This window comes from Hirundo rustica, chromosome 2, assembly GCF_015227805.2.
Source record: "Hirundo rustica isolate bHirRus1 chromosome 2, bHirRus1.pri.v3, whole genome shotgun sequence".
Classification (NCBI taxonomy): domain Eukaryota; kingdom Metazoa; phylum Chordata; class Aves; order Passeriformes; family Hirundinidae; genus Hirundo; species Hirundo rustica.
Window position 1 is genome coordinate 58935240 of NC_053451.1, and position 72089 is coordinate 59007328.

Here is a 72089-nt window from a genome sequence, read left to right on the forward strand (position 1 = left end):
TTTAAGCAAATGGACAAAGCCTGGGTGGTAATCTGTGAACCAGAAGAGTGTATGGACAGTGTATTAGCTAAGCTTCCCCACCTGGAATACTAGTTGATTTAGTTTTTTAATTCTATTTCCCACCCACCCACCCCCCCCCCCCCCCCCAGGGGTGATAATATCTGTTACAATGGAGATGGCTTTCAAATAACCAACCCTCTCTAATAATGCCCTCTGATGCATGGAGGGTTCTGCCTTACTCTGTAATAAAACCTGTGGACATGGCAGACTGCTGTCCCCAGTTGCAGAATAGCACTGGGGCCTCTATTTCTCTGTGATGTAAAATGCCAAATGAAGCTCGGTCAGTAAATCACAAAGCAGGCTAATTAGATGGTACTGGGACATAAATGCAAAGCAATAATGAGCCACTGACATTGCTAAGAGCTATGATCTTGCCCTCCACTTTTTGCTACGGAGTCCTACTTTTTGTTGAGGGTGGAAGGGACAGAGGAGTGAAAACTTTGGTGTTTCCCACAGAATAGTATTGTTCCTGTCCTTTCTTGTCTTCATAAACAGGGGAGAAAAGGTCCTTGTTCTCTTTTAAATGGAAACAAGTGGCCTACACACTGCACAATACTGAATAAAACTGGTGAAAATGTACTTTGGAGTTGTTCTTCAAAATAGCTTAATAATTTGATATGTATACTTCAAATAATTATGCAACTTTTTCAACACCTGCAAGTACAAGGATAAATTATGTCAGTGATTGAAAAGTGTTCTGCTTGCCTTCTTATTCCTATAAAACTGGCAACTTTTTCCTCAACTAATAAAGTTGTCTTCTGCCTTTCTCTGTTTCTGGTTGACTAGTAAATAAAAGTGATGAGGTGGTGTCTGATTTATTTTCCTACTCGTCTGCATTGCCATCTTCCTAAATGTTGCTATGCTCCAATTCCCTCTTATCACATCCATATTGCTTAGCCCTCATGAGTGAGGCTGTTAACCATCATGACCTTTTGATACTACATAAGACAGAAAACTGACTTGCTCTTCCATTTAATCCTTTCAGGTGATACTGTATTTTGGGTTGAAGGTTTGGGTTTTTTTTTTTTGTTATTTTTAAAGCATTTAATAATGTTTTTATGAAGTAACATTTAAGTGCTAACAACAATAATGAAATTTCAACAAGGCAACTGTGTTCACTTTTATATTACCAGTATAATGAAGGGCAGTGATTGACAGTCAAAACAAAATGAAAGCATAGAAATCAGTTTTGAAAGAGAGAAACTTTAAGCTATGTGTTACAGAAGTGGTAGGAGAGAAGCAATAATGCTTCAAAGCTCCTATTAATACAGACTGCACTCAAGAAGAAGGGAACACTCAAGATTCACAGATGCTTGTGTTTGAAAAAGAATGAAAAAAGTCAAAACGGTCCACAAAAGAAGCTTAAAGACTTTTATTATTGCATGGAAATTGGTATTAGTTAGTCCCTTATCTTCTAGCATAAGTACCCTGTGGGAGTGGGTTTTGAACAATGGGCAGGGTGAAATGTAAGAGAGAGAAGGAAATTAGAAAAGGAGAGTGAAAGAGAGGAATAAAGGGAGAAAGGAAGAAAGATTACCATTTCTGGCTCCAGTGTCAATCCAGGTAATGAGTTATCTAGGGTCCTAGGGTATATTTGCCTGGACTTCATGGGGTAACTTCGTTATAGATAAGTTTTCCCTCCCTGGAGATAAGTTTCATCTGTATCACCTAAACCCCATTTTCTCTAAAATTCTTCCTTTCTCCAGCCATAACAAATGTAATGTCGGGGTGGTTTTTTTGTTTTTTTTTGTTTGTTTGGTTTTGGTTTTGGTTTTTTTTGTTTGTTTGTTTGTTTGGGGTTTTTTTTGTGACAGTTCCTCTCTTAGTGACATTTTTTTTTGGCAGAGAAAATCAAGTCTCTAATAATGTTTAACTCCCTACATAACCCATCTTTCATCCAGAGTAAATTTGGTTGTGGATAACTTGTGTGTACAGCAAGGTCAGGGTCACGCTGAAATTGTGCAGCTATCACCAAGTATAATCAGAGCATACATGATCCATCTGCACTTAAACAAACTAAAAATAGAAGGTGTATAATACTATTAGAATATTTTGATTAGTAACTTCTGTACAATGTTTTATTCAATAGGTTTCAAATGGGCATAACCTTCCTACACCTATAATGATCCAACATAGTTAGCATATTCATTACTTTGTTCAAGTTCCTTCATTCACTCTGTGATGCAAATTTTCATACTATTCTGTGAGCTGGGATTTTCTCATGTTTCTTAGGCTTAAACTGACTTATTTTTTAGTCTTGCTGAATGTATTTTATATTCCACTTGCCAATGTCTAACTTGTCACTGAAAATCATTATTCCACATATTTTTATTTCACTGCCCTGGAATTTCTTTTTGTCTTACTCAGACAAGTAAAAATCAGTTAGAGTATTTAACAGCTAGCCAATATGATTTGGGATATTCTTGTTTTACATGCATTAAAAGATTCAAAATGAGACTTTACTTTTCTTATTTATCAATAGCTTTCCCCCTATACTGATGAAAAGTAATAATAATGTTTTTTACTGGTTAATTTGTTCAATCGTAGTAGCTGGCATTCAAATTTTTTTTACAAATTTAGTCATTCCATGAATTTGAATACTTGGCCAAAGAATATTTTTAATTTCTATCACAGTAAAGTTACCAAAAGCAAAACACACCTGAATACCAAATTGATGTCCATTACCATAAATAATATATTGTTGGTTTCCTTTGTGGTTAATAATTGAAACCAAGTATGTAATCATAAGATTAACGCTAAATCATGATGGGAAGAAAAATTACTACTTACTGTAATAATCATCTCCCATCATGATATAACAGCAAACTAAAAAGAAATTGAAGAGTATCATTTGCAAAATCATGCTAATATAAATCAACCATTCTTATTGATTGAAGAAGAGTAGTAGAATTCTTGACAGTTTCTTTATTCAGTTGACCACTTCATATAATAAACTCAACCAAGGTGATCTGTGTCTGGTTCTGTCCTGCACCGGGCGGGAGCTGACCTCCAGCTAGCTCGAGTCAACACAGCCACAGAAGGTCCCAGTTCGTTTCGGCTTCTCGGCTTAGCAGCTGGACCCAATAGTGTTGTGACGGTCAACAGCAGCAGAAAAGAAAAGGCTGGCTCTCAGCTTAGCAGGTTAAAAGATGTTTATTAGCTCAAGAGCTGAGGAGCAGAGAGAGCGCTCCGAGCTGAGAGGCTGAGAGAGTTTGAATCTCCCTCCTACTCCCTTTAAGCGGGGGAGGGGTTCCAGGGAGGATACAACAAAACAACAAATCAGGGGATTCAGGGGGTAACAAGGTGTGCCCACCCCCAAGCCTTGGATCACTAAAATCCAAAGCTAAAGGAATTCCCCCCAGGGGCCGATCACCTGAAGCTCTCTCCCTGAGATTTTGCAACCTGGGAGGGCCCCTCAAAGTGATAGACAAGCTGCCCCAGAGAGGGGGGGGGGGCAGAGGGGATGTTACAAATCAGGTGTGGAGTGGGAGGACTGACACAAAACACCTTATTATATAGACAACACAAAAGGGATACAGAATTGGGGATACAGTGAAATGAACCATAACATAAACTTCTTATAAAAACCGAAGAAAACAGTTCTGCACCACCGCAGTGATCTTTTTTAAGTCATCTGTGTGCAGATTACAGTGGTTCTGGAGACTGCTATGATTGCTTTTGTATGGCAATTTACTAAACAAAAAAATCTTGTATTCTGCTCCATTCCTAAAACAAATATATTGTTCATGTATATATATTTATTGCAGAAATCTTAGACGTGTATTACTAGAAGTGGGTAAGATGTATTATTCTCTATGTTGAAACATGCATTTTAGAGTCTAGCCACAGAGAGAATTCCCCTTAGCATATTGGCACCATGTGTAAAGAGTGTAATAATTCAGTAGAACAGATATGTCTCAACACAAGAAACATGCAGAATTGCATCCATGGTCAAGAACAAAGGGAATGTCCTAAAGGATTATTCAAATTTGGCAGCTCTCAGAACAGTATCAAGTAGATATCACACTTTGTTCTTTCCTCAAAATCTTAATTCCTTGAGTAACGACAATGTTCTGTGTCCTTGTCCCATAAAGAGTTTTTGCACTTAGTGGCATACTATCATATACTCTGATTTTTATCCTGAAGACATACAGGGTTTTCCTGCATTTTTGTGTATATTGACTCTAATTTTAAAATTGTTTTAATTGCATTTTGAACATGCAATAGAATGCTATGCATTTTTGGGACAATTAAATAAAGTAAGAAGATAGGAAGCCAAAAAGTTTTAAATAAGAACAATTGGAATAATACTGTAATAATCCTCCTTCTGCCATTTATTTAGTATTGTTTGGACGAGTACTAAGAATAACACAAGTTAAACTTAGAGGAAAGGAAAGCAGGAGATATGTAGGTTTGATTCACACTGTTTCTTTTACTTACAAAAATGTAGGAAATAAAAGAGGCTGACATAAGTAAATATGGACAAGTTTAGTGGTCAGTAAAGGGGGAAGATGTGAGAGTCTGTCACTCAGCTAATTGCAAGAGAGCTTGTGAAGTTTAGGGTTTATTTTTTTGAATTTGTTTTATGAAAGTCACTTCAGGGTAGGGTCTTCTTAGAGCTGTCCTCTGTAAATAGCTGACACACTTTCATGATATTTGAGCAATATTTTTTTCAATGAAAATTAAGTTTAAGAAAAAACCTCCATTAATTTGTATAATATAATACCTTCTATTAATTAGTACTCTAAGTAGTTAATCTGTGTTATCCCTATATTCTTCATAAAGTGAAAATGGAAAGGCATAATAATATTGACCTGTAATTTTTGTCATAAATTCATGGATGCTATAGCGTCAATGACATTTAGAAATTGTATTAACCTTTGGAATAAAGTGAATCATCGAGACAGTAACAGCTGAAGCATATGTGTCACCTCTACCTAGCAAGGTATGGAAAAATGCTTTCCTCTTCTGCGCCCAAGTAATGTAGAAAAAATATTTCAGCTATGATTAACAAGGCATGTTTGTCCTGCAATATCAATCATATGTAAGTAAATATTAAATAATTACACCTACATTCAAAATGAGATTTGTGGATCATTTGAATAAGGAAGAAAGCTGGAACAACCTCAGAAAGAAACTGGCACATCACCAGCTAGTTCTATATATTAGTGTAATAAAGACAGATGGCAATAGATTTACTATGACAGTTATTTCAGCGCCACTTCTAATGTCTGATTGGCTGATAAAGTTTTTTTGAATATAACCAGAAAACATAATTTTTGAGAAGTAGGATTATTTATAGGCAGTAGTTTGCAATTTGTTTGCCAAGGAAAAAAAAAAAAATGTCCATACTGATTCAGGAGACATTTTTTAGTTAATAAACTACTGAGAAAATAAGGGAGAACATTACGTGAATATTTACATGAAGTAAATTAGTTGCTGTTGATTTCATGTGGTAGTTGCTTTCTACAGAATCTGTTATCAGAGTGAGATGAAACACCTCAAAACACTGACATTCTCAGCAGAGTTAGGAGAAGAATTTAAGGAGATCAGGAAAAATGATTGAAAGTTCTAGTGTTTGGTACAGCATGGTTGTAACCTTTCCTACATACCAAAACCACTGTCTGAGAGAATAGCAATTGTCTGACCTACCTGGGAGGAGGAGATGTGTTATCTGTTCCAGACAGGTGAGACAATCAAGGTAAGAAATAGAACTGAAATTTATTGTTGAGTAGCATTCTGAGATGAGAGAAAAGAGTTGATGCCTAAATAAAACAGATTGTTTTCTTCTTTTAATGATGTGATAGCTTTTTCTTCCTTTGTGGTTATGTAAATGGTTTGTAAAAAACACCATGTGGGTGTTTTTTCACCAAAAAAAAAAAAAAAAAAAAGTTAGTATTTTGTATTTTTTTTAGTGCATGAAAAATCAGTTCTCACATATTCTCCATGTTTTAAACACCTGCCTGTACAGTGTTGAATCACTGCATCAAATTGTGTGTTTTCCTGCATTGTAAAGGCTTTTTCAGACTTTTCAGACATATTTAACCGTATAGCTTTCTCATTTAAGGCCACTGTATCTTGTCGAACAACCACAATAAACCATTTTCAAAATCCTTTTACCAATATTTGTGTGGCTTAGTATAAAAGAAAGACTGTAGTCAAAGGCTCCTGAAATCCAGAATTTATTGAGGAAAGTGAGTGAACTACTGTTCACTCTATCACAGAGATATCGCCTTTCTAAATATTCCCTACATCATGATGTTTGACTGATTCCCGTTATAAGCAAAAAAAAAAAAAAAAAAAAACAACCAAAAAAACCCCAAACAAACAAACAAACAAAAAACAAACAAAAAAACCCCACAAACAAACAAACAAAACCCCACCCCCCCCCCCCCCCCACGAATTAAGTATTAGAAAGTAATGAAACTTTATCCCTGTATCATTCTTTTCTCATTTATTTCAAATATCACTTGATTTTTATATAAACTAGTGAATTATTCACTGGATATTTTAATCCGATTAATGGCTGAAATACAAATATTATAAATGTTTTAAAATTCTTTAAATTCAGTCACATCTTACAGTAGGAAATCACTAGCACTGAGAAACAAAAATTATGGAAAGTTTCATTGATTAATTGACTGGAAGACAACAATTGGTCGTCTAATGCTAAAATATGGATAAGGAAACCACATACTCATCAGTTAATTAAAATATTGCAAACCTGTTCCAATGCATTATTCAATGGCAAAATTAATCAGGCCTATGCAATCACTCTAAATGGCCTTGGATAATATTATTAAGTTAGGTAAGATGTCCTTTCACCATTTAAATGTGGCCTTTTTCCTTGTGCAGAGCTGCGTATTTTGTCCCAGTTAACAAATAACCTACCATATAATATATGATCTATGTTGTAATTTTCTGTTGCTTTGCTTTATGTCTCCCTTTTATTTATGCCTGATTCACTCTTTTGCACCTAGAAAATTCTAAAGTGAGAAACAGTCACTTATATACCAGAACTTAAACTAATTAATAACCATCACATTTGGTTTTATATTAAATGCCAGTCTTAAGGAGAGTCCATAACTTACTTTTTCAAAAATTACCTATAACACAAAAGTTCACATTTTAACAATTTTTTTAGAGGGGAAAATTCTTCTTTCTAAAAATGGTGTTCCACTTAAAAGTTCATTAAAAAACTCCAAAGTAGTAACATAATAGTTAAAAATAATTATTTTCCCCCTGAATCCTTTGTAGAAACTGCAATAACATAAAGACATAAAGACATAACACTTTCAAAATGAAAAGCAATAAAATTCAAGAATCATAGTTCCAAAAGTCTAAAGAAGAACAAAACTGAAAACCAATCCTTCTCTCTTAAAATGGGTTTTGTAATGCATCTGGAATTTCTCATTTCTCTTTGTTTGCAGAAATTCTCAACAATTATTGTGGAAAAAAAAACATTAAAAAAAAGAGAAAAGAGAAATTGGAAAATGATTTAGCATTCCCTGTATCAGCACATGTTCCCAGAGCAGCAAAACATTAATAGTCGTTTGTGTTTTCCTTCAGTCCAACAGTAGTTGAAACTGATAAACTACAGGTCACTCATATTTGATACAATGTTTATAATAGAAAGACAGAAATGTTGGCTTTGTACCTTCTAGTCTAGTTGTAGAACTGATCACAACTGTTTTCAAAAATTAAATAAGGTGGAAAAAAGCAGAAAAAGATGAAATATGTGATAGAAATATCTGGGTGGAACACATTAATTTTTGGGCAAATTTTATGGGTAGGTTTTTCCCATTTGAGATCAAAATTTGTCTCTATAATCTAAGAACCTCTTTTAACTTTTCTTCAAGAATTATAATACTCAGGTTTAATGCTATTGGTTGCAGTAACATGGGAATCACTGTGTTTTATTTTTCTACTGCAGCCAGTATCAAAACCTTTAGTAGGAGACAGTTAATCCAGCGATTACAAAGTATTTGAACTCAGAAGTTCATTCATTCATTCTCCATGTTCATTTAAAGGTTACCTCTTAGTTCATCACTTTATAAATTTCTAAACAAATGAAAAACTTTAAATTTTCTTTGGACAACTATGGGTGAGACCAGTATACATCCATACAAAAACTGTTCATCTCTTTCTCTGTCTGAATATGTAGAGATGTATCAATTGAAAAGAAAAAAAAAAAAAAAAAAAAGAAGGAGCCAATTTCCCTTCTTTAATAGTATTTTGTAACAGTGAATTGCATAATTTAATTGGGAAATTAGTAATCAAGAAGGGTGGGTTTATTATTAATGAGTGATAGTTTCATTTAAGAAACATTTTATTATTCTTATGCAATAATGATCATTATCATTCAGAAAAATTACGGCAGACTACTAAATATTCATGCAAAAATATATTTTATTACTTGTATGTAACAGGCATCCTGAACTGATTGTGAATCCCACTTGCTATCTAAGTTCTTGGTCAGATCTTTCAGTCCCCCAAATGAAGTCTGTTACAGCCCACTGGAGTGAAGACTAAAATATACATAGAATACAGCTATCCAAACAATATCAAAAAGCCATATAAAGTTATGAGACCTCTTATCATCAAACCACTAAATACAATTTATTAAATGCATGAGAACTATTAAATGTATTCTTACTATCACTGATTCGATAAATATTTTTGAGGAGATTTTTTTTCCATAATGTTTTAGTAAGTTTACCTTTTCTCACATCCTTATTTAAATCTACTTATCTGTACTGTTTGAACTGGAGAAGAGTTGTATGGATTCTGTAGTATATCAATGTTTGGTTTCATTCTAAATTTGAAATAAACTTGAATATTCCATGAAATTAAAGATCAAAATCAAAGTAAAAACATTTCATGTCAACATGATTCTTTCTCAATGTTGACAATTTGTTTTACTTTTAACAAAGAGTAGTTTAACTGAAAGGAAAATTGGAAATAAAAATTGAAAGAGCACAAGTAATACCAAACCCCATCATATTCAGTCAGTGATGAAGGCTTCCACCTTTATTTTTTTGTGTGCATTTTTTAGAAACAAAATATAATCAGCACAATCAACAGCATTTTGCAATGCTCAGGCATTGTCCCAAAGTCTTGCCTTTTTATTTTCTTTTCTTTCTGATTTTTTTTGTTCCCCTTCAGTTGCCTAGAGAGATGGATTCTCAGTCTGAATTATGCAGATGCATTCTGTCAACATTTGGGGAAAAAATTGTGGAAGGATGTTGCATAACAGAAACTCCTATGAGGACTCAGCTGTTTGGTAGTCAAGAGGAGTTTCTTATCTAGCTATCCTTTACTTTTATTACTGTAATAATTTTAAATTTAATTTTAACTCACATTCAGTTATCTTATTTTTTAGGGAGACAAAGTAATATTTTAAAGTGAAATTACACTGACTAAAAGCCGTATTACTAGAGTAAACTGAGATAGTGCAGTTGAATTTCTTCAGTAGAAATTGGTGAACTACACATTTAAAGTATGTTTGATACTGCTCATGATATAACCTATTTTTATTTGTCAGCTAATTGTCAGGTAAATTATGCTTCATTGTATAAAGCCTTAGACCTTCAGCTAGCAAGAAATTTCAAGGCCAAAAATGGGTATTTTTTAAAGTTTAGATGCTATAAGAGAACCAGTAGATATAATCTACATATATGGGCTGAGTAGAACTTGCATTTATCTGTTTCAGCCCAAATCCATCATCATTTCCCTATCACCAAGAACTGAGAAAGCTTCTATTTGCTATTACATGAGTAAAACCAGAGACATAATATTTAAACTCCTATTATTTGCTTCTTTATAGTTAAGGTGTTTTTACTTTTTTCTGTTGGGTTTTTTGGGTTTTTTTGTTGTTGTTTTGGTTTGGGTTTTTTTGTGGATATGGGTGTGGGGGGAGGGTTTTTTATTTTTTTTTACTAATTGGGGGGTTTTTTGTATTTGTTTTGTATTTGTTTTTGTTTTCTGTTTGTTTGTTTTGTTGGGTTTTTAATTTTGGTTTAGTTCTGTTTGGGTTTTTTTTTTTTTGTTGTTGTTGTTTTTGTTTGTTTTTAATTGCAGATAGGATTTAGTATGCAGTTTAATTTCCAGCACATAACTAAAATGCACCAATTTTCCTGTTTTGGCCTCCATCAGCTGCTCTAGAGGACATGGTGTTGCATGCACAGTCCCTGTGCAGATGTATCAGACTCTTTCTTAAAAGTGTTAGTGGCGCAAGTACCTTACTCTGTTCTTGTTTAGGCAAGTAACTCAAGCCCTTGGTTTCTGAATCTGAAAATTAACTCGGTTTTGCTGGCAATAATACTCAGTTTTCTGGTTTCTGGCATCAAAGACATGATCCTGAATTAAATTTAAATTCCCAATCAAGATATCCTAAAATTTCTCTGGAATACTAAATGTCCTAAAAATGCCTTTGACTTAAATACTTCTCTTCATCAAATGACTAAAGAGTCAGCTTTCTCAGGATGCACCCACCCAGGATACATTGTCTTACTCTTTTTATTGAAAAAAGGTGTTTTAAAAGGCATGATTGCTTCTGTTCCAGCTCTGTAATTGTTGCAGTTGCCCTTTGCTGTGCCCTTTGTAACTCCACTGTCTTTGAAATATAGAGAAAACACAGCTGCGCCATAGCCAGGATGTATACACTCCAAGATATTCTACAGGAGCAGATCATCTTCAGTGCCATCATGTGGCATGTAAAGGACAGTGAGAGGATCAGGCACAGCCAGAATGCATTTATGAAAAGCAGGTCTTCTCCTGGAGAAAATGGCTACTCATGGTTTGGGCAGGTGACTGTTCACTGCAGAAAAACTCCCTGCATAGTCTGTCAAGGGAGTGGTGGTGAATGGAATTAAATCCTTTCGGTGTCCAGTCACAAGTAATGTACCCCAGGGCTCAGTACTAGGGCCAGGTCTTTCAAATATCTTTATCAGTTATTTGGATGAGGCAATTGAGTGTACCCTCAGTGAGTTCACACATGACTACAAGTCGGGCAGGAGCGCTGATCTGCTGGAGGTCAGGAAGTCTCTACACAGGGCCCTGGACAGTCTGTATTGGTAGGCAGAGGTCAGTGGTACATGGTTGAATAAGGCCAAGTGTTGGGTCCTGCCCTTGGGTCACAGGCAGTGCTACAGGCTGGGGACAGAGTGGCTGGAAACCTGGCCGGTGGAAAAGGACCTGGGGATGCTGGTCAACAGCCGCTGAAAATGAGCCAGCTGTGCCCAGCGGGCCAAAAATGTCAATGACATCCTGGCCTGGATCAGAAAAGGAGTGGACAGCAGGACCAGGGCAGTGATTGCCCCTCTGCACTGTGATTGTTCTCAGCACTGATGGAGGCCTCACCTCAAGCACTGTTTTCAGTTTTGGACATATGTAAAATTAAAATTTTAAAATACATTAAAAGACACGTAGATGTGATGCTTAAGGACATGGATTAGTGGAGGTCTGGGCAGTCCTGGGTTAATAATTAGATTCGGTGATCTTAGAGTTGTTTGGTTTTTTTTTTCAACCTAAAAGATTCTATTATCTTCTAAGATAACATCTTCTATGTTGTTTTCCATCCCTTTGTGATGGTGCTCAAGAATTTTTTGGAATCCTTTGATTGCATAATGAGCTGATGCTTCTAGAAAACCGTAGCTTTGACTTCAACATTTCTATTCTAGGTTGTGACCTCCAATTCACAGAGTTCAGTAGATGTGATTTAAAAATCTTTTCCCATTACATATTGGTGTACATTTATTTATATTTAAACTCAAGGATTTGATGTCACCTGAAAACTTGAAGGTTTCACTGCAGCCTTCTACTCCAAAGCCATTGATGAAAATGTTGAATTAAATTAATCTTCACACTGATTTATGGAGACTCTATTGGCAATCCTTCTCCACCCAGAAAAATGAACTTCCTTTGCCCTCTTTAACCTCATTTCAAACAAGAAGAACAGCTTTTTCTGTTACAACTTATTTTGGTTACTGAATTTTATTCAGAGAATTTTTCAAATTCCAAATATTTTGTCACCATCTTACCTCTCTTATCTGTTTGTTCTTCCAAACCTCCTCAAATAACAGTAAAGGTTTTGAGGGTGATTTCTTATTTCAGATTCTTTCCCGACAGGAATGAATCCTTTCTGATTCTTTCCTATCAGACTATGTTTTTCCAAGTTTTCATTATTTCAGTGGTTTTAAATTTTATTACTGACTCTGCCAGATGGGTACTCAGGAAAGAAGCCAGGTTCATATGTCTGCGGTTCCTAGGATTCCCCTCAGAGCCCTGTCCATACTTGTGAGCTGCATTGGTGACCTGCCAGTCCTCTGGCACAGCTGCAGTTTGTGATGATATCGTACACATTTTGGCTACTGCTTCTACAGCTTCACACTCGGGCTGCTTCAAAACTCTGAGGTGAATGTCAGGTGGTCCTGGTTACACATTAACAAGTTGAGGCATGGAAATCCCCCAACATCTAGCTGTCTGCCTGGGTTTTATTTCAAATATTCCTCTGTTATCTTTTAGTTTTCAATACCAGCAGCCTTGTTCCACTTTGGTTAAGGGGAAAGTTTTTCTTCCTGTATAGGTTGTTTCCCTTTCTAACATTCTAAATGCCTCATCTCACTAGCACAATCTCACCTGTTCATTTAGACATTTGATTCCTCCTCTCTGCCTTCTGGGCCTCACGTGTGGGACCAGAATTTTTTCACAAAACCCTACGGTGGAGCTCAAGAACGTTAATCTCCTGGGCTGGAGTCTGAGTTTAGCCTCTAGAATGTTTTTCCTATGCCTCTTATTGTAGTGGTGCAAGAGTTGTTTTATTAAGTTATTAAGTTATTTTTGTAAGTTTTATAAGTTGTTTTTTTTTTTTTAATAGTTCATTCCACTGTGTCCCCCTGTGTTCTGTAATGGTTTCCCCCCTATGAGTTGGTTATATAACCAGACGTTTTATGTCAATCATTCCTCTCCTGCACCTGTCCCTGTCAATCCCCCCTCTCTCCTTTTGGTCGCCCTGTCTGTCACTTCGAGACCCTTCCCTGGATTTTGGAAAGATCCAGGAGAGGCGTCGAGTGATAGGCTGGTGCCTGGGGAATCCCCTTCTCCCATCCTGTGATTTGTTTGTTGTTCAGAAGTTGACACCCCCTGTTACACCCCCATGTTCCCTGGTTGGCTGAGCCATTGTTGCCACCCCTGGATCCTCCCTCGTTTAAAAGTGGCCACAAGGCTTTGATCTCTGCTCTCTCTGGGCAGCAGTTGTCTGAGGCAGAGTTCCTGGCCAGACTCCCCTTAATAAACTACCTTCTACCCTGCTCAAGAGAGTCAATCCTTTTTCCGTCGCTGCAGTTGTGACGCCAACAGGTCCACTCACATTTGTGGGGAACCAAAAACCCACCGGGAGGAGGTTACTTGCCCAGCCTGTAACCCCAACCGATCCACGTTGCTGCAGTGCAAAACTGAGCTAGCCTGCGGTCAATGCCTGCCAGGCGTGAGGGACACAGCGACACCCTATAAGGACCAGAGAGCATGATCCCCAGCTTCTTTCTGAAGATCTTGTGAAGTTCACTGCATTTGCACTCAGCCGGTGAATTACCATACATTTTTCTGAGACATTACAAACACATCAGTCTATATCTAATAGTCAAATCTCCCACTACCATCACCCACTTGAAAGTACTCTTCTGTTATGCGACTACCCCGTGTAATAAAAACCACACCAGTCCTAAGAGCAGAGACAGGAATAATTATGCTTTAATCAGTCAGAATAAACTTAGGGAATTTCTCACAGTTAGTTTTCTGATCAGTGAAATGTTCATGCAAAATGCCATAACAATGAACTTTTAAGAAAAAATTAACTCCATTCCAGCCAGACCCAGTACAGATATAACTACATGCATATGTAACTATGTCCATATACATATGTATGTTATACTGGCTTGGAGGCAAAACTAGCGAGAGACTCCAAGTCAGAAAAAACAATTTAATAGGAGGAAAAAAAAAAAGGTAAAATAAAATAAAATCAAACACATGCAATAGTACAAAAGATCACTAACAGAGTCAGAATACAACCTGACACCATGGTGGTAGCAGTCCAGATGAAGTGGTCTTGTTGAAGCAGTGTTCCCACAGAAAGGTCTGGTAGCTCTTGTCCTCTGGGAGTCCAGTGGGTAAGGCTGCCTGTGCTGTCCCAAATGCCAGATTATATCCAGGTAGGAATGCTTGGCTCCTCCCCCTGGGTGGAGCATCTCACAATGGGCTGATATAATTTTATCAGTCTTGTAATGGGTCCTTGATTGCCCATTAAACAGAGATAACTCCTGGAGGGAGTTATCTATGATTCATGCAGCAGGGCATTGATGTTCATTAACAGAACATAGTCTAGAGGGAGGGGGCAAGGGAAACACTGCCCAACTTAGTTTTAACATCTCATGTAGATGGTGATAGAATACATACTTTGGGCACATCTTACATTGTAACCTAGGACAATGTATATCCAGAAGTTTGTACTTTAAAAAATGTTTAAGTTTATAAAATAGAACAAGTATTGTGATATATGTGGGAACTCATACAATTTGTGGTATTTTTTAACTGGAATTCAGAATAGTTTATGAAATATTCTTTATATAAAGAATACCTTATGCTTATGACCATGTATATGCTTGTAAGAATAGTTATTAGAAGCAAAAAAATTTACAATAATGTGTCTCTGCAGGAGTAAATGAATTAAATGAATTAAATTTCTCTTCCTCCTATATCCATAAACATAAAAGTCGTGTTCATCAAGTTGAGAATATATACCACATTGTCATGGATGTCAGTAAAAGGAATGGTTCAAGACTGCTCTCATACAAAAAAATATGCACTTTACATTTTTATAAATTGATCATATATTTCAAAATGAGAGATATTTGTAACTCTTTAGCAAAGTGAAAGTTAAATTCATCAAATGTGTTCCTGTCTCTGTGAATACTCCCCTGAGTTTTAGAAAGATGAAACCACCATGTCTTGGCACCAGATTTCTCTGTCTTGGGTTAACTGAATCTAAAGGATAGTGGAAATAATGTGCATGACTTCCTTTTAAAGTTTTTTAACATAAAAGTTGCAGTGGCTAGGTCTCAGTGCTTTTTCTGTGCAATTTACAGATCCTAATGAATTCTCATTTAGCACAAATGTGATTAGAAATGCACTAGGTAAAGGAGATTGATCTCTGCAATAGTTAATGAAACTGAGCTGAAGAAGAGAGGGAAAAAAAAAAAAAAAAAAGTTGCAGATCCAGTTTTTACTGCCCAGAGTGTTGTTCACCCTTGGAAGTCCATCTCATTTACTATGCAATGACTGATGTAGTGTCATGAACAACCTTTGTCTGGGAAGAAAGGTTATGAAGCTCAGGATGCAATGAGAATTTGGGATGCTTCCACAACTCTTCAGCATGCTCTTATTACTAACTTGTAATTCAACAAACTATCTTTTATGAATGTTAACATAGCAGTTGTATTTTCAAAATTCTTACCTCTGGTTTTACTATCAAAGGAGAGTTATATCTAGTCAAGAGTAGCTGATGACCTGACTAAAGGCAGCATAAAAAATCAAATTTCAGTACATGTAAAAAAAAAAATTGCAAATAAAAAAAATCAAGAAGCAAAATGATATATAACAATAGCATTATTAATCTCTGGTAAAGCAAACCCCTCATATGTGTTCCAGAATCAGAGGCAGAAAACAAGCAAACAAGGAAAAGTGGTGTACTAGAGGGGAAAAACAATGTCTCACAACAATTTATTTGGCAATCGATAGAGAGCATAGACCTTATCCTGTTTTAACAACTAATGAAATATTAGTTTAAAGTGCCCAGAGACATAGACATTTCAAATGCTACCATAGTTGCCAAGAAGCAGAGGTTTCTGCATTTGTAAGGTTGTTCCTCAAAATAGAGAGGTGGTTTTAAGGCAGTTATTCATTTAAGGGGTTCACTGATCACCATAACTCATGAAAATTTAGAAATGCCAGGTGTTTGTGAGATAAACTGCTTCCTTGCAGCAACCCCTATTTTTTTGTTATAGATAAAGAAAAACACAATTAAGAATAAAAACAAATTATTGGTGTAGATCATGTTCTATTTATAATTCTGAATGTTGTACCAATTTCATATGAACAGAAATCGGACAGGAAAAAGTCTTTCTTTTAACTTATCTAAAACTGCTCACTCATTTTTTTTTTTTTTATTTTTCAGTCTGGATTTGATTATACTTCCTCTGTCTATTGATTTGACAAATTATTTCAGTCATAGATTTTTTTGTGTGCATGTATTTTGAAAATTCTTGGCAGCAGGGAAGGGCAATCAAGTTGGAGTTAATTATATTAATTTCCCTTAAAGATTTTTAAAGCAGCAAGACTGCTGTAAAGCAGTTTTTGTGTTGTTGTGAATATGACCTAAGGCACTGATTTTGTAACTTCCTGAAGACTGTCCACATTGAGACTGACTGATACTTCTGGGACCCCATAACACTGTGAACATATGGACCACAAACAATAGGTTCCAGAAAGAGTTTGGCTTCCAGAAGAATTAATATATATACCCCAAACCAAACTCACAGATTTCAGAATAAATGATTTGTCTCTTTTTTTTTTTTTTTTCCTAGCTGTTGCTCACCAGAGTTTAGGGGTGAAAGGCTGATGTTACATGCTTACGCACCTCTGATGCCTCCTGTGATGTTGTCTCTGATTATACTGTACAAATTTTTCACTGTGTGTTTATTAGGTTTTGACTGAAAGACTTTTGAAAGAGCCTATGCATCCCCTGACACCCAAGGAGATATCTGGGAATCAGATGAAAGCCTGGTCTATCCATCTGGAGGTGTTGCTCCTCTCTACTGGTCCTCATCCAGCAACCCTGTGTTTCCTGGCAGTTTAACTCCAAAAACTACGCCACCATAACAAGCATTTATATTCTGTAGGATAGTGGGTGCTGACAAAACAGTACATTTTGAATATTTTTCATTACTTTAAAATTTAATACTCAAGATAGATTGTGAATAACATATGTTCCCTATTAAAAATATAACTTTTCCTCTTTCCATGCTAGCTACTCAGAGACAAGAATTGAATGAAATAATGTCAGCCTGTGTCCTTCCCTCTTAAAAGATTCTCACCATTTCAATTATGTATTTATGTGAAAGAAATTATATCTTCCTAAATCAGAAGGACTATTTCACTTGCTGTATATGGCAGGAAAGGAATCTTTCTAAATTTTTCTATTTTTTTGGATGGTTGAAGTGTAATCTTGAATGTGTCCCATCCAGCTGGTCCCATCACTTTGATCCACACCATCTTTTCATTATATGCACCTTAATTACATTTTGTTTCTCCGTCTTGTTTTCAAAAGAACAAGCAAAAGACCCTCTTGAAAATTATTGTTGTTGGCAGAGTTTTGCCTAAACAAAAAAGATACTTTCTAATCAGAAAATGCTGCATTTTTCTATGAAAATTTTCTTACCACAGCAGGGTTTTTTGTGTTGTCAAAAGGAGGAAAGAAGGAGTTATGGATGCTTTACAGTTTTCTTATATTGCAATAGTATCTATTTAGGTCAGGCTATTTGGATCAAAATAAATTTTGATTTTTGTGTGTTTTACAATTTTGTCACCATAGTAACTGGCATAAACAGCGTTTAGATTTCAGTGGGCTAAGGCATTTTCTATATTTGCAAAAAATGATTATGATGATACAATTAACACCATCAGTGAAAAGTATATGTACCTGTTCTCACAGAAATAGCTTGTCGAGAAGCTTTTGCAGTAAAAGAATAACACTAGTCACAATGGTGTATCCATATGCTTTTATTCCATTTAAAAGTTCATCAAATGCATCACACAAACAAATCAAATTACAATTGCTCCCCAGAAGAAATTTATAAAGCAGAGCCTAAATTTGTTTCATTTAAATTTATGCTTTTGATTTAGTATCTCTGTGGCTGTTGTCTTGTCCTATAATCAGAGGGGACCTCAGGCCTTATTTCTTCTCTGGAGAGTCTTTGTAGCCTAAGGGGAGGCTACTCATAAATCTAATGCCTCGGATCCCTAAAGCTTGATGGGATGAATCTGGACCTTGGATTTGGCAGCTGTGATTGTCAGAATTATATGACAACACTGTGCAGGATTAGGCTCTCAGCTTTACCCTATGTGAAGTCAGTGGAGCTCCATATGGTTTTAACAGTTTGCCCACAGGCAAACTATTTAAAACTGGGGCCTGAATGTTATCATGTCTCAAAACAGTGGGGCTCTGTGTTGGTTCATTAGCTCACAACGTGCTGCCAATTTGAGGGTAGGGGTTTTAATTTGAACTTATTTACAAGGTAAATTGCTTCTGCAAGTTTGTTTTTTTTGTTGTTGTTTTGTTTGTTTGTTTGTTTGTTTGTTTTTACTGGTTGGAGGGCTTTAAAGTGAATTATGATAAAGAACATATGAGATTAAAGACAAGACTGCAAAAGGACGGCCAGAGAGTAGAGAAGTCAGTCTCTATATCCATATATAGATATATCGACCATTTTTCCTCATTTGTCTCTTCATTTTTGTTACGCAAGAGGTGGAGCAAAAACATTACCAGAACAGCTACAAATAATAAAAGCACATGGTACAGTACAAGCTAAATCAGCTGTTTTCCCTTACACTACCTTAGCCACCAACTCTGTTTAATTTGTCTTGATTCAAGAACTTCAATATCTCACATTTATGTAGTCTACCAGCATCAGGCATATTCAAATCATTCATTAATGTAATTTCCATCAAGCTGCTTCTGTGTACTTAGCAATGTATCATCAATCAAGTGCTGTCAGTCTGAGTCAGCTTCAGCTCCTGTGCTGAATCATGTTACAGACACTAGATGGACTGAAGATGGCCACAAGCATACACTAGGAATGTCAAAGAAGAAAGTTGTAGAAGGAAATATTTCTACCCCGACATTGAAAAGAAGGGGAGCTGAGTGGATTTGATAATCCGTTAACAATGTGTTGTGTGAGGCAGAAGCCTGTTTGGGATTCTGATTAAAAGAGAAACTGTGTGAAATGTAATAAGGTAAAAATGCAAAAGTTCTTTTTTTCCTTTGTTACCCCTAAGCAACCAGGAATGCAACAGTTATGGAGCCAAAAGGAACATGAAGAGGGGACAATTTCTTTAGCACACCTTGAAGGAAAACTGTGTTGAAAGAGATTGGATTTACCCTTCTTCATTTTCAGTATAATTTTCATTGAATTAAGAAAAAAAAATTAAATATGAAGATGTAGTCCCACCAGGTTGCTACAGAGCTCAAGCATGCCCGAGAAAACACTGCAATTGCAGAGTTACAGCTTTATATTAACTTATGATTGGTTTCCTATCACAGGGCTCCTATTTTTTATTTCAATGCTATGGTTGAAAGAGAGATTAAGAGCTTTTCACTTCCTTCCGCCCCAGGCCATAGATAGCTTAATGGACAACACTGTATACCCCCATGATGATAAGAATATTGACATTTGGCACTTACATTGTTTGCAAGAGTTTCATATCCTGTCTGGATATAAGAAAAGCAAGTTCCACAAAAAAGAGTTCATGCTTTGGATTTCTAGTATTCCAGAGAAGGACTGTGCATAACTTCTCTGGATATAAATTATCCAATGGAAAATACATTTTAACTGTCTCTTGATGACAAATGTAGACCAAATATTATTAAAGATATTTTATTTAATAATTAATTATTCATAATTGTAATACATTAATCTGAAAATAAAATAATGCAAGATGCTAATGCTATTTAGTTATTTCAACAATGATCAGCTAGAACCTAAAATGTCACAGCATTGACATAGATTATGAAGAAATTGTAGAGGGGGGCAAAAAAGCTATACAAAATTCTTGTTTTGTTCATTTCCTCTTCTGTCCCAATTTCAGTTGAACACACTTTCTGAGTCATGCCTGGATTGCCTCTTGTGCTCAGGTTCTCTTCTGGCTTTGTGATCTCTTAAGCAGATTAGTTTTGCCTATGAGGAGCTCTAATCAATATCAAGCACAGATGCTTCTCAAAGAATTGTGTATCAGATAGGGATAAGAAGGATCCCCAAACAAAAATAAAAAGTGGGAAATCCAATCCAATTGTTTTTGTTCTTCCTATTATATGTTTCTGGATAAATCATGATAAAGGAGCAAAGGGTCTCTTTTCATCACTTTCATATTGTCACAAGAGTGCCTAGGAGAAAATTCAAGAATCTGCCCCCATATTTTGGTATCATATTCATGAATTTGTAGGGATAGTTAGGCATCTTTCCCTCAAAAATCACAAATAGCGGCCAAATTAATTAAGTGTTCTGAGGTAACAAGCCAAGGATGGCAAGTTCAGCTGAACTTAATAAGATGAATTGGATTTGGAGTACTGGCAAATCTGCTAACATCAATCTTTCGTATCTACCTAGTCAAATGTAGAACACTTGAGAACTCTTCTACAAACAAGTCCTGCAACTGAAATTATGCACATAGTATATATATTTTTACGAAGTTCACCACGCACGTGCATGATTCTATATGGATCTCCGGATGTTCATGTTAGATTCCTCTGCTTTGGAATTGAGCTGTGTTGACACAACAGGCCGGATTTGCCTGGCTATGTTGTACACGCCGGCCCCATGCCTGGAGTGGCTGCTTCTCGCTCGCCATTCCTCAAGCTCAGATATCAGTGCTGAGGAGAGCTGCCTGCTCTCTACAGCTCTCAGATGAGGTGTGTCTTGGATCGGAACAAAGGACAGAGAGAGGTTTTTTCCACGTGCTTCTCAAGGATTTATTACCTCAAGGGGTCCCATGGCGCAAACTGAAGAAGCCTGTGTTTACAGTCAGTTTTAACTTGGGGAGGAAAAAGGGGAGGTTACATTTTTCCAACCAATCAGGAACAAAACAGGGAGGGGGGTGAGAAGGGACCCATGGTCTGACAGTCAATCAGGAAGGCAAGGGGGGTGGAAAGCGTCATGTGCACCAAGGGGACATTGAAGAAATGGGGTTTTCCAGGCAGGGTTTTGGATTGATAGCGAATCCCCTGGAAAATAGGAGATGGGGCTTGGGGAGATTGACATCAGGTGAATAAAGCAACAGGTGGGTCTAGAGGTGAATGACAGCTTGGCAAGGGAGGGGAAAACTTGAAATAGAACCAAACCAGGGGGGTAACAGGAACAAAGCATTGGGCTAGTAACTTAACAATAACTTAACATTAACTTATCAAAAATGTACCACCACACTGTGCGCGGTGTTTGACAGTGTTTGACAGATCACAGCCTAGAGGATCCTGAAGGAAGATCTCCTCACTGTCTTCAACACCCTCATGACGAGAAGAGGCGGGGCAGGTACCCATCTCTTCACTCTTGTGATTAGTGACAGGAGTCAAGGAAACAGAATGAAGTTGAGTCAGGGGAGATTCAGCTTGGCTATCCAGAGAAGGTTTTTCACCCAGAGGGTGGTTGAGCACCGAAACACATTCCCCAGGGAAGCAGTCACAGCACCGAGCCTGTCTGGGTCACAAAGTGTTTTTGCAATGCTCTCAGATACATGGTGTGACCCTTGGGGAACCCTGTGCAGGACCAGTAGCTGGGTTAAATGATCCTGATGCATCCCTCCCAACTCAGCATATTCTGTGATTCTATGATTTTATGAATTTAGTAGATTAGTTTGATTTTTTTATTGGTCCCAATATATAGTTTTTATTTTACAGCCATCAAAGTTTTTTCTAAAATGGCTGCTTACTTTTTTTTTTTCAAGTATGAAGTTGAAATTGTAACCATTAGAGTTTTTTCTTAAGACTTTTGAAATTTGAAGTATTTATAATTTATATGTTCAATGTTTTTCCAGTCAACAACAAAGCAGCCATTTTTAATGTCCATAGTTAACAGCTTTGCAGTTATTTCTGATAGCAGAGATTCTGTATGCAGAGAATAGCCAATTAACAAGACACTTGAAATACTTGCTAAGTGAAGATATTTCACAGTAGCTATTGCAGGTTAACATACACACGTCCACTGATTATGGAGCATCTGAGATACAAAGAAGTGCATGGAATTAACCAGTGGTGGGAGATCCCATTGGAATTGGATACAGGAACTGTGCTACACCACTGCCCTTTTCTGTCAAGTGACAGAGACCTCTGACTAGGCTATGTGGTGGCAAAAACTGATATAAAACTGAGGTTTAAAAACTTTATTTCTCAAAGTAGGTTAATTGGAATCCTATATATTTGCCTTCAGCTTTTTCCTGTAACTCCCCTTTCAGTGCAGGAGAGCTAGACTTCTTTCTGCCCCCGCCTAATCAATTTACATTGTGAAGCTCCACATGAAAACTGTCAATGAGGATTGAGTATTTTAAAAAATTTCTAATGTAGACTTAGAACTTCTATTCTAGACTTGCATTGTTGTAGATCAAGAGCAACTTCACTGAATTCAGCGGTCCTAATTCCCCTTCCCCTGACAAATAATATGAATTTCTCAGTCAGATCATAATCATGGCATTAATCTGAGAGACTGTAGGTTTAACTAAAATGTGCCCCTGTGACTGTCTAACATGCTTGGTCTTTCTCAATGTTTTTAATATGACATCCTGACATTCATCTCTCTTCCAATATATTGTCTCTTGTCTAGTTTTGTAGTCCTCTCCAGAAAGCTGTTAGTGGAATGAAACCATAAAATGTGGGGGAAAAGAGTTACTACACTGTTCTATTGTTCTCAACTAACCAATGGTTCTTCTGTTACTAGTATGTGGATTTACTTTTATAGAAGCCTGCTTTATATGTTGAAAGACTGAAAAACACTCTCCCTGGATAATTCTTCAGGCTGGACAACTCCAACTCACTCCATCTTCATAGGAGAGATGCTCCAGACCTCTGACTATTTACCTGGACCTCCTCTGGACACATTCTAAAGACTTCATGTCTTGTGCTGGGAGCCCCAGAGCTGAACACAGCCCTCCAAGTGGGGTCTCACCAGAGCAGAGGGACAAAATCACCTCTCTCGAACAGCTGGCCACCCCTCTTTTGATGCAGTCTAAGATTTGGTTGGCTTTCTGGGCTATAAGCACACATATAACGGGTTTAGAATTAATTTTTCATGCACCAATATTCCCTAGTCCTTCTCAGGACTGCTCCCTATCCACCTCCCAGTCTGTGTCAATACTGCTTATTGTCCTGACCAAGGTGTGGGATTTTGCACTTGGCTTTAGCAAACTCCAAATGGACTCAATCCTCAGTACTGTCAAAGTCTGATCTGGATGGCATCCTTTCCCTCCCATTAATCAACTGTACTACTCAGTTTGGTTTTCTCCTCAGACTTGCATGGTGCACTCAATCCCATCTATGTCATTAATGAAGACACTAAATAGTACTGGTCCCAGAATAGACCCATGAGGGACACCACTCATTACTGGTTTCCACTTGGATCTTGAGCCATTGCCTGATACATCCTGATGTATCCTTAGGTGCAACCATTAGATAGATAGATAGATAGATAGATAGGTGCAGATATATAGATATAGGTAGAACTCTTTTCTGTTGCTATTTTCACTTTCTGCTGGCATTGTCAGTTAAACAATTCCCTTTATTTCACTTAAGGAAGGTTGAATTAACTTGTAACTGTCTCAAACGTACAGGGAAGATTTGTTACTACTTCAGAGGGATTTAAAGACACAGAAGAAATGTCACAGAATTGCAAAGTAGGACTATTATTTGTGCAGTCATCCAGCCCACAGTTTAGAAACACCTGTGAATGTTTGAATAGTTTAGTCAGTGATTTCAAATTATATCCATGGATAAGTGAGTCTGCTTTGCCAGAATAACTAGTCATTTGAGCATATTTTTTTACTGTTAAGCTGAAATGCATTATTGCTCTATCACTGTTCTCATATTCCTTTGTACAAATCTAGATGAAACCATTTTTTGCTTAACCTTGAGAACTGATATGAAATTATATTTAAGCAAATATTTTTACCCTTCTTGTTTGTGTCCTTCAATAAAGGTGTCATTCTGTTGGAGAATATTTCTTTGTTGAGTGCTGTGCATTATCTGTCTACCCACAGCAAGATCTTAATGACATCTAATTTTACAGTGGTTTATTTAAAATTAGAGATGTGGATTATGTGTTAAACTAAAAGTTATGCCCCACTTCTCATCAAATCACAAACCAGCCAACCCAAATATAATGCACATTGTACAAGTAAGCTGAAAGACTGGTCTTAACAGAGGAGGGTGATATCTTGTGGCCAAAAATCTAAAATTAAATTTAAGCTTCCTGCCAGTCTATTTGAATACAAATTTCTCTTTGCTTGTGAATATACAAGTGAAAACTGTTTTTTTGTGTTCCACTGGACAATAGAATGTTGAATTATATTTGTAATCACTGTTAATGAATCTGGAACAATTTTAGAGCTCATAAAATCTCTGGAAACACTTGTTTATAAACACTCATACATTTCTAAAATAGTTGTAGCTGTTGATTATATAGCCCAAAAGAAATTACGATGTTTCTGTACCAGGTAAGAACATGTCCAGTACAGACAGTTTTAGAGAGCCAGTCAATGGAAGTTAATATTCAAATGAATCAGCTCTCTGACCACTAAGCTGTGATTTCTTTAACCTGACTCTATTTTTGCTAGGAAAAAAAAGAAAAAATCTCAACCAAAATGTAAAAAAAAAAAAAAAAAAAAAAAAAAAAAAAATATATATATATATATAAAATAATAAAAAAAAAAAAATTATGAGATATGGAAAAGCAACACAGCTGTCTGAGATGCAGAAGAAGTTCTACCAAATGTGTACAGAAAGAGTCATCTCAGTTAGGGGCCAAAGAGAAAAGTATCCACATATCCTAAATGACCATCACATTTTTTAAAAAACTTCTAAACAGTGCTCAGAAACTATGCAACTGAAGCTGGTTTGAGAAAATATATAGAACTGCTTGATCATTAAAACAGGACAATTTGATAGCAGTAGACACTTCCATCATCTTAAAGGTTACAAGAGAATCTTTCACAGGGTTTCCTATTTACATTTATTCTTGTTTAACAAGGTTTATTAATTTTAGTTTATTTTTTAAAATTGAATCCATGGGAAAAACTTACCAGATCAAAACTTCTCCAAATTGACAAATTAAAAGAATAGGAAAACTAGAGAGAAAGAAATAAGAAAGAACAGTAGAGAAAGAGGCAGTCAGGAATCCTGAAATCTGAGAGGGAAATATAAAGTTAATGATAAGTGTTTCATGCTTTTTCTCTTTTGTTTAACATAACAGCTATTTTCTCTTACTCTCATGTCTTGAAATTATCTCACTATGATTTCAGCTGAAGTTGTGTTTTTTAATTTAATTTAATTTAATTTAATTTAATTTTATTTTATTTTATTTTATTTTATTTTATTTTGTGCCTGGTAATTTTATAAGGATAAAACCAACGTTCTGTCTCTATAACATTTGTGTCAAGACCTCTTAGGTTGATGGTGATCACTCTGAAGAGAGAGCAAATAAAATAAAATCAGGCAATGATGGAACTAATCTTACAGAAATTAATTTCCAAACTGTTACAGACCAGAAAATGTGTTAAAACCTGATATTGGTATTTATTCAGTTAACAGTTCACAAAAAATTCTCTTGATATCTCTATGTTAATATGAGTATTGAAGCTTGAAGTGGTGCTATCTTCTTAAACCATATAAACCTCATAAATATTCTCTGTGTCAAAATTTATACAAACTGACCAAACCTACACAGATATAGGTATCGATGTAGACATATATATGTATATATATAACCTTGCGATTAACTTGGACATAGCAACACAGTTGTTACCTATCCCTCCCAACCAAATAAGAAAACCCCTCAGAATGCATAATTTCTGTCCGCAGTACTCAGCACTTTCCAAAGCTATTTTGTCAAAACAAAATTGTATGATTGGAAGTATACTGGGCTACACCCAGAATTTGTCCTGAAGCAATCTGTAATTTCATTCTGCTTTGAAAGACATTTGAACTCCCTCTTACATTGATGATACAGATCAAAACCCACCTGCTACCAAATAAACTATAAATTGTAAACAAACAACTCTCTTAAATGACTTCATCATGAAAAAAACATCACTGTGGTTTTCATCAAACTGAGGAGGCTTATTGATTTTACAAGAAGAAATTACTTTTCTGATCACTATCTACAATGGAACTTATGTAATTGCATCTATGATCCAGGTCAGAATTATTCTTAATAATCATAATTAATTTCTACAGACCAGCTTGTCTACAGCTGTTCCTTTAACTAACTATCTCCATTCTGGCAAGAAACTGCAAACAGAACTGAATAATTTTTGCCTTACATTTCACTTGACATACAGCATGAAAACTAGGAACAGTCAGTCTTAATGAGCCTATTTTGTGTCATTTTATTCTGTACACAGATATTTCACTTGGATCTGCGGTTTCCTCTTTTCTCATTGAAGACTTTTCAATCTGTCTATAATAACTTGGGCCAAATAATCCTCCCAAAGTCAAGAGAGATTTCTTCATAACTTCAATGGGAACATTTCAAATTATTAAAGACAAGTAGAGATTATATGCAAATGTTTGTCGTTGGTTGTGGGAGGTTTTAGGGGATTTTTTTTGTTGTTATTTAGGAGATTTTTTAAAACAAGAGTAGTTGTTTCGTGTTTGGTCAAATCTTACAAAATGAGTTCAGTAATTAATAAGTAAATAAAATCTAATTTGAGCTGTTTAGAATTCTTAAAACAGATTTAGATGCATGCAGATAACACATTTCCAAGTTGCCACTATGATCTCATTTAATAGCTCATACAGAATAATAGAAATTTTTAGGCACATCATCATAAATTAATAGATATGCATTTATATGAAATATACCATACTATTTCTATCCTAAGAAGTGGGTACAGTGACAAAGGTGGATACAGTCCAGAGGCCTAGCATGACAAGCTCAGATATAGTAAATTAGGTGAGATGAATACCATCCTGCATGCTAAGGACATTATTCATTAGAAAATTATGCCAAATTAAATATCATTGAATATGAAACAAACAAGGAAATGGACTGATTTCTATTCTGCCTTCTGTCTAATGCTGTAAAAAGATGGCCCTATTGCATTTTGTTACTGCAGAGCAGATCTGCTAAATAAAGTTGCGTTATATACTAGCTTCCAGTGTGTGGGTGAAATGAACTGTGGACATCTCAAAATTTGATGTCCAATTCTCATCTAATAATTCTAGGCTTTGTTTATAGTTAACAAACACAAGCAAATCCCTTCGAAGTATGTCTCATCTGAACTATTTAAATGATTACAAATTAAATGAAGATTGACTATATTTTAGAAGCCAAATTTAGGAAAAATAAGTCCCAAGACTGCTGTTTTAAAAGCATAAGAAATGCACTATCAGATATTACTGAGCTGCATTATAACTCTTTGTCCTGAAGAATGGCTTTTTTTCTAGCTTAAATTTGTTTTCTGGCTACTGCTGGAAATCATACTGAGTGTCCTTTACCTTATTATCCAATCCCACTGAAGCTCGTTTTCTATTTGTTACACACTATAGCTGGAGCACTATTATGAACACTGTTCTGCAATACAGGAATCCAAAGAGTCAAGTTCCTTCTTGGACTTTGTGTAGTATGACTATTCACATAATTTGATGGACAAAATAATGACTACTAAAATAATTAGATATATAGTTAGACCAACTGATTGACAGATTGACCTAAAAGGGACTTAATTGAACCAACATATAACTTTAATTTTATAATAATAATAATAATTATTATTATTATTAATAATAATAATAATTGACATGATAATCTGTATATCTAGGTTATCTTTTCCTACCTTTTCACTCAGCTTACCTGTAATTCCTTTGCATGAGTACCTCAGATTTTTATTTCAGCTATAAACATATTCCCATAGTTCTTCTCTAGTTTTCCTTCTGTGGCTTTAATACCTGTAGATTATTAATGTTGGATTGTTTAATTTTTGTACATAATTGATTTTTCATGAAACATCTCTCTGAATTAGCAAGATGAACAGTCAAAACACAAGAAAAAAAACTGTCTAACAAAAAGCTTTGCTTTATGTATCTACTCTTTATGGGAAAACATGAAGGGATCCCTAAGATACCTAGTCTACTCACCAGACATTCTGGGAATGTTGAGAGGCTGGGGACAGGGTACTACAGTTCTCATTGGTAGTTTCAGTATCTTCAAGTACAAAGTGAACAATGTGTTGTCCATTTTTTGTTCTTTTCAAGATTTGTCAGTTTTCCAGTTCTTTATTTGCAACTTGTTTGTCTCTATCTGTTGTTTACAAGCTGCTTCCCCAGGGTGAGATTTAATTTTTATACCTAAGGACATTTTTTTCAGGTTTCCTTCATAATACATAGAGAGATAAAAATAAAAGAATGGCTAGTTTTCTTTTTATTTTGCTAGCAAGGTTCAATTGTGAATTGTTTATATTAATGGTGGCTCATACCAGCTATAAGCTAACCAGCCTACGGCATCCTTGATATATTTCCTCATGTATATAATTAATTTATGAAACAGAAAAAACCCTAACCCTTTTTCTCTCTCTTGTCATACTGGCAAATTCTATACCCTAAAAGTATTGTTTCACATTTTCCTTGCTTAATAAGATGTGTTATGAAGTGGTCAATACCAACCTTTCTCTCTGGAAATAAATTTATCTTGTTGATTTCTATAGGTAACAGTTTCAAATTTTTATTTTAAGCTGATTGGAGAATTATATACATTCCATTAAAATACTACAAAATTCTTATCTTTTCCATAAACAATGTTTAACATCTCCCACAGTGAAAGAGATGCTTATTTTTTGCTCCTTAAAACCTTGTTAAAGCTCTCATATGCATATGTTGTTGGCATTGATCACATTACCGCAATGTCTAATGCTGACAGATCAGACGATATTTTTGCAGCAATCTTAGAAGCATGTGTATGATTGTTAACTATCTTTGTCTTCAGTTTATTTATGAGGAACGTGAACGATTTCCAGTGCTGAAGTCATGTCCTACTCTTAGGCTTTTGATGTGTAAATAATTTTTTTCTTCTTGCTAAAATAATTTCCATATTCCTGTTACTACAAAGATCTATCAATTCAGCTGCCTTTAGAGACAAAATCTGGCTTTATTTTCTTCCATGAGTCTTATTGTGATGCACAATTTAAATCTCTTGAACATAGCCCTGTTTCCTAGTAAATATTAGATCACCTTTGCTAGTAATGGACTACAGGTTTTTTACTAAGCTACAACATAGATCTCAGATCATATATTGCTTGGCTTTATCCAGATTTGTCTTATTTGCATTAGATCTTTAACTTAGCTTGGTTAGCTGCAACAAGAGTTTCTTAATGAGTAGGTGACTATTACCTAGTTTGTTTTACTAAGTCTTATATACCTGTGTGGTGTGACATGCTTTGCTAAAAATGGTGAATATAAAAGTTTTCATGCTGTGTAAGATCAAATTATTTCTGAATTGTCAGTGAGGTGCAATGTAAAGGAAGACTAAGCTGAGACAGCAGCAGACTCCTTGAATTTGTTGCATCAAGGTGTTTGTTCAGGATAATCCTTGAAGCTCCAGGGCTATCAGCAACTCAACAACAGTGACTTAATGGCATCTATGCAAAATTAAAAGTTGTTTTGGGGAAAATTATAAGGACAAAGAACAAGTGTCTTGCATGTACAATGCAGCATACATACTTTGTGGAGTTTCAGATCAGTGAAAAAGGATCAAGGAGTAAAGCATGGCAGAAAATAAAATAATGGACTCAATAAAACTTTAGAGAAAGAAGTCTCAACATCAACATGAAATATCCAGTCATTGTCATCATATTTCTCCAAGTGCTGACTTAAAAACACTGACAGCTTTCATAATGTTTATCATATTTATCTGAAACTAAAAATGAAGACCCAGAGGACCCTGAAAACCATGCAAATATTAGTTTTTCTTGTAAACTGACTTTTATATGTTGCATTGTTAAAGAGATTTGTTTTGCATTTAAGACTGAAAGAGCAATAGTACCACTGAATGTCAGTTTGTTAGACACAGGCTGTACACAAACTTACAGTCAGATGGCATCCGATCAGCTTCTTGCTGCTGCCTCAGAAAAAGAAGGGAGACCACAGAAGAACCTTTTGTTCCCAACCTGAAGTTTGCAATTTTAACTCTGAAATATTATTATTTGTCATATCCTACATATGAAAATACATTATATCCAAGCAATATTAGCACAAACTGGAAGTAGAAGTGGAGGCTTACTGGATACGAAGTAGAAATCACTAGCAGAGATTGCTGCTGTCCAGAGGTGTCCCATTGACAAACTAAATGTGGCTGATTCTTTCCCTGATCTCTTGACTTGCACAGGTGGGAAGACTAAATTACCACAGCTACCTGTGGAGACCATTATTTCACTTTTACCCTGTGTACGGGGCTCAGGGGCCCAGATGTCAACAGCAGGAGCTACAGGGGTGGGCTCTGTCCTGCAGGATCCTGCCAGCTCAAACTAATGCACTGCAGGACACATCTGAGTCCCTCAGCCAAGATGATGGCTCCTGGTGCAAAACATACTAAGGAAAGGGCAAAAAATGCAAGGTGGAGGCAGCTGGAGAGAATAAAAGGGAGTGAGAGACAAGCAGAGGGAACATCAAGGTGAGAAAAAAAAATGTACCAGCAACTGGAGCAGTGATTCCCCTGCAGCTCACTGAGGACCCGGCAGGTGGATATTTTCTGAAGAAGTTCTGCTCATGTGGAGCAGAAAAGAGGTCTGAGCATAAAGGAGCTGGAGAGGAAGTGTCATCTAATTATTACAACCCCACCCCTTCCTGGACCACTAAGTGGGGGATTGGAGGTATTGGGAGAGGAGTGAAGCTGAGCTTGGGAAAAGTGTCATTTTAATGTTTGCATTTTTGCTTCTCACTACCCAAATCTATTTTACATGACAATAAATTGAATTTATTTTCTCCAAATTGAGTTTTGTCCCAGACAGAAGCTGATAAGCAATCTCCTTGTCCTTTCATCATCTTGTTTTCACACTCCTTCTACCCCCCCTATGCTGTTCTTCTGAGACTGTTCTGAGCCTTACCCTCCTCTAAAGTTAATCCACCAGACCATGATCTGAAGGGAAACAGCATAGGGCATAAAACATATATAAAATATAAAAGGGTGAAAACCAGGTCAAATATCTTTCATTGATAGCAGGAGAGGTACTAAGGCACTGAATCTTGTATGCAACACTCCCAGTTCTGTAGGCAGCTGCACAAAAGGTGACTGAATGGTTAACATGATGTTTCCTTTAACTTCATGATGAAATGGTTGAGTATCCATTTACAAATGGATCAGGCAAGAGCAGTCCTCAAAAAGACAGGAGTGACACTGAAACCCAGACTCCTGGATGTGTGGATAAAAGACATTAAGTACCCTGTCATATGTTTCCACAAATTAAAGCATAGCCAGATATTCTCATTATTGTTCCCACAGTAGTTGCGGAACTATTTATAACTGTAATGTGCTGAGTTCCTCTGTAGAAGGTTTTGTCATGCTATAAGATAGACTTCACCTGACCAGAGTTCCTGTTTCAGCAGATCTCATTATCCCTTCTGCAGGCAACCAAGAAATTTTGGCTAGGGTACCTTATCTTTTACATCTTCAAAGGATTGCATATTCTACAGAGTCTGGCTGAAATGGAGCTCACTTTTTTCTATACCAGACCATATGGTGCTGTGCTTTTGCATTTGTGGCTAATTTATGACAATATTTTGGTTACTGCTAAATGGCCTTTGCACAGCATCAGGTTTTCCATGTTTCTACCCTGTTACCTTGCTAAATCCTAATACGCTGGTGAGCTCAAGGGGCCAGGAAGTGATACGGTATTAGATGATCCAAAAAAGCCAAAGGAATATACATATTATATGATCTTTATGTCTAACAATAAAAGCCCAGAGAAATGAGGAATGAGGGGACATGCTCATGGTTATGCCATTTGTCTTCTCAAGTAACCATTACACATGCTGAGGCACTGCTTCCCAGGAAGTGGTTGGACATCTGTCTGCTGATGGGAAGAAGTGAATAAATTTCTCTTTTTGCTTTGCTTTCCCTTTTACCCTTTTATTATTCTGCTCCTCAAATCTTCTCACCATCCTTCTACTTTTTTCTGGTCCTCTGAGGGAGATAAAAAGGCAAAATGCTGGTTGGGGTCAACCTGCCATGTATACATACAGCAGATAGACCCATGTGCTGTAAGCCATACATTCACCAGAAGTACAAGGGCATTTTCTACAGCAAGAACATATAACATAAATCTTCCCCTACTTCTTGTTAGTCCCTGAGATAAGGTTCCCTAATTAGCTGAACAATTCATCTACAGCTCAACTCAATATTTGAATTACTCTGGGCTCCTTTAGGAAAGGTCAAATGAATTATGTGGGATGTCAAGATATGGTTATAATACTTGTTTTCAGAAATTATTAAATACCTTCCCAGATAAAGTGTACTATTGTAATCCATTGTCTAACATAACTTTTTTATAGTTTATGCATTAAACTTCAGGAATGTGAGGCCATCAGCTTTAGCCAGAAGCTTAGGTCAGTAGCACTCAAATGATACATACCTTTAAATGGAAGGATAGACAAACTAAAGTTTCACTTTCTCAAAACATGCAAGAATGTAAGAGGGCTGATAAATCCTCAAGGGTATAACCTTCAAAATGTTATCTTTATTTCTTAATTAACTATCCTTTCCTTTAGACTAGTGAGTATTTATCCTCACAATCTCTGTGATCAGCAGATACCTGCTGGGAGTCCTTCTGGACATCTGTCTTTTCCCCATGTCCCATAGAGAATTTAGTAGTGTATTCCAAGGTACAAAAACCAGGAGTGTAATGTATTTTCAACTTGAACAGATTAAACTCTCCTCTAAATATATAGTTACTTACATAAAATTAATAAAGATATCCTGGAACATAATTAATGAGAAAAACACCCCAAATTTTTTTGGGAATTATGACTTTTTAATGTTTATATTATTAGCTTCCTAATCAATCTATAAGCATCCTGTAACTAAGCTGACTCAACATATTTCAAAGATTATGGAGGAAGAAAGGGACAAAAAGGAAAAATTTATTTACAGACATAAAAAGTCAAATGTGTGCAACATCTAGCCAACTGAGACAATGCTGATATTTTATGTATACAGCTTCTGAGGCTTTGAGATCGTTATTTAGAGAAACAAAACGTAGATGGCTCCAAATAATGCCGTGAGGAAAGGAAGGTATATCACTGTGCAAAAATCCAGTCTTAGGGATCAGGACTCGAGGTCTGTGAGCAGAGCAAACAAAGAGTGCTGGAATTGCCAAGATGCTGAACTGTCTCTGGCCTGTGCAGTGTAGGAAAGGGAAGATTCTCATCACAAAAATGTCAAAATATATCAACAGAGTGCTTGTTATACCACAGTTGTATTTTCTTTGGGGGGAAAAGTAAAAAGCTACACAAACATTTTGCTTATATGAAACAATTATATATATATAGCAATCATACAAAGTGACATTTCAATAATGATCACTGTACTTATGTTTTACAGGCAGGTGCCAAGACATTCTGAGTCTGAAGAAAGGATGACACCAGCTGAGGGTCACAGTGAGTACACTGAAAAGTAAAAGCAGGTGCTAAAGACAATCTGACATAATCTAAGTTTAGTTTGTTAATGCAAACAAACTGTTGATCTGCTTGAGAATAGGAAGGCTCTACAGAGGGATCCAGACAGACTGGATCAATGGGCTGAGGACAACTGCATGATGTTCTGTTAGCTCACGTGTCAGGTCCTGTGCTTGGATTTCAACAACCCCATGCAGCACTCCAGGACTGTGGAAGAGTAGCTTGAGAACTGCTCAGCAGAAAGGAGCTTGGGGTTGCTGGTTGGTAGCGAGCTGTACGTGAGTCTGCAGTGTGACCCAGGTGGCCAGGAGGTTCAATGATATGCTGGCTTGTATCAAGAAGAGTGTGGTCAGCAGGACGAGGAAAGTGATTATCCCTCCGCGCTCAGCACTGATGAGGCCACATCTTGAGAGCACTGTGTTGAGTTTTGGACTCTTCAGTTCAAAAAGAACAGTGAGGTGTAATGAGTCCAGAGAATGCAAATTAAGCTGGTGAAGGAACTGGAGCACAAGTGGCTGAGAGAACTGGGGTTGTTAAGTTTGGAGAAGAGGATCAGACAAAGTTCAGATTAAATACTAGAGAAAAAAATATCATTTGAATAAGTTGCTTAGAAAGATGATGGAACCACTTCTAGAAGTGTTCAAGAGATATCTGGATGTGGCACTTGGGGGATATGGTTTAGGGGTGATGCTAGGAATACATCAGTAGATGATCTTGATAGGCCTCTTCCAAGCTGGATGCTTCCGTGATTCTACGAAACCTAAAGTAAAAAAAAAGTGAGTATTAAAAAAACTTAAAACTAAGAAACCTTAAACAAACAAACAAATAAAACAAAACAATACAATACAATCCCTCAGTTTTAAAATAATTTTCTGGAAGATATATGGGCATGTATTGCTTTTGTATAATAATGGTAGTGACCTGCAAACTAGACCAGAATCTAACAAATGTTTCATCAGTGGAGAACAATTGGAGGGAAATAACTTTTGGATGTTTCAGGACAAGCAGAAAAGAGCTGATGAAGAAATTCAAGCAACTTCATCATTGTCTCTGTGGATTTGACCTTCGAAACAGTTCCATTGGCCCTATATGACATTATCTTCTTGTTTATCTTCTGTGACAGTTTGGAAATCAAAAATGAACCTTTACCTTGAATCCTTATACTAAATGCTCTTTTATCCAGCTTATGTCAAAACACTATATTGTAGTCTGTTTTTTTTTAGTTCCCTGTCACAGATTCTTTTCTTTCCAGTTGGTAGTTATTAAATAGAAGCTTTTAAAATATTGGTTCTCAGCATGCAGCCAAAAATATGAAGGAGAAAACATTTTAAGTAGCTCAATTTCCTCAAAATATTAGATACACAAAAAATATTCTTGACCAACTGAGAACTGGCTGAGCAGCAGACCCCAGAGGGTTGTAGCCAGTGGCACAGGATCTAAAATGCCTGTCACTAATGGTGTAAAACAGATTTCAATATTGGGTCAAGTACTGTTTAACTTACCCATCAATGACCTGGATGAAGGGGTAAATGCTGTTACAAACTGATTTAATCACAGAGGAGTAAAGAGAACTAACTCTGTGAATAAAACAGAAAGACCTTTCAAGGTTTGAAATATTCACCCCCAAAATCCAAATGAGATTAAATGTTAATACCAAGAAATCGGTAATTTTTATTTAATAGTAAGAGAGGCAAAGAAAGAGAAAAAAAGAGAAGTTAGAAAAATATATTTTAAAATGATAGGATAGGTCACCTCTGTGCTACCCTGGTTGCTGCTGAGATGGGGTGGGGGCATCGGAACAGTTTTTGCCTTTTTTTTCTGCTGCAGTTCTGCAAAGAAGGACCTGGGGATCCTGGTTAACAACAGGCTGTCCATGAGCACATCTGTGATTCTGTGTAATCAGAATCTCTAATCTCTGTAATCCCTGCAATCAGGCGGGCAAGTGCCTCTTGATGCTAGGTCTGATCTATTAAAGGAATGAGTGGTGCATGCACATCTTAGACAAGTAAATAATTTCTATGCTCACTTTAGATGATCGCAGCACAGATATCTATGTGTGAACAAATTGTCTAGATGCTTTTTATACTCAGTGGGGAAAGACGAAAATCTAGGCCATAATTAATCTGTTCTCATCAGATGTGCAGTGACCATTTAGCAACAACTGTCCTCTCATATACTGAAGAGAAAACCCAAATAATTGAGCTGTACCTCTGTGCACAACACTGCAATTGCAACTGCACATCTTTCTGCTGTCTAAGTAACAAAGAAAAAATGTTTGCTTACAGTTTTCTGCAAATAAAATGAACTGATTCAACCTTGTTTAATAGCATGGATAATGTCTGCCTTGTTTTGTTCCTCTGTAAGTTAGCAGCACTTTGTTGAAATGCAAAAGCTTACAGGGCTTTCAGACAGACCAACAAACAAACAAAAATATAACAACACAACAAGAACAAAAGAAGAAAAACAACCAAAACCCTACCTTTGAATGCTATAATTCAATGACATATCTAGTGTTAGCTAACAGAAAATATACCACAGCTCAGAATAATGCTCTAAACATTATAAATGCTTTGAAAAACTTCCATAAGTTACTTTCAAAGTCCATGAGAGATGTCAGCTCTTCTCTTTAACACAAAATCTTTTCCTCTTGCCTTCTGCTTACTGGTCTTTGGTAAACTTCTATAGTTGACTTTGTCAGTTTACTGCCCTTTACAAACAAAAAACGATATTACTTCTAAAATGCACTCCATGGTTTCACAGTAGGTCTCATGTAATCAGATTCAAGATAAACAACGGTGTATGTTCTCTAAAGCAAGGAAAATGTCTCAATGTATAACACATCTGTGCTTCAGTCCTGCAAAATAACTTTTATATGACTAACACCACTGAGCAAGTAAAGGAATGCCTCCCTATGCTGAAGCCCTAAGGTGAAAGTGGAATCAGCATTCCTCTTCAGAACCATGTACCAGAAATTTTTAACAAGGAGAGTGGCTTTAGTTTATCACAAACAGAATTAAAACATTAAGGAAGAGGTTAATAAAAGCAAGCCTTTTTTTTTTTTTTTTTTTTTTTTTTTCCTTTGCATAATCCTTTTGTAATTTCTTTTACTTTTCCTTTCCTCTGCTGGTTTTCTTTCCTGTCTTTATGGACTGTGGATCCATAGTCACATTATTTTAGTTTCGAAGTTACTGATCAACAGCTGTAGTTCAAGAATTGCTTTTGTATATGTTGTAAGCCTGAAACAAACATAATGTAATTCAATTAGCTGTAGCATAATTGAAAGAGTACAAGTTACATGAAAATACTTTATGTTTTTCAAGGACTAAAAATGCTCACGTATGAAGAACTGCCACGATTTATGTGATGCATGGTGCTTGTTTACCTGTAGTTCTCTGACAATGTGCATGAACTTCAGTACTGCCTTATTTTATTTTCCAATTGATTTTGCTAATATCTTCTTCCTCACAAAAATTACACAGGCACTGTTAGTGGACTATCATAATCTATACTTGACCTAGTGAGTTTCTGCTCCAAAGTTTTAGGTAATTTCTATATTCCCTTGCTAAACTGCATCTTTATGTTCCTTCTCAGCTTTTTACTTCCTTTGGTGTTCTTTGAAATTGCTGATGTATTTGTATTGTTCACCAAAGCAGAATGTACATGTTGTTTCATACCACCCACTTTCATCTATCTGTGCCAAACACAAAATTACCCTCCTTTCTTTCTACACTTAGGCTATAATTTCAAATAATTTAAAAACATTCTTTTCATTATGTCAGAAATCTAATTATTTTCAGGGGTGAAAAGAGAAGCTTTTTAATTTTGTAACATTATGACACATATGTACATATCTTAAATGTTGCAGAACCTGTGCTATATGTAACTTTTACTTCCTTTTTCTCTGAGGGCAAATGTGCTATTTTTTCCTTTCCCTAAATGTGTTAAACCCTTATGTTGAACAGATGAGTAAAGACATAATTAGATGAGATCTTCCATTCAAACTTGAGTCTTTTGTGAAATTAATACTTCATTCACAAGTCACCACTTCCCCAGTGGAGCCTGTGTGCTTCTACAGTTCTCCAGTGTAAAGTGGGTTACATCAGATAAATTATTTCAATTTTCACTAAAACGTCTCACGGAGTTGATTTATTCAAATATCACAGCTCATTAGGAGAATGGAGACTTTCATTCCTTTTCGGTGGGACTCGGTAAGTCATTCAAACAGAATCAGAAGAGCATCTCTTGACACACCTTACTTGTCAACATGAAATGGTGAAGTTGACACTGCTAGAGGTGTCATTGCATGACATTTTGTGACAGACATACAACAAGAAAACAGTTAGATTTTGTTAAAGCCACAAGGTAAACTAAAACAGGCCTCCCTTCTATCACCATTCAAGAGTGTTCACACTTCTTACTGAAGTGTAACTCCATTGATAATAGTGTTTAACATGACATCTCTCTAGAGATTACCACAAAAGTGTTTCAGAAAGTTACATAAAGTGGGAGCTGAATGGCAAGAAGGATGAGGCCTGATTGAAAGATACTGAAAGGCATTTTTTAAACTTCTTTCAAACTAGGAGCTGTTGAAAATATAAAACTTGTCTATTATCTTGGAATAGGAAAAGGTAGTAAGAAAATTGTCATTTTGTTGAAAGATATTGCATTAGGGTAAGTAATAGATTGTTTTCTCTTTAGTTGGCTGGCTCCTGTAGCTAAGGAAAAAGAACTAGGATTTTCCACTCCTGAGGTTCCAAATTTAATCCATATTGGACCAAAAATCTTTTCCAGCATTTTCATTCACCATCTGAGTTCAAGCCGTATGTGTCAGCTTTTTCCCAACTTGTAAGATGCTGTGTGCTTTGAGAAACTGATATTTTGTTGTGCACCTAGAAAGGCATAATACTGTCAACTGCAACATAAATAATGCTGATGACACTGAATAGGACAAAACGGCTCAGTATTATCAATCACTGTCAAAGAAGCAAACAAAAAGTTCCTCTGACAAACATAGCTATTTAATGTGGGGGGTTTTTTTCCCTACTTCAGCAACATGAACAGCCTATGTGTTTTAGGGAAGCTTTCCAAAAGTCTGTCACTGATTTTTAGCTCCAGATTGCCACTGAAAATAAAAAAGGTGGGAGTGTGACTTCCCCTGCGTCACTGAAAATTTCTTCTAGCACACTTCATATACTTCTTTGTGCTTCATTCTTAATCCAATAAAAAATGTAAAACCCACCTTCAGATACTCCCTTTTGTTTGTACCAAATAAAGGTGGGAAAACACTGTAAAGCATTTACAAGAATATTAATTCCTCTTCTTAAGGGGGTTCGCTTCAAATGTTTTCATGCCTACTTTGTGCTTATTTCCTGTGAATATTGCAGTGATCAAGCTTTAGTAGTGATAAAATTCATGAAAGATACCTTCAGCCTGAATGCTCAGATGCCAAAAGGAAAATCTGAATTGCATAACTAATCGGTGGTGTGAATTTCAAATATCTCAGCCAATATTACATTTCAAAAATGTACCTCAGCATGTAATTTAATATTCTAACAAAATGAAATTTAGTTCTCTAGTGAGGGGTGAGACAAAGACAATTCATTGGCTGTAAATGCAAATTTAATGGAGACCAGGAAAAGACAGTATTGGAAAAGTTAGAATGTAGATATCAGAAGAAATTTATGTATTTAAAGACACAGATCAGGTTTATGGTTTGTATTATCAGATTTGATGATTTCTTCTATTATTTTCACTGGAGTTTTGGACATCAACTAATTTTAGAAATTTGAAAACTTGTAGTGAACATCTACCTTCATCATTATGTATTCAAGATGGAATTAATCTCAGAATTATTTTTAGTCAGTAGGGGGCTAGACATCACCAAACGGAAACGTGCCCTGTCTCTTTAAGGCTTCTGTGTTAAATATGATGATTCCTCTTCTTCTTGCATTAACTTTGTGTCAAGACTGGCCTACACTAGACAGGCAAAAGTTGTATTTTACAAACCTTCTCATAAATTTTGGTAGAATTATACTATGAAATAGCCTGAAGAAAGCACAAAATTTTAAAATTTTATTAGTTACAGAACAAAAATGCAAATATAACTTTTCACAGTGAAAATTCTCAATGTTTTCTTGAGATAAATCCAAACAATAGTTGAAGCAAAGGAAACTGTAAAGCCTGTTTTCCTATTTATACATGAAGTTTGAGAAAACCTGAATGTTGATATCTGTATATGTTGTCATATTATGTTAGTTTGTCTGGTAAGTATTCGAGATCTTAACTTACCTACATTTGCCTTTTTTTTTTGCAAAATAATGAAAAGATTCTGAATTGTGACAACTTGGATGATAATACAAGAAACCAAACTTATGAAACTAAACGGCAAGATGACTCTTGATCCTATTTCCATGTATCTTACATTGTTTTTTATGAAGACTCATAGAAGAATATCAGATTAAAATTTGATCCTTCTGTGTAATCATCAGCTGGATCCTCCAAACACTAGGGAGAGTTCCAAACAAAATGTTGTATGATAGAATGCTTAGAGTGAAAACCTGGCTACATTTAAATCAGTGGTAAAATTTGTGTTGATTTCCAAACTGGTTGCAACTGTAAGGGTAAATAATGAACAATGCATTATTAAAATTTTTAATGTGTAAAATGACTAAAGGATATAGACAGATTTTCTTTATACATTTCTTTTAGCTATTATACATCTTTCTATGGCCTCAAATTTTATCTCCTGAGCATTTCTAATTATTCAGAGTAGACTTACTGTAGAAATGACTTACACACCTTTCATATTCACCTAAAAGGAAGATTTAAAATCTATCTTGTATTTATTATGCTAATTCACTTTGAAATCTATGGTGAAGGCACCTCATGCCTTTCAAACGGTGTTTGCATAGTAAATTTAACATAGGTCCTGGTGGCCCACAAACATTGTCCCTGAAGGAGCTTTAACAGTGCCTTAAGGAAGTGTGTAGCACACACATTGGGAAATACACATGCAGTGAGAAAAAGAGGGGAAAAGTAAGTACTTCTATTTAGCAGTCTCTGCTTCAATGGTTCACAGTTTGGATTTCCTTACTTAATGTCTTCAGTTGCTGTAATCATGCTCCCAGAAGCCCAAGCGCTTCGCAATCGTACTGCTAATGTAGTTTTTCCATAAAATGGCTAGCTTTTATCAGATTTAGCTTTTTCCAGACTTAAGTGTTAAAAGGTGCTTTTGTTGTTGTCAAAGAGGTTATTTTCCTCAAAAATATACCCTCTGCCACCAACCATCGCGACACAGAAAAGACAAATATGTGTTTATTTTTGTATTCTTGTCTTTTTAATCACCATGGATAGTGGTGCGATTTTTTGGCACCAGAAGGTCCTAAAAATTTAGAATTTTTAATACCTCTTTGATTAAAATGTCAACTTGAGAACAAATATGCCTCCCTGGTATATGCAAGGTGCTCTACTAGTAATTTTTTTAACTAAAAAAACCCCAAACAAACAAACAAAAAACCCCAAAAACAAAACAACAACAACAACCCCCCCCCCACACACAAAAAAACACCCACCAAAAAAGCAACAACAAAATGATGATCAGATTTCCTATACAAGTATATTTCCTGTACTTTATATGACTGAAAATAATAGGAATTCAACAATTATCCCTCATCACCAATCACTGTAAGCCATATAATTTTATAGTTAAATTTAAGAGAATTAGAAATGGTTTTAAGTATGAGAATGAACAATTAGGGAAGACAAACATCACTAATTCTGCTCCATAGTGGCAGTTCTGGCTATAGCATAATAGTTTTTTGTTCCAGAAGGTTATATTAAAGTGATTTTAAAAATTAACATTTCTTTCACTTTCCTTTTTCTTTCCTAAATGAGTCATTAAATGATGGGTTTGAAGGTGTATTATCTTAAATGCATTTCAAAATTAATATAATAGATATTTTGTGTACATGAGAATTCACAAACACCGCTCCGCTGGTCATATTTGTGATCTGCATTGAGTCATTTTCTAGCTTTAATCCAGATGTCTTCTTTAGACTTCTAGGAGATGCACTGTGGTAATGAACACTAACCGAGTTTATATAGTCTCTGGGCTCCACTGTTTGCACAGTGTCTCTTAAGCAGCAGGATCATCAAATATCATGAGACAATTAATGAGTAATTAAAAAAAAAAACAAAAACAAAAACACATCCTTTACAAGTTGTTTATTTATGGCTTTTACAAAACATTTTTGTACATTTCACATAGCTATAAAAATATCTACCCTTTGAACATGTCATTGAAGTATTTAAACAAAAAGGAAACAGTATTAAATGGAATGTATAGGTATCAGAAAAGTCTGACAGAAACTGCAAACAAAAAAACTGTTCAGAAAACAAGAAAACAAATGTTTGTTGAAAATAGTTCTCCTACAATCCTTACACAGGTTTTATATATGAGTTGGTGAGGTGTAAGATACTTAGCATACTTGCATATTCAAGTCAGTTTTTCTCTCATTCTCTAACTTGCAAGCTGAACCTAGGTGAAAGTCATGCACTTCATCTTGAATTCCTAATGGTTTTCTTACCTGTGGTACGTGACAATATGGGTTGTGTCTTTTTAATTACCAAGGAAATTATCACACTTAAAATACAGAGAAATTATTTCAATTAATCTACTAGTTTACATTAGGGGAAGCAAGATGATAATAAGGTGTGTTTGGCTTATGTTTTCATCTCTCACAAAACTGTAATTAAAGTGTATTTTGGAAAATGTTATTTCACTCACCAAGAAAGTTCATCACAGCGACAAGTTCTATGACAACTATACATCAAGGTATAGTTAAAAATACTGATATCCTTGCATTTCAAAAAGTATAATGTGATGGAAGAAATATTTCATTTGAGACAGTACAATCATATAGGGAACATATTTTATGTATAACTTTAGCCAGTTTTACTTTCACATAGCTATATGCATGTCTATAGGTCTATATGTATATACACACAAATATGTGAGTCTATGTCTTGGCAAGTGCTGATTAGAAAATTGATTTAATTCCTCATTTGAAAGTGAACTTAAAATAACAATTTCATTGTCAAAAGTGTTTTTCCCTAAATTAAAATCAGTCCTTCAAAATTGCCATGTTACTTATATTAAGTTGGAGTTGAAAATATACATATGCACTGAAAGGAGGCACAGGGACCCTTGGTAATGTACAAAACACATTGTTTTTCTGTATATTGCAATATTAAAAATTTAAATCCTCATAAATGGAAATATCTATTGACTAAAACAAAACCAAACTGCTTACTCATCAGGGAGCTAAAGAGATAAGGGATGCTGCCTTGAAAAACCACAGTATAAATGTTGGCAAGGATGATGGTCTTCATGGGCTCTCTCAAGGCAAGGAAACCTTTTAAGGCCAGGTCTTCTGTAGAAGTGTACTGCTGGTCATATTCCCTCTTGCCATCTCTTGTCTCTGAAGAAGCAAGCTGTTAGACCAATTCCCACAAGGTTTTGCTTTTGCTACCTCCAAGTTTTCTGCTTTAAAAGCAGTAAGAAATGACCTGATTTTCCAAGTGCATTAGTGTTCATGACTTGAATGATCTTCACTGGCATTTCCTAAAGTAGGCCTGTCTCAGCTCCACATCAGCTTTCAAGTCTTCTCTGAGGCACAGAGACTTGAACCTCCTACTTTTGAGTTACGTGAGTTCTGTCCTATGTTGGGACATAGTAGAGAGCCCTTTTAGGTCTCAGTTTTCCCAGAAAAATTCATTCCATACACATCAGAGTGTAGTGATGTTCAGACATCTGTCTCTGAAGCCATCTGAGAGAAAATCACATAGCCCAAGTTTTTAGAGTTGTTTTGACTAGTTTTATAAATGTTCTTCATAAAAGAGTGTCTGTATATCATGAGTATCATATCACGCCACAAATAATGAGATGTTTTATCCTTATCCTCTAAATATCAATTTTCAAGAAACCCATTTTAGGCAGATCTCTGTTAGAAAAGCAAGCCTGTCTCTAAATTAGTTCTCTAAGAACAGAGTGTTTTTCAAGTAAATGCAAAAGCTTTAGATGATGGCACATTTTCAGTATCTGAAAAGCATTGACATATCAAAAGTACCTCAAAGTTCAGTCTCATCTTGCAGAAAACACAAAACAGTGCTTCTGCTGGTATTATATTTGTCAGAAGTCTTTAAGAGCTGAATTACTTAATATCAAACCCCAAAATCTGCTATATATCTTAAGCAGAGAAAAATAAAAATCATTGTGATCCCAAGATCATTTTTTACATTTTCTTGGAAGGAAGGAGATTTCTTCAGTACATTTATTTTATATAGCATGCAAACACATATGTAGTTCTTAAAATATATCATTATTGTAATACTTATTTAGAAGTAAAATTATACAGAGCTGTACATATAAATATAAGAAGTATAATATGGGATTAATTGCATATCAAATTATTAAGACTAAGAACTGGGAATTTTTAAATTTCAAAAAAAAAAAAAAAATTACTGGAAGGCTGTGATAAAACCCCACTTTTTAATATGTTGACATAGTTCTTGAAATCTAAGAAATTAAATAATATTTCAGAAAGTAATGCATATATTATTTTATAATTTATTATTTTTGCCAAATGTAAAATAATACTGTGGGGTTTTTTTCCTATAGAGGGTTCTTCACATTAATTATAAAATTTGTAGAAAAATATTTGGACATAAGTAAAACCTAAAAATGTTGCATTGCTGTAAGGAATTATCTTGAAATTTTTCTTCTTGTCAAAGGTAATTTTAAGCTATCTACTCAAAATGGAGCAATAATGTAAATAAAATAAAAAATCTATAAGTCCTGTGGTTCCATAAACACTATGACTCATGCATATCTCAACCATATATTTTTAACACATTTTATATAAAATTTATGACAGCAGTAGTTTTCTTACTACAAACAAAACATACAAAATTATAAGCAAAGTGAGTCTCTCTAGGTCTAGTTCAATATATTGCATTTTTATCTACTTATTTTGTCTATAAACCTCAGATTTTAAAGCTATTTTTTGGTCAGGAGTTCACATTTATTATTGTAAACAGAGGGACAGATATGATTTATGTAGTGCAATTTTTGCAGTGATTTTCTGGGTGCAAAAATGAACAAAAAAGGGTAGGTTTTTTCGACTCCTTATTACATTAGAATATAAATCTCACTCTGCTAAATTAGTTGGCAGTTCCATTTTTATCCTAAACTAAAACCTAGATAGTATATAATCTCTTTCTGACATACCTTGTCAGCTTCCAACAATTATCTGTTAAGGTCTACCTAGCTTGAGAATTGTATTCAAATTGTTGTCTTTAAAAGACATTTATTGTCCTATGCCTCATTAATTTGTCTAATCCCTTTTAAAATTCATTTTAACTTTCAGTTTTCACAACCTTTTCTGGTGACAAATAAATAAGTACTGAGGGTTACAGCATTTATTGTTTGTTTTCCTCATATACTAGGAGTTTCATCTAGAATCTCTCACTTTCAAAGGACTTCCTAATTTATTGATTTTTCTTTTTAATCTATGTGCATCTTATTATTTTCTCACACTTTACCTTCACATTCATTTATACCATATTATTTGTCTCTGCTCCAGGGAAGCACCATTATCACATCTTAAAATGTCTGCATCCGATACTTGAACATCTCTGGTTCAACTTCATTAGTTATCTTTGGCAACTTATGATTTCAAATGGCAGATAAATAGCATTAAGTTTATGTGAGTGTTGATCTCTTCTTCGTAATACTGCATTGATTTCACAGATATGCAATTTATTCTGCCTTCTAATAACCCAGTCAGTAAGTGTTGTGATGTCCAGTTGCAACTTTTCAATCAGAAATACATTTTTCCTCATGCAAATATTTTATAATCAGCAAAGTGTGTTCCTTTCCTATCCCTACCATTTAGAATATTCTGAACAATGCAAATAGCATCGCAGACACCTGACACTGGCTGTCACCCTTCATTGATGCAGTAACAGCTTACTCTTATAATTTATTTTCTCTCCCTCAACCATTGCTTAGTGCTTGAGATGATTTTTCCTTTTATTTTGAGACAGCTTAATTTCTTTAAAAGCTTATTATAAAAGATCTCTTGAAAGCTTTTGAAAATCCAAGTGCACTAAATCTACATCAATACCCTCATCATGCTTCAAAAACAATTTTTTCCTGAAAGATAGCTTTTTTGTTCACTCTTCCTCATGTCCATACTTCTGTTTTATTTTGTATTCCTCTACTAATTGTGCTGTTTTCTATATTTCTGTATATTTGACATATATTAAATTTACATGGACTAATCTGAAATTTATTAAGATTTTTTTATTATAATATTTTCCTTTTTCTTTTTTTTTTTCTTTTTTTTTTTTTTTAATATAACAGACATTCAGGAGTTTTATACTGCAGTTCCCTCAGATTTCATGGGCAGGTAACAGCTTTCCTAATGTCAATAACATTACAGTGGAGATGGTAATTGTGGAAAAAGTGAATGGTAGGTTTCATAGAGGAGATGCTCCTATCCCCAGAAATTGCAGAAATTTTTCCTCATTTCTCTGTTTGTTTGTGGCCATTGGAGAATTGTCACAATGGCGCTAGCTTATTCATAAATTTATCTGTGTCATTCATTCAAAGTGAAAGGCATCTGGGATAAATCCAATTGTAACAGACTGGACCTCAGCTGTCTCCAACCCTCCTGAATTTACCATGCCACGTCTATGGGGACAGGTGAGAAGTAGAATCCTCTACCCTCAAGAAGAAGAAAGACTTTGCAAGTAAATAATCATGAAGTATTTGAAGTAGTGTCAAAGGGAGAAGTATGGTTTTGCCAGAGTTTGAGGAAATCAGAGCATTAGACAAAGACCAAAAATCTAAAGCCAAACATCCAATCAATGTACATCTACAAGCAGTTCCTGCCAAATGAATTTCTGTCGTTTGTTACCAGCTTGCCAAACAAAACTCAGCCTTCAAAGTCAGCCAGTCACATAGGCTATTCCCATGAAGCCCATAGATTCTGTTGTGAATATTATTCTGTCGTTGGCATTGTACTCCTGAAACACAGGAACAGTTATGTCCTGTCTGGATCTCGAGGACTACTGCATCCATATTTCCAAGGCTAGCAACCAAGCAGCCTGATGCTGCCAGCACCCTGTAATGGTAGATCTCAACATTTTCCTGTTTGCTTCAATTTCTGATGAGAGGAAAGCTACATTTCAAACTACTGTTTTACCAACAAAAATTTCTTCTTTCTACATTCATAACTTATGACTGACTTTAGGCTCTTCTTCTTTTAGAAGTAAATTTTTGTGTGTCTGAAGAAGGCAGAGGTATACAAAACAGAAAGAAGATACAGATGTTCAGAAATAAATTTAAAGACAGAAAGAACATATTACCAGAACAGTTCCTAATTTCAGAAGATTTATAGTACACCTACTTGATTTCACTGTAATCTCTACAGACATTAGAGATCTCTACAGACTTGCCTTAGGCTTCTTCCTCCAAGGTCTTTCTAGAGAATTCATGTGAGCCATTAAAATAAATGATCATAAAGGGAACTGTAATACAGTGCTTCATTTTCTTCAATCTCACTATATCTCAAAGGAAAATGAAATTAATCTCTTTTGCCTATCTGCATCAATATTTTGGGAATATTTTGCCATTTCTCTACTGTGTTGCTGTATGAATAAAGGACGATAATATAAGAATGTAGGAAAATGTAGGGAAAAACAAAACAAAAAACAAAACAAACAAACAAAAAAAACCCAAAAAACCAACCAACCAACTAACCAACCAAACAAAAAAAACCCAAAACAACAACAACAAAAGGAACCAAAAAACAGATGGTAAGGTGAGAGATTCTAGCCACAGTAGAATACTGTACAGACTCACAAAATTTATGTTCCATCTATCTCTGTTTTTTTTTTTTTTTAATTTTTTTTTAAAGACTTGTTTTTTTTGTTGTTGTTTTTGAGTTTTTTTGGTTGGTTTTGTTTTTTGGTGGGGGGTTTTGATGCTTCTGTTTATTTGGTCTATATTATTTTTTTGCTGTTGTTTTGTTGTTTTGTTTTTTTGTTTGGTTGATTTTGGTTTCTTGTTGAGTTTTTTGTTTGTTTGTTCCTTGGTTTGGGTGTTTTTGGTTTTGTTTTTCCTTTTACAGTTTTCCATCTGCATGTTTTAAAAAACAGAGCCTGTATCCCACAGCAGCTGCACCATACTATCTGTAGGTGTCATGTGATCTGCAGTGCTGTTTCTCCTATGAGGGAAGCTCTTTCATGTAGCTCTGGTACCTTCATTCCTGGAAAAATTCCTTTGCATCACTTGGACCTTCCTATTCCCTTAACTTACAGCTAATCGGTATTTAAGCTGGAAGTTAACAGAGTTAAAAGAAGATAAAGAGCATATTTAAAGATGCATGCAGCATAACGTTAATGCTTATCCTAGATTTGTACAATGTAAGCTTTAAGACTCCATTTTTTTAAATTTTTTTTGTGATATTCTGTATTCAAGTGGTTATTTCAAGATAGGTTTAACTTTTACAATATTATCCTGTCAATCTCTTTTTAGGCCTTTACCTAATTGCCACTTAAAAGGGGTGCAGTGGATTTTTTTACCTTCCTGCATCAACTAAAAAGCTAACACTTTAAAATCCTTTTGCTGTGATATAGTGGATGATCAAAGCAGATAAACACTCACTGAGTGTCCAGTCCTCCAGTAAATCACAAAGAGGAACAGAGTGGGTGAGTGTATTTTCTAAGTAAGACTAAGTAAATGTCTAGAAAAGTCAATATGAGTCATCAGCCCCAGGGCCCTGGTAAAACAGGTAACAGCATCACATAGCTTGTTGTGTAGATTGATCAAGCTCTGCCTTCAAAAAAGTACATTGTGCCTTTTCCTGTTTTTGTTGCAAAAGCTTGCTGCTGTTATCAGTAAAGCCCTTTAAATTTACATCCTTAATCATGGACTCTTCATAGCCCAATAATTTTTTCAGTGTCTATAAGTTTTACCTGCAATAGATCATAGATAAATGATACCAGACCCGTCATTGCCCTTGTTAGGAATATTAATCCACAAACGCCAGAGGTTTATGTCCAAAAAAGGAGTCAGAGGAGATCTTTATTCAAATAAAGGGAAAGGCCATGGGGCATTTCCCCTGAGGTCTCCTATTTATCCTAATTTCCTGGCCACATTTCCCTCTCTCTTTCCCCATTGGCTGAGGTACTTGAGAGTTATAGACTTCCCGAAATGCCTAAGACCTAAGATTCCCCTTTAATGTATAACCCCCCTTTTAATTTTTAATTCTTATGGAATATATGGGTTTTCCCCATTGTTTCTTTCATCTTTCAATATCCAATTTAGTTTATCAGCAAACCTACAATTTGTTTGTAAAGGCAAATATCTTTTTTGCATTCATCAGTCAATATCTTCTTTTCCATTCATCATTCAGTGGAATCCTTACCATGGTTTCTTTTATCTCTCCATGCTAGTTTTATCTACCAGCAGACCCACTGCTTGTTTGTAAAGACAAATCTGTCATTCTTCTCACCCTGAGGAGTTTTGCATGTAATGTCCCTGTAGCTTTTACCACAGATGTTTTCAACACAATCCTCTTTTACGTCTCACCTCATTAACTGGGCCTTCCACAATTACAGCACCTTTTTTTCCTTCCTTCCCTAGGTTTTTGTACAATTTCAGGTGTGAGATCACAGCAAGTTTTATTCAGAATGTCTGAGTAGACCACACCTATGCATACTGGCACTTTCAAAGTTTGGAAAACATAGATCTAATTTTTACTTTCAAAGTAACTTAAAATGTATAAAAACTTTGGACAGTGCGGAGTTCTGACTAAGGGCCCATGAAATCCCATTGCCCAGGACTTCTGACTTCATTTGTTACTGGGTTTTTTAAGGGGGATGAGAGTAATTTAAATTGTGATGTTTACAATGTTTAGATAGCTGCATTTTTTCTGAGGCTGTAGTATGGAGAAAAACAAGGTATTCCTCAAAATTTCAATGCTGCCTAAATATTATATGATAGTGATGGTGCTGTAAAAATATGCAGAAAATATCTCAAGATTCTCTACTTGTCTTTACTATCTTTCACTATATCACATGATTCCACTATTTTTTCCAGAAATTAATATGTTCAGTTAGTTTAAAAAGCGCCTTAATTATAGTAGTTTATGTAATTACTGGAGCCTTTTTTACACATAAAGAGACAGAACAACTTATTTCACTTTCCTCCTTTCTTTAGAAATTATGTTCTCAAGGAAATATTTATTAACGTTTCATGTTTGGCCCCTATAGAATTCCTTTCTCTTTTGTCTAAGATAAAAATAATGATATAAAATGACGCCTGACCAGGAATATGATATTGTCAATAAGAAGCAGTAATTAACAAATTAATTAGACAAAATCTGTTTCTTTCTCTCATGAGAGAAGAAAAGATTTTTTTCTATCTTGCTGGAAAGCATACTAAATAAGGAAAAAAAAATGCATGTATAAGTCCCCTAAATGCAGCAAGCCTTAATAAACTTCCTCTAGGGTTTCTCTCTCCAGGGTAGACACAAATTGTTTTCTGAAACTGGCTCACCCATCCTTAATCCACAGTTTGCCAACATAATTTTCTTCTGCTTTTAGGGATGTTTTAGGAAATGCAGCAATAATATAGCCCCTTATGGCCCTCACTTGCATCTAAATGAAAACCTCTTTTATACAACAGAATAATTTATGTTTAGCTACATTTCCTCAGGCCAAATGTATAGACAAGTATTTTAGATGTTCTGCTCCCTATGCTGGAAGTATTTTTCTATTTTAATTAAACACTGGAAATGCCTAATTCTTTCCTGTTTTGCCCTGGATGTCTCTGGGAGGTTAAATGTATGTAGGTGTTGTAAGCGGAAAAGAGTATGTAAACAAATTAAAAAATTACCCAATCAAGAATGCAGCTCATTTTCTCATATGCTTTGTTGTTCTTGTTTGCAGAAAGCATTTCTTTTGCAGAAACAGTAATGGTGTGAAGAAATCTTATAAAATCACTTTCTTGAAGTATTATTTAAGTGCCAGTATTCTCTGAACTCTTTTTCTCACAATAATGATAAAAAGAATTGGAGTGCATTTAAAAACCAACAGAAAATTACTCCCCTAGTCTGCCTTGAAAATGCATTTCATCTTGGCAGTCTTTTATTTCTTCTTCTCTTAGCTCATCAATAATTTTTTGAAGGAAACGTATCTTCAGTAAAATTAGTGAATGACACCGTTGGCAGGAGCTTCTTTAGTCTTTGGGAAAAAGCCTCTAGAACAGAGCAATTAGCAGACATTACAAGGCATTTAAGGTAATGGTATGAAATGCCCTCTTGAGATGCCTGTTTATTGGTGACTGTCAAGAATCCCTACATGGCCGATTTAGCCTCCTCACCAGCTTGTTCTCAGCCAAAGCTGGATGACATGAATTTCAATTTTAAAGTTATTTCTGGATTGTCCTTTGTCCTAAAATAAGAAATGCACTTCTGATTTTGAATTGACCGTTGTTGGTTTGGTGGCTTTTTTGTTGTTGTTGTTGTTGTTGTGTGGTGGGTTTTTTTTTTGTTTGTTTTTTGTTGTTTTTTTTTTTAATGGACAATGAATTAAAAAAAAAAATTGAACCCAAGGAAGAAAATATTTGATCTTACAGTTGACACAATATTAAGGAGAAACAAATAGGTAATGTTAAAAAAAAGAAAAAAAAAGGCAAAAACTCAAGACAAAAGTGAAGAGAGAAGCTTGCAAGAAGCAGCTGCTCATAAAATGCCACAGAACTTTGTCACTTTCTCTTTGTAATATCCAAATAGTAATTAAAAATTACAACGGAAAAGAATGTCGCTGTTTGATGACAGAACTGTCAGTATCAGAACTGATCATGCTGTCAATTGTTTTAGAAATGTCACTTAATATATTGCTAAAGAGTTGTACAAATTAAGCCTAAGCTTTAGGTCTTTGTGTTTTCCTGTTCACTCCTGATTTTCTCTTAACTGACTCTGACTGTCAGAACCATAAACAATGCCAGAATATTGCAAACAATATAGGTCTGAAGCCAATAAAGTAGCAAAAGGTCAATTAAAATAATGAATTGAAAACTGTTAATGTGAAAATTAAAATAACTTAGTAAATACCTTACTTTATATCTTAAAGGCAGAAAGGATACCTACTTTCCTCACTTTATGAATAGGCTCACCAAGGGAGGACCAAATTTCTTATCTGTAAGATGTTGAGCCTTTTTAGTTACTGTATGAGGTAATAGGATAATGAACATATGAAGAAACAGACAGAATTATTAAAAAAAATATTATGATATGCAAAATAGTTAAACAAAATACTCAAATTTCTATGTGAAGCCAGGTTTGTTTTATTATTTTTTATTCTTTTTTTGTTGTTGTTCTCCCATTCAAAGTATTTCCTCCAGCTTTTTCATAAGTACGTACGATGTCATGACATATACCATGTTATTTTTTCATATGATAGTGGTAAATAAGCCACCATCTTCAAAGACAAGAATTTAATTTTTCACTTCAGAATGAAGAGTATAATAACAACTTGACTCAGCGAAGTAGGACCATAGAAGTAAAACAGTATCCACTTATGTAATCCTGATGGTTGTCAGGTGATAAGCCAAGAGGAAAAGCTCAGCCTCTGACAGCTTTCCTATGTTTCATATCCTTGCCAGCTATGTAAGAAGCATGCCAGAGCTGCATTCACTGTAATCAAATTTCTTTAGAACAGCATGTTGTTAGGGCTATTAAATGTCTCAACTGGAAACCTCCCATATGGCTAAATTGAAAAGTGGCAGCTAAATACGCTGAATGAACTTATGCTCATTTGAGTAGCATGCCCCAAATGCTTCCATCATCAAAGCTGAAGTTTTCACAATCATACTGAGATTTATTTTGAGCAACCACCAGATTTCTCTTAAGATTTCTGTCATTAATAGGTTTCTCCTTATGCTGAATGCTGGAAAAATGTCACTGCACCAGCAGTCAAGATGTTCAGGTTCAAGTGATCTTCAGCTGGATCACACACCCAGTTATGCTCTGAAGTCCAAAGGTGGCATTCCTTTTTACAAACATCTTTGTTTTGCCAAATACTGTGGTACTGAATCTGCCCTTATCTGATACAACCTAAAGGAAGCACAGATCCACTTATCATCCATCCCTTACAAATTAAATGTCAGTGGTATTTTATTTGCTTTAGTAATATCTCATCATTTAAGGAAAAAAAAAAAAAAAATCCATGGCTTCTTTAGTTTTGATTTCACCATTAACCAGTTCTTTTAATGCCACCTTTAACCTCAAAGAAAGAATTTCATACAGAATATCCCTGTTCGCAGATGGAATTTTTGTTGTTTTTTAGGGTTTTGAAAAATAAAAATTAAATATTCTGAAAATGAATACTTACAAAACTAAAAAAAAAAAATAATTTTACTAATCTGCCTAATTACAAATATTGCTCATGATAAGCAGATGGTGAGGCATAGTTCTTCCATTTACAATAATTCAGTGTGATAGTTCAGAACATGTATTTTTACTGTGGCATGAAAAGGAACACAAAACCCCAAGAGCTTTGGATGTTTTGTAAAAAATAAATTGGTGAAAAAATACTTGAGATGTCTCACATGATTGTTGCTGGTACATAATGTCCTAAGAAAACTGAGTAAGGATTAGGTTAGAGATCTTTTAGAAAATTAAAGCTGTCTTTTTACAGTTGACATATTCACCAACTGAAATTTTGCATATCCACTTAAAAGGAATTAGCTTGGTTTTTTTTTTAGGGGTGGGGTAGAGGGTTGCTATTATTATTACTAGAAGTATCCTGTATGACAGCAGTTCTGAACAGATTCCAGATAACTTTAAGTTTGCATTCATACCATTATGATCTCATTAAGGAGAAGAATTAGCACTGCTCTTCTCTGACACCCTGAGATGATCTCTTGTCTTCTGTCCTCTTTTCCTTTTCTTGTCTCATGGGACATGGGGTTAGAACTGTATCTCATGCATAGCCTAGCTTACATCAAGTTCTATAATGTGTTGATAATCCCCTCTGTTTCGAGCTGTGATGTTTCTTTCTAATAATTGTGTGGTGTCGGTTTTAGGGTTTTTTTTCATGCTAGATAATGGTGCATTAAAATCACTACCTCTTGTTTGCTGTTAATGATCACATTCCTTTTACTGATGATCTTTGCTTTTAAATTTGACCTTTTTTTCTGTCTGCTAAAATTTAGAGAATTGTGACAAATTCACAATAGCAATTTAGACATCAACACTAAAATCTGGAGAGTCAGTTTTAACCTGCAAAAAGCTTTTAACATTTTTTTCTCTAGTATTTTATCTACTTCTGCTTGACTATATTTGTGTGATAGTGGGCTGCAGACTTGTCTGTGTGTCCCTAATATTTTCGTTACTTTAATCTAATATAATTTTGGACTTTTTTTAAAGAAAAAACACATTAAAATCCCCTCTAATTAAGGGTTAGACTGAATCCCTGCACCTTCTCAAAGTCTCATATACATCAACAGGATTTTAAAATTTGAACATATCATGAATATAAAATATAAAGATTGGCCTTTTTGAAGTACATAGAAAACCTCTCACTGACTTCACTGAGGTCAAGATTTCATTTCCAGATCAGCTTGCAGAAGTGTGTGAATTTAAAAAAAAAAAAAAAAAAAAAGTCCAAATCGACAACTAATATTACTCAGAATGAATAATTCAACCAAGTCTGTTTAAGAGAATTGCCCAGGAAAGATTTACACCATTCATTTTAAAAGAAAGAATGAGAAGATTGTAATAAATGAGGTGGTGACTTTTCTGAGCAATAGCTGTATAAAAATATTTCCCCTGGAGAGGGGTGTTACTTTTATTGTGTAATAATAGTCTTCAGTCTCAGGCTTCAGGCATTTTATCCGTATCTCAGTAAATGGTCTACCTTTAGGACAATATTTTATCATGATTTCCCTTAAAACTAGTTACTCTTCATATGACAAAGCATTTATTGTTTTGATGGTTTGGCTCATTGGACATAGACATGCTGGTGAACAGCCAGTAGTGACACAGACAGCTTCTTCCATCAAACTGCTAAAACAAAAAGCTATTTTAAATGTAAGAAATAAAGTGTTTGTCATGAATACTAAATCAGCTCAGCATGCTAAATTAGTTCAGCATGCTGTTCCCTGAATCCCTAGAATATCCCATATTTCTAATTCCAATTTGAAAGACAATGGAAAAAGAATGGTAATAAAGAAAATACTTCACTTTTATTCTTTTGATTCCTCAAAGAGAGAAAATGGCTAGGACATACAAGTGCAAAGCAAATAAAACCAAAGAAATAAATTATGATTTTCATTCCTCTACAGAAAAACTTACCACTTCTAACAAGTCTTTTCAGAAGCCAGAGATCAGCCACTATAAAACAACCCCAAATAAGTAAAAAGTGTTTTGCAGAGCTAATATTAAAGATATATATTCTTATGAAAGGGGAATGTGATGTTACGGTGAACTGAAATGTATTCTAGTTATACACCTGTCTGTGCACATTTAGTAAGTAGAGAAAAAATATCAGCAATAATCATATAACTGTGCCCTTGCAGTGCTACTTCTCTGATAATATGTAAACAGTTTTAGAATTGCAGTGAATCAAAAATGTTCACTAAATCCCGGTGGGCTTTTTCATTAATTTCTTGACTACAGACATCTGGTTGTGACAAGAGAGTATGCTGATTATTCCTTTCTGAATAAGGCACTTAAAATTACTAGATTAATAATAATAAAAAAAAGGTAGTTTTTTTTCCTCTGGTTTTACCCAGTGCACCTCTCCTTTTCTTACTACTAAAATGTTTGTAAAGAAAGAAGTAGAAAAAAACAGTGATCCAATAAGGACCAACTTTGTCAGGGGATTCATTTAATTTAACTAAATTAATCTGAACAGGAGGAACTGATAAGACTTCTGTCAGAGAAATTTATTCATTACAACTTCTTGAAAGTCAGTCTGAATACTGTATGTCACAAATGAAAGCATCAGAAAATGCTTATCTCTCTTAATATGTGTAGAAGAATCAGAGTTTCTGCTCAGAGAATATGTTCCATGTAGATTCAAGCAGAAGGGCTCCTCTAACATTGCTTTAGACTTCTACTGTGCAGCTGTCAACATCTGAACTAATCTCCTGCAGGCACTTTTGTAGTCAGTGAAAAGAAGCAGGGTCCTTTAGAACACTTTTTAGCACAATTTATCTGAATGAGAAATAGAGTAAGGTTTCAGAATGGTACCTACATCTCCTATCCAGAGGCATGAATGATCAGCTCAGCTTCAAGATGACCAGGCAGTGTGTGAAAACAGTACGACTATCAACTGTATAGCAGGAGTCTCACAATTTTTTGACTGCACACCCCTAATAGTAAAAATATTTTGAGCATGTGTTCTGAGTGTAGGTATATTTGCTTATTTATAGGTTATACACGTATCTTAGCTTTACCCTGTCACCCTGTTTTTTCTGAGTTTTTTTAAAGCCTTCTACTTGTTCATAAGATGAAGTCAGTTTCTTTAGTTTCTGCACAACATTAGGAGCAGGATTTAACTTTTCTCACACACAGGAAACATAAACAAACCTTTTGTTTTTCACTCCCTGTCCTTTGTTTACATATTTCTAGCCTGAAAATAATTGTAACTGACAGTTGGTCTGGCCACTGGGCTGAGAGGTGGTAACCCCAGAAGCCAATCCACAACCAGACCCACAAAAGTATAAAAAGTAAGAAATAAACAGGCTGGGGGGGCTTGGCCCTGCTCTCTCTTTCTGAGGTGCAACTCTGCCCTGCAAATTTCTTGTCTCTGTGTGATTGCTTTGCGTGCCACGATCACATTACCTAGTAAGGTTTTGGCAGCAGGAGGGTGAGCCTCAGAAGTGGTGTCTTTGAGGTGAAACCTTGGTCCCTCCCCTTGTATGATAGAGCTGGTTCTAGCAGGTTCCAAAATGGATCCATCACAAATATATTATGTACATTATAAACATTTGGAAAAATATATGTTCAAATCAGTTACAATAAAGATGTAAATGAAGTAAATATTGGTTATGAAATGTTAATTCACTTGACTTATTAATGGTACAAAACCCATTTTGTTCCCACGCCCCAATGGGTTGTTTTGCACACCCCAGGCAGTGCACATATCCCGCTTTGTAGGCAACTGCCTCGGGAGTAGTCCCAAGTGTTACAACCTGAAGAAGTCTTCTGTTTGAATTGTGCTAATAACAAAATACTATGGGAATATAGCAGTATAGTAGCAGTCAGTTATAGTTCCACTTGGTTTCGGGTACTAATTTAATTGGATTATTCATTGTGTGAATTCGGCCCCTTCAAAATCTCTCAGACACTCACAATGAAACCAAATCCTTGTAATTTTTTTTTTTTTTTGAGCATGCACTTCACTTAGTCCTTCTTGAAGATTGAAAAACTTTCTTTCTGACTTATGAGAAGAGAACAAAAATATCAAAATTCACATATTCTTTTCAGTATTTTTAATAACCTTATATATGAACTGGAATTTCTCTTTCTATATGTTTAAAAATAATCTAGTTGTATGATTATTTAATCATTACGCTGACATTCATTTCCTTCTTTTCCATCAAAGAAATTATAAGGAATGAAGAAAGGATACTACTCTTTTAAGAAGTTTAGAAGATGTTATAATTAGAGAACAGCAACAGAACAAGAGTGGATATGCTGAATTGGGTTAAGAATATTTTTCAGATTCAGAATCTAAAGTGTAAAAAGGGCCCAAAATGGAAAAGAGTAGGACCATTTGAGAAATCTTGAGAGCACTCTTCCCACAGTGAGTCATAAGAGAGGTGGACTGTACTAATGCTATGGAGACCAAGGACAAATAGACTTAGGTGTTGACAACACTTCAGTGGTCTCTGCAGAGGTGACCTTCTCTTGGCTTTGTAGGAAGTCATGGGAATCAGTCAGAAAATTCATTCTGACTGAATCAGTCAGCTGCAGGTGACCTTAATCCCCTGTAAATTCTTAATAGTGTGTTCTGAAGAGAAGCAATGGAAGATCTTTCTTTATCTCATTAAAAGCAACATGACTCATTTTCAAACTTGAAATGCCAATGTCACATAAAGTCTTGCTTCTTTAGTGCTTATTGTTATGAATTATTATTTGCCACATATTACAAAAGCCAACATCACACAACTGGGTCTTGGACAGATGAACGTTGTGCTTGCAGAGGGAACTACAGTGCATTTGAATTAAGGAATAGACAAGCTCATTTTTACATAGAAATCTTTAACTCTCAATGCTTTATTTGTTTTGTTGAAGTAGATAAGCTCAAGGAACAAACTGTATAAAATATCCTGCCAGTTTGCTTATTTTAGTAATGCACTCTTATGAAGATTTTTTTGAAGAAAAATTAAAATTAAGAGTTAAAAGATAGCTTAAAATGCGCTTTAAAGTAAAATACAGCTACTTCCTCTCAGGCACAAAACCCTACCTCTACTGTTCAGAATCAGTGTGTGCTATCTCTTGCTTATTGACAGATTTCAAGTTCAGAAGTACTTCTGTTTTCACTGTTTTTGTTTTGTTCTAATTTTTCTTGTTGTTGGCTTTATTTTAGTTTGTTTGTTTGTGGGTTTTTCTTTTAACTTAAAACATTGATACACATATTTACATGTTGTAGGGATTTGCCAAGCTTACAATTTTTCTTAAATACATAATCATTTATATCAATTGTTGGAGAAGTAAGAAAATTGCCCTGCTGAGCGATGACATCTATCATCTTTTTTGCCATTTCTTTTCATCTGTGGTGCTCTCCTCTGTACTTATTCTCATATTTCAAGGGATCACAGACATGGCAGTTGCTCTCCACTTTAGTATTTAGTGGCATTCAAAAGAATGCTTGCCATTGACATATCCTACATTATGTGGTATGAACAGAATATTAAATAAGGTGAATTTTAATTGAGACATTTTAGCACAGCTTAAGAAAAAAATAGTGGATATAGTTCCATTTATGAACTACACAGCCAAAAAATGGCTGCTTTTGTCACGGTATATTTATTTTTCCACTGGAAGAAAGGAAGTTAAGGCTAGATCAGGAATGTATTTTTATGGCATTTTTGTGATAGATCTGTAGTTTGTTAATTGAGGATTCCAGCACACATCTTTGTCAGGACTTATGGTGACAATACACTGGTGAATGAAATATTAGTATGGAAATATTAGTATGGAAAAATAACTGTCTGATGTCTATCAAATGTAATTAGGATCTTAGCCCTGCTTATAGTAATTCCATTTCCAGCAAAACTGTGGAAGGTAGAACAAAAGAGCAGTGTGACATTTTTGCCAAACAGTTTTGTTAGTTTGCCTTTCCACTTCCTCCACTTCCATTCAATTTTTTTTTTTTTTTCTTTTCTTGACAGCTTTTGACGTATAACATGAAATTTTCTAAAGTGCCTAAGGGTCATATTAAAAAAAGGACTGAGTAATCTGAAGTGGGACTTATTCTGCTGATAACCTGTAAGGAAGAGCATGGTACAGAAAAGCCCTGAACAATCTCTGTAGGCATATTGTTATTCAAATGCAGTTTTATGGACGCTAGAAATATATACCCATAGGTTTCTAAATCCTCACACATTTGAGTTCAGCACTTGAGTTTTCTTGGGATGCAGAAATTAAATATTACTCTGCCTAAATCCCTCTAGAGCTGTCTTTTGGAGACAACCTCAGAATATGCATAATAGAGAAGACACAGAAATGACATCTTTCAACCTGTCTTGTTATTTAACACTTTCCTTTGAAGCACTAGTGGAAGAGAAAGAAACTCTTCGTTTTTATATACTGATCAGAAATTTCGACAGGCTGCTTTTTTCCCCATTGTCCCTGGCAGGCTTAGTATTACAATTTCTCAACATAGTGAAGCAAACGTACACCATTAAATAACGCAGCAGGTGGGAAGATCGTCTTATCCTTTTCTTTGTGGAAACCATGCCAAAATTCAGACTTTGATTCATTTGGACAGAAAGAAGGAATAAAAGAATCTATAGACTAATAATTACTGGGACTGTGAATGCTTGTTTTCAAGGACTTGTTTAGCATTTTGGATTAGACTTTCCTGGCCTCACAGTTGATTTCTCTGAAGAAACAAGCTTATTTTTGCTCTCTCTTAAGCACTGAAGTGGCACCTTTTTTTTAAGATTTTAATGACATGGAGAATTAGTTTCAAATATTACTTGAGAACTGTGGCTTGTCTCTCTCACGGAGCTCCTGGCTCAGTTCTCACCCCAGCTAGCTCGAAAGACAAACCACAGTTAGAAGGAATTTCCTCAGGGTCCCAAAAGCCAGGAGGCGGCCGAGAACCTTTCCCTTAGCAGAGAGAATGAGAGCCCATCAATGGCAGAGGAAGAAGGTCTGCACTTGATCCAGAGGTGAAACCAAGGCTTTATTCAGTCTTTCTTCTGTGGTGCTGCCCCAGACCTAGGTCTGGGTCACGAGCCCCATCCCACTGCCCAAATCAAGAGACCAGACCACTTGTGGCTTTGGCTTATATCCAGGGAAGGGGCTAAAGCCGGAGACAAGCCAATACCCAATCAGGGATAAGGTGGGAATGGAAGTGGGTTGGATTACATTCAAGGAAGGGGACTGGGAACAATGTGGGAGATGGGCTGGGGGAAGGGCAGGGACAAACTCCAAGATACTACATTTTCTAGGAGAACAGAGGGGTACAGAAAAAAACATTATAAAACCCAATATAAAAATAAAATACAATATGAAACCAAATAACACACAGCAACAGAGAACTTAGAGGTGTTTGCTTCTACACTGTAAGATATGGGATATATACTTCTTTTACCTTATCCATTATAAAATAAATACTTTTGTATTAAATGTAATATTTAAGAATAATTGTAATAAAAATAAACATAACAACAGTATTAATTATTTGTAATGCTTGTAATGAATGTATAGCACAATATTGGATCTTTTTTGGCTCTTAATGACCATTGGTTTTAGGATCTCTTTCATCTCTCATTTTGCTGTATTGTCTTGCTGATGGCACAAAAGCATGACAGAATGAAGCCCAGAGGGCCCTATGCTGCAAATGCAGCAGCAGGAACTCCTAACTATTCTTTTTCAGAGAAGATGAGCAACAGCCAAACTACTCATCTTGATCAAAGAACTGGCAGTGTCTGCTGCCTGAATGTGTTGGCTCCAGGAGAGAAGGAAGAACAAGCAGATAAACTGTGTGTTTCTGGTGGGATATGGGGAAGGGAGTAGGGAAGGAGACAGTATGGGAACTGACTGTTCTAGCAGTGTATAAACTGCTGTGCTAGCATACACTTTTGGGCAACTCACCTGAGTGGTGGAGACAGGAGCCTGTTGCATCCCAACAGAGCTGCTCCTACAGCTGAGTCATTGCGGAGGCTTTCACAACATTTAAGAGACCATTCACACATATATGAGGTTTTTTTCACCCCTGTAACAAACATGCAGAGTCGTGGCAGTTGGAGAATGTTCCCTCACATGAAGCTCTGTTTGACAGCTAAAAGCAGTAGCTCAGTGGTGTGTATCATTCCTTAACAGAGGGATGGGATCTCCTTTATCAAAATTTGCATGGAGTCTGTCCTTTAACATTTTTTTCTCTCTCTCTCTCTTTTTTTTTTTTTTTTTTTTTTATTCAAAGTTTTAGTTACTTCCTAATAAATAATGAGTTAAATTTTTTCCATAGCAGCAAGTAGTGAACTTTTTCTAGTACAGAAGTTCAGTTTTCAAAGAAGACCTTTTTAATACTGTCTATTTAAGTGAGTGATATCCACTACTGAGAGAGAAATACAGCAAGAACTTGCTAACCTAAGTATACTCATTGTAAACAAACAAACAAACAAAACCAAAACAACAACAAAAACCCCTACTTTGAAATAAATGACATCCTGTTTTTGTACTTTTTTACAGCAAATTTTAGCATGATCCCCCCAGGATTCATGTGAGGAAGACCAATATAAGTATAATGCTGAGATTTGACTTCTCATTGTCTTCAATACAGCAGGGTAAAAATTTGAGGAGGAAAATCATTCTAAGGAAAAAAAAAAAAAAGAAAGATGTAGTCAGGGAATTCAAGAATGAAATTTGCAAGATGATTTCTCATACAGTTCACTTCTGTGTCACTCCCTCCCCTGAGTGTCAAACAATGTCATAAAAGGTGTTGCTATAACAACACTAATTAATTATAATGGGATTTCATGTGTGGCAGTGAAAAGCCAAGCCACAGTAGTCCTGTTTTATGTCATAACTGGTGGTGTAAGACAAGAAGTATATGATATTGAGATCAAACAGTGCAGTAATTACCAAGAAAGGCCAACTTGTGTGAAGGCACTGAATATATTTTTACACTTATGTTTTGGATACATGAATGACTCTCAAAAATACTGTCACTTTTCACTTTGCATATTAGAAGGTAAATTGAAACAGAATGTGAAATTTGTGCAAAATAATAAAGATATTGAATAGCTATCTTGCTTTAAAAATCATGGTTGTCTTACAACCCTGCCTTGTGCTGTATCTAAACAAGAGGTTTGGGGGCATCAGGAATCTGAGGTGACTATGACACATACCTATACTGTGGAAGCAACCTGCTTTTTATAAAAAGAGAGTTCTCTTCAAAGACATAATATGAAACATTATATAGATCAGTAAAAAGTATCTGCAAAAGCACTAACAGGGGCTTTGATAAGATTTAGCTTGCTGATATATTACTGTAACTATGAAGAAGAACAATACTTCAACGAAACTTGCTATTTTCCATGATTGTTACAAAGTGTGGGCTGATTTGGATGATTTTCCTTTTTGCTCTCTCTCTCTCTCTTTTTTTTTTTTTTTTTTTTTTTTCCCTCAAATATTTATGATAGGAGAATGCAATTTAGAGAAGTATTGGTCATTACAAGGAATATGTTTAATGAAGAAATGGTAAATTTTGAAGTTACTAAAAAGACTGCATTTTTAGAAGAGATGATTGACACCAATGTGCTCACTTTAAAATTCCAGAACCATCCCAAAACCACTTACATATACGTGGGCTGAGCACTGAGAGGTGGAGAAAATGATTATACAAGAACAGCTATGTCAAATAAAAAGTACTGTAATTGATAGAGTGCAAATATCTCCCTCTTAGGAATACTTTAAATACATTATACATTGGATTATCTTTTTATTTCTTCTTTGGTATGAATGTCTAGTTTGATCTTCCCAAACACAGGATCATATATGCACTTATTCAAAGTTTTTTATATATATATATATATATATATATATATATATATATATATATATATATATATATATATATTCCTCTTCTAAGCCTTTTGCCATAATAGCATGAGATGTTGAGATGTTCTGGAACATAAACAATAAAAACATTCCCCCACATGTTTCTCTGTTTCTTGCAATCCCATTAGACAATGCATTTCTAATATAGCCTTACAGTCTAACCTTTATTTCAAAGTAGTGTAAGAGGAAGAAGCCAGTCAAAACTGATTAAGGGAAAATGAGGCTGAGGTCTGTAGAAAAACTTTCTCAGATTTAGTACTTTTTGGTTCTGTGTTAGGCATTATCATGGGGTTCAGCAATCTTCACAAGTGATGAATACCTCATCATTTTGACTCATTCAGTGAGTTATTACCATGGAAGAGTAAAAAAAAAAAAAAAAAATATATATATATATATATATATATATATATATATATATAAAGACATTGGCTAAATGGAAATAAAACCTCTGATGATCACTTGGGAAATCTAGAGTAGATGTCCAATAAACTACAAGAGCAGTAATTTTTTATTATCATTAATATTTGCTGTAATGAGCTGTGTTTTTCATTGCAACAGCTTTTGTAAAGTCATACAGATCTGGGTTATTCTGACCGTAAGTCTGAACAAGCTTTTATGTGTTAACTGACAGGAGTAAATGCTGCCCACATCAGTCCAATTATAAGTTTATGTGAATGATTATAACACCTAGGGTGCTGCTTCAGGATGTACGCAACCATTATACAGAGAGAAATCATGAATTTTGTATCTAGAAGTTTTGTTCTTATTGTCATTAATGGCAAGATGCTTCACCTCAGCAGGGGATAAATTTCACCTATTTTTAGACACTTTATCCACATGATGACACAAAATACACACCAGTTTACTATATGCTTGATCAAATGCCATGTTTAATTTTGCTAGGAGAAAAATCTCTTATAATACATTAACCTATGCCTGGAAAGTACACTGATTTTCAGTAAAGGTTTACTTACCAAGAGCAAATTAGTAAGAATCTTCTGATGAAAATTATTTTCAGCAAAACTTAACAGATTAATTAAAATTTTTGACTTCACAAATGTTTATTATGTGCCTAATGACTCTAGTCTTCTGATCAAAACACCTGGACCCCTTTTCCAGTGAAGAGGGTAGGAAAAAATCTTATGGACATGATGAACAAATGGTCTTTGTGATACCACATGTTATGCAACCCATGCATCACAGGCTCTTTGATAATTTATTTTATTTATTCTCACTATCCATGATTGGCCATTCTCAACTTCAAACACATATTGAATATCAGTGCCTGGGGTGGTTTCATCTTCAGCCAAGGACAAAGAAAAGTGATACCTCATGTTTCCTTCTTGCCTAACATTTCCACAATAATTCCATTTTAAATAAGTTTAAATCATGAGATACTTCAGTATATTCAGAACTCCTGAATAAATCAGCTGAGTAAACATGAACTAAATGTGCTTGTATGCCCTGTATGTTCTTTTCCACTGACCTTTCAACTTCAGAATACCATACCTTTGATGGAAATACACCCAACCACAACAAGATAATATGAAATAACCCTGCTAAGAGGAAAGGGTTCAGGTGGTCTATTTTTTTTTTTTTTTTTTTTTTTTTTTGGTGTGTGTGTGTGTGTGTGTGTGTGTGTAAATAGATTCTTTGTTTTCTGGCTTACTGTACACGTTCCTGGTTTTGACCTTCCACAGTATCAGTGAGTCATGATGAACAACTCATGAACTACAACCTATTTTGATAAGATGGGAAAATAAGACAACCTGCCTTACAGCTTGAACAAAAGATGCACTTTTTAAGGGTGTGCCCTCTACAGAGTTTTGGTTGCATCCAGTTGACATTGAATATTGTCAGTGTGACACCTGCTACTTGCTTGCCTCAACAAGTCCTGCATTTATTTAGTACACAGATAAGCCTAGATGCAATTTTATGGTAGGGATGATATTTTTCATTAAACAATGTATTAGGTGCTACTCTGCAAAAAATTTGTTTAATACTCATTATCAACTTTTTAATTTCAGTCCATTCTCCTGTATAAGGAATTTCTTTGTCTTCTGAAAAGCACATATTTCTGGCACGGATTGATGGCTCTGCTACAGAGGAGCAGGAAGCCCTAGGTGACCCATTTACCCTTCCCCAGCAGGGTACCAGCTGCCGATTGCCCCTACTCTGTGATGGCTTGTCCTTCTTCTCACCTTGTCATCAAGCCAAGACTGCACACTGTAGGAGTACAGGTAAGCATCTGCCTCTCTAAACGCTGCCAACAGCTCTCCATTATCAGCTGCCAGGGGTGCTTTGGAGAACTGTGCACAGCTTCCTCCAGATGCACATACTGAGCATTTTCATGTCTGCAACAAATTCTGCCTTTCCAACACAGGGAAATCTCAAATGTCAAATCTGTTTCCAAAGCTACATTTCATCTCACCATGAAACATGATATATGTTAGTGCTCTTTTATATTTCTCCACCTTAGCTGGCAGGCTTTCCCAGCTGGACTCAGTATACAAACTTCATCTAAATAACAGAAATATCTTTTCTGATGAGATGCACTTCTGCAGCACAAAATTCAAGGGATAATGTCAGCATCCACTGCTCAGCATTTTGATGCACTCCAAATGATTGTTAGTATTTGATGAGAATTTTATGTCCTGAAATTGTCAAAAATTGGGGTGCAAGGAAAAGGCAAGAAAGATTTTCCTTGCATGAGATTTAAAATTTGGCTATATCACAGAATAAAAAGGAAGATGTGAGATCTTGGCTTCTTCAATCTCCATTGAACAAAAAGTTCAGCTCTCTGAAAACCTTGATGAAGCCTGGTAGTTTTCTCCGCCACATTTGGTGGATTTGAGCTTCACACCCTGCTGTAAATGCCTCTTTAACTATCTATTGAAATAGGGGCTCTCAATAATTCACTAATAGTGAATTTCACTTTCAGAGTTTGTCACAGATATTCATTATTACCAAATTAGGGATTATAGAACATAAGGCTCTTCATTCATTGGTCAACTACTCAGCTCTGTGGGTGATATTGGTGGTAAATATGCAACTAAATTTAGTGTGCAAGGCTATAGTGCATTTTAAATATTGAGCAAAAACAATTTGTTTATCATTTGGAAAAGATATTCCTCATGAAGAATGGTAGTCTTAGAAATATGGAGTACACGGATGGTTAAAAATTACTTCATATTTTCTTACTTTCCATAATTTGCAGGGACTAAAGGACAATTAATTTTTAAAAATTTCTTTGGTTCTAGTCATAAATATGTAGTTAGATTTGTAGCAAATTTAGAACAGTTTTGCAAATTTTTTATTATACTCCTTTTTTGTTGTTGTTGTTGTTGCTTGTTTGTTATATTAGAAAATGAAAGATACTTTCATGGAAAAAAACCAAAACAACCTTCTCTAACTTATTAAACATCTTGATTAAAAGCTCCTTTACTGGAAATTCTCAAAGCTATTACCTCTATCTTGAGTTATTCCTGTACAAATAACTTAGCATGGATACGTAGAAAGATGTAACATCTTTTTGGAGATATTGATAGATGATTTATGTTTCTCAGCTTTCAGTTTTTCTAATGGAAGTCAAGTGGAGCTTGGGAATAGATGGTTTTCTTTTATTGTTTCTGTATTCCCTAGAACAGGAGATGCTTTTTCCCTCACCTGTGTATTTCTAAGTAGAAAGGTGAAGTTGCCATAGTATCTACCTTGTTCAGAACTTTTAATATTGTGTTAATCCTTTTAGTGAAATCAGCCACTTATGCAGGAATTCAGTAACACTGCATTATTTTTTCACTCTACTCTGGAAGCACGGGCAAATTGTGGGCAGGCCAAGATGGTTTTCTTTGTTTACAAGACATGAGGGAAAAAATCATTAAATATTAACATGAATTACAGTAACTCAATGAAAAAAAAATATTATGGGATAACCCACTATTTATTTATCTTTAATTTGTGCAGAAACAGCAGTTCATAGGATTACATGTATGACACATATGGCTTCCTCTGATGGACACGGTTTTAAATGATTTTTTTTTTGACCCATAACACCACCTTTCAAGGGTTGATAAATTATTTTTGTTTCAGAAGACTCAGAAAAAAAAAAAATGAAAATTTTGTTTAGTTTTAGTTTTTGGGGATTCTCTTGTTTTTGTTTTTGTTAGTTTTAATTTATTGGTTTTGTAAGGTGGTAGTGAAGTGAACCAAGAGGTGGTAACTGAGACACACAAGAGTGTACTCTGATCTTTATTACTCGTACTGTGTTGTTGGCAGTGTGCTGCAAAAGTGATAAAGGAACTATATTCCAAGGAATGTAGCAAAGTAACATTAGATCGTGCTGGCAGAGGTCTAGAGTTTGGTGAATGGCACTCAACAGAATGGAGACCAGCGACTAGATAAAAAATGTGTGTTGACAGAGCAGGAAGGCAGAAGGCCAGTATTCAGACAAAGCCTGGAGAAAGACGATCTATCAGTGGGTAAGCAATGAATTACTTGAGCAAGACTCAGGCCAATGAATTGGCATGTTGGCTTGCAGATGCATTTCAGGATCCCTGTGCCTTAACAAAACTATTCAAAAATGTAATTCAAATGAGTTTAATGTTAAAAATTAAGATTAAAGGTAAAAATTCTCTGACGTCGAGTGCTAGATAGAATGTTTTTCTTTTTCAATTTCTTCTCTGATTTTTGTTTTGCTAATAAAATGCTCAGAGTGGGATTCCTTTATTTGCTTCCCTGCCATCCAGCGACTCTTATTGGCTTCAAGGATTTCTACATTCATTATTTATATGATTTAATGCTAAAAATTTCCCATAAAGCTGAAAGGAATAAGGACTGATTGTGTGAACTTTGTTAGTTAGTGCAGGTGAGTTTGGTCATGCACACATGCAACCAGGCAAAGTTATGAGGAACAAATATGTGATTTTTTGTTTGTTTGTTTCTCTTCAAAAACGACATTACTTTTGACTTTGTACCCTCTCAATATAATCAATCTCAATATAATCAAGCACTTGAAAATAAATTTTTAGCTTTTCTTTTTCTTCTTGGAAAATAACTCAGTATTTTTCAAACAAACAGCGGCTATGCTGTTTTCATGCATTCATCTCAGAGATACTGGACTGGATTTTCATGACAAGGTTTGGGGAGCAGAGGGGGCTAAGATGGAGGCTTCTGTGAGGAGCTGTCAGGTTTTCCCATATCCAACAGAATCAATGCCAGTTGGCAAAACAAACTCATTGCTGGCCAAGGCCAAGTAACCTGTTAATACTTCTGGAATAACAAGTCGGGGGAAAATATAAGAAAGGGGAAAAAACCTTGTGACAAAATGGAGCAGCCATAAGAGAAGAGTGAGAACACATGAGAGAAATAGCTTTGCACATACCAAGGTCAGTGAGGAAAGAAAGGGAGGATGTGTTTCAGGTGCTGGAGCTGACGTTCCCCTGCAGGCCTTGGTGCAGACCACGGTGAGTTTGGCTATTCCCTTGCAGCCCATGGAAGTCCACAGAGAGTAGGGATCCACGTGCAGCCTGTGGAGGACCCATCCCACTACAGCAGATAAATGTCCAAAGGAGGTTGTGACCTCCTTTGCTCATGCTTGAGCAGGCTCCTGGCAGGACCTGTGGACCCATACAGAGAGGAGTTCACTCTGGAGCAGGTTTGCTGGAAGGACTTATGACCCTGTGGAAGGGACCCATTATGGAGTGGTTTGTGAAAAACTGTAGCCAGTGGGAAGGGCTCACACTGTGGAAATTCATGGAGGACTGTCTTCTGTGGGAGGAACCCCACACTGGAGCAGGGGAAGAGAGTGAGGAGTCCTCCCCTGAGGAAGAAGGAGCAGCAAAGACAATGTGTGATGAACTGACTGCAATCCCTTTTTCCATTCCCCCGTGCCACTGGGGCAGACAAGGTAGACAAAATGAGAATGAAGTTGAAGGAAACCCAGGAAGAAAGGAATAATGGGGTGTTTAATATATTTAAGATGTTTAAGATATAGTTTTGGTTTTTCATCCTCCTACTCTGAATTGATTGCTAATAAATGAAACAAATTTCATCATGTTAGGTCTGTTTTGCCAGTCATGGTAATTGATGAGTGACCTCTCCCTGTCCTTAACTCCATCCATGATCCTTTCATTGTAATTTCTCCCTCCTGTCCAGCTGAGGAGGAATCTGATAGAACAGCTCTGGTGGCCACTTGATGTTCAGTCAAGATCCACCCACTATAGATATCTTGAGTCCTCCTATGCAGTATTTTTCATATGTGGTACTCTAATTCTACTAAGTTTTGTAATGTGGAATTCGTTATTAAAGTATTTATGCATTGTCAGCTTAAGTTTTTTTTTTTAAAGACACTTGCTACTGTTTTTTTTAAGCAATAGCAGTGTCATTAGAGAGATCATCAAAACAGGAATCACTATCTGAGATAAATATATACTTTCTCAAAAACAATTGTGATTACTGTTGTTTTTCTTTCTCTTAAATTCATTAATGTTTTGAATTCATATTTCCTAATCCTGTGAAATGAAAATGCTAACAATCAGGTCAGAATAGGAGGCCTTTTCCTTACTGTTTATACAATTAAATATTCAACTGCAAAAAACCTGAGTTATGTTTTCAGAAAATCCTTAGCAATATCTATCCTTAGTAGAGGGTTATGGCCTCTACAAATTATGAAACTGTATCTCATGGAAGAGGATTTGTTTTCATTAGTTTCAAGGGAATATCAGAGATAAAACAAGGTCAGCTATGTAAGGTTTGTTTGGCTTTTTATTATTTCATATATGACTTTCGAGCTCATATTTCAGCCTTTCCTTTATTTTCTTCTCTATTCTTTTTTCCAGACCAATAAGACTCAAATATAGTACCATATCTTTTGTCCAGAGAATCACAATTCATATAAATAAAGACATTCATAAGACTGAGACACTAACTGAATTTTTATTCCTTTTATGGTTTTTTTTCAAGTTAATTTTTGAAACATTTTCTCCTACTTTTTTCAAGCAGTGTCTAAAGCAATTATTTGCTCACTATTTTGGTCATTGATTTGGGACAAATAATATCAATAATAATAAGTACATGAATAATAATGATGGTAGTAGCAAAAATAACAATAATAATGGCTGCAAGTGAGTAAAATAAGAATATAAGCAATAGTAGCAATATCACAAAATGAACACGTCTCATACAGGTTGAAAGGTTTGCAACAGGAATAATGAAATCAGCACAGAGTCTCCATTTCATGAAACATCAACACAATAACTTCCAGGCTGTGTAATTTACATATGTTCTCTTTTATTCTGTCGGGAACATTTAAAATCTGCAATGGTATAACTTGTCCCTAATGAGCAAAACACTGATTATACAAGAATGGAAATGAAAGTCTCTGTCCATAAGAACTTAAATTTGAGAGGGAAATAAGAAAAATAAAACAACAACAAATATACAAAAATAGAATTAGAAGAAGAAATATGGGATGGTAAAAAACTTGCATTACACAGTGGGATAAGTTCTCTGCATAAGCAGTTCATGGTTTTGCCTACTGATTTTTATCAGGTCAATCATAATTTTTTACTTGTTATATTTTCTTATTTTCTTTGCAAAGTGCAGATCTTGCATTTGTTATTGTGGTAACAAATATATCATTTGGAGACTTCAGAGACTTTGAAAACATAACCTGAGTTTTCTAACCTTAATCCATTTCATTAAAATTGTTACTGTCACTTTTGTTTCAAAAGCAGTTTATTATAAATAGCTACTCTGAACATTTCCGATTCTGTCTTCCTCTCAAGGACAACCAAAATCTGATTTTCATGAAGTGCTGCAGCAGGTCATTTTGAGGTATTAGTCTCCAGTTCTGAAACAAAAAGAAATTTTCTGTATTCTTAATGTTTTTTTCAATCTTTCCTCATCATGAATCATAAAAAGCAACTGAAGGAAAAGTTGTATTGAACTGGAGTGTAAGGAACAGTCCAATTATTCCTACAAGTACATTTTCTTGAAAGAGTGTGTCAATGAATGACTGAAAGAATGATGACACAAGGGATTGGTAATGACATCTAAAATCTTCTCAGGCTCACAATTCCATCCCACTAGAATTCAGTAGCAGAAAAATTTACTTTAATAGGTACTTTAGTTTCAAGAAAGCAGTTCTCTGGGTCTGTTCTTGAAGATAAACAGCCTCATCACCTATAAATATTTCCCACTTTTAAGGGTAGTGTTAGTAGAGGGAATGGGGGAATGGGGTGGACCCATATACACAGTGTGAGACCCCAGAGCTGTCCCAGGTCCCAGGTTCAGCTGCCCGTACCAGCTGTATGATGACTGAATATTCCAGTGACAGCTTGGGACCAGGCTGTCTTCTGGGTGTTGCTTTCTGCTTCATGGGTTGGGCAGAGGACAGCAATGTTTATGAAAAATCCAATCTGCCTCCTTCTCCAGGTGCCTGAAGAAGTACACAGCAGCAGAGGCATCATGCACAGCTGCAGAAAGGTCTGAGCATTACTCCCTCAAAGTCAGATTGTCAGAATGAGGTGTGCCTTCCTGCTGCCCTGGGAAGAAAATTTCCCTTGCCGGGACAGCAGCATGCTGAAGACTCTTATTCAGCCATCCATTGCTTGGATGGAGATAAAATGATGGAAATATAAGGAAGAGGACTTCATCACTCTGCCTTTTGAGCTGTGTAATCCCTTATCATCTTCCTATGTTACTCTTGCATTTTGGATAGAGCTGTATTAGCACCAAACAGGGCAGCATATTGGCCCTTCTTCACTGCAAGGGGCTTATAAGGAGAGTTGATCAATATTCATGGGCTTATTTAAAACCTTTTTATTTCATTTAAAATGGTCTTTGTTTTCAGGGTCAACCCTTCCCTGAGGAAGGCTTTTAAGATATATCTGTATGCATTTTTTCAAGTTTTTGCTGAAACAAATAAAACAGAACACAGTGCTTTTCAGCAAGGCCTCAATTTC